Source organism: Aulostomus chinensis, chromosome 22 (assembly GCF_037954235.1).
Source record: "Aulostomus chinensis isolate RoL2024-O1b breed Wild chromosome 22, RoL_Achi_v1.0, whole genome shotgun sequence".
Taxonomy (NCBI): Eukaryota; Metazoa; Chordata; class Actinopteri; order Syngnathiformes; family Aulostomidae; genus Aulostomus; species Aulostomus chinensis.
In genome coordinates, this window is record NC_141341.1 from 9,068,957 (window position 1) to 9,141,045 (window position 72,089).

Sequence of the window (72,089 nt, forward strand, 5' to 3'; positions counted from 1 at the left end):
GGATTTGGAGCTAATTAGGGGAGAAGGAGGCAAGAGAGGAAACAGATGAGAAAGACAGAAAGAAAGACGTGGTGAAGGAGAGAAGATGATAGAAAAAAAAAGAAGAGTGGGCAGGTGAATCTGCTCAGTTAGCTCCCTGGTGTTTAATATCACTCTCCCACTCTTTCACTCCCTGTCTTTCTCACCCTCTCCCCACTGTCTATCCCCCTCTTTATCACTTCTCTCAATCCCCTCCTATTCTTTCTCTCCCCTCCATCCCTCAGTCCCTCTTTCTTTTCCTCTCCGTTTCCCTCAGTCGGCTGATTTTCTCTGTTTCACACCTCTGCTATCAGAGGGGACTGGCCAGATGGATGCAGGTGTGTGTGTGTGTGTGTGTGTGTGTGAGAGAGAGAGAGAGAGGCAGGAAGTAGGTAGTGCTGCAGAGGCAGAGGAGCATGACTAATCCTCAGGACACACACACACACATACAGAGATTAACACACACAAACACACACTGAAGTTGGCACGGGTATAAACACAGTATTCTCAGCGTTGTGCTGACCTGCCAGTGTAGTTAGCTGCTGCCCAGGTAATTTTTCATTCAAATCGACCAGGTGCAAAAAGATGGCAGGCTCTTGAAAAGGCAGTTTTAGTCCTCCCTGCCCATCTCACGATGCAACTCCAGCGTTCTGTCCAAATGTGGGAAGCAGATGTGAACACTGGCACGCCGCTGTATTCTAGTTTTGATATCATAAACAATAATTCATTTAGCAGGTTGTCTCGACTCATGCTATTTTCCCAAGTGTGGCGAGACATCTACCTGTTTGAATAGCAGATAGTATCTGAGGAATATGGCTTCGGTGTGAAAGGAGCCAGTGTGTGTGTCGTGGGCGCAGTCCATAGAAGGCTGTGAGATGGATCTGGTCTGCCAGCTTAAGTACATGCAAGACCTTCACCTTTATTACTCATCTCAAGGCTGCAGACTGGGCCAGCTGAACTACATCCTTGACAGAGTTACAGGACTCAAGATGATGTAGGTGAGTTCACCTAAAGAAGTATGTTAAGATCAATATTTCATGCAGCGCACCTCAAATGCTGTCAGATCTCAATTCAACTGGAATAGTTGATTTTGTTTATTGAATTACAGCACGACTGGGGCTTACAATGAGTTTTTCTGAGCACCTGAACTCCCTGACGCTTCCAGAAGAGCATCCAGCCCAGCCCCGTTTTGATTCAGTTCATTTCTACTTGGTTCATATTGACTTGCCATACAAAGAACTGCTTCATTTTGCCTCAGTCCTGTTTGAATTGCTCCAGTTTTGATGGGTTCATTTTGACTCAGTTCACTTTGGTTCAGTACAGTTTGGCTTGGTTTACTTTTGATTGGTTCACTTAACTCAGTTCACTTAACATTGGTTCATTTTGAATGGCTTCACTCTGTTACTGTCCAGATTGACTGACTCGGTTCAGTTTGACCTGGTTCAGTCTGAGTCTCTTCACCGACTCGGTTCGGTTTCGCTCTGCCCGGTTAGGTTTAGTGTGGTTGTGAATCAGTGTTGTTGATGCTGCTAAACTCATCTAGTAGTGAAGTGTAGCAGAATCAATTACACGGCTAGATGCTCCCAATTAGACTAGGCTGATCAATGTCAGCCAAGATCACTGCCTAATCTCTCTCATACACACACACACACACACACACACACACACACACACACACACTGCATAGATGATTTGATAATTAAATCAATCTGAACAACTAGAGCTTCACTAATGAAGCAATGATCTCAGATGAAATTCATCTGAGATCACTGAGGAAAAGAAAGCATGTGTGTGCGAGTGTTTGTCAGAAGTGTGTGTGTGTGTGTTTGAGTCAGATTGTTGTTTTGATTTTAATCAGCATTTAGATGTGATAGCACATTTTCCCATCCTTTCCCACCTATAGAGGAGAACTGTGGGAGACAGACTGCCAGAGTCTGAAAAAGTGAAACATAAAGCACCTGGCAAGTATGATCAGTCTTGTTTTTATTTGATGTGAACATAAGAAATAAATCTCCTACCAGATAAGGTGTGTCAATGTGTCGGCTCTTACGTGTAATGCCTCATGCAAGTTCACAGTTGAAAGTGGAGCCAAGCACAGGAAAATGTATCTTCAGAAAAATGAAATAATGCAAAGCAAGTTCTGAGGAAGTGGCCAGGTGGAACCAGACTGGACTGAGAAGCCAAGTGACACTGAAGACCTGACGAAGTCTAGAAGTTCCTTTGAATATGAATGTGATGCTTGTGGAATGTCGCTCCATTCCTCAGCAAGACCTGTGCAGCATTCACAGATATTCCAAAGGAATAATGAGCAAGTTGGAATTTCAGGCACGGCCACAACAGTTGGGATCTTCTTTTTTGAAACAGTGCATCATTTTATATTGGAAAAAAAAAAATCACCTCCACGAAGCAGTTACATTTGATTTGTTTTGTCTTTGGCTACTATATGTCTCTGGACCTGGACCTGTGTGTGTGTGTGTGTGTGTGTGTGTGTGTGTGTGTGTGTGTGTGTGTGTGCGCGTGCGTGTGCGTGTGTGTGAGAGATGTGGATTTATTTGCATGTGTGTATGCTCTGATCATACCAGTGACAGTTTGATTAAGCCAACAGTGATGAAGCCACTCTGCTACCTGGCTCTGCTCCAGCTCCATGGGGTGCCTCTGTGTGTGTGTGTGTGTGTGTGTGTGTGTGTGAGAGAGAGAGAGAGAGCGAGAGAGAGAGAGAGAGGTTACGTTAATTGCTAATCACCATCGTGTGGGTTTGCTTTCTTTTACACATGCTGCTCTAGCCCAGAAGAAATCCTGATTAATGACATGATCCATCACCCCGGCGATATGATGATTAATGACATGATTCATCACCATGGCGATACAATGGAAATAAAGCCATTAATTTCACTGATCAGATGACAGAGGGGTGGCGACGGGAGTGAAGGCATAAAGACGGGGAAATGTAAAGGGAGAATAGGAGGGACAGATAGAGAGAAACATGCTTGATAAAGGAAATAAAAGTATATAACAAGGAAACGGAGCTCGATGGAATGAAGAATGTTCAGAATGAAGACAAAGTAGAGAGAAAATGACATAAAGCAGAGCAAAGATGGAGGACTAGGCTTTAATTGGGACTGGCAGTCTGCAGACTCAACACACCACATCGCATCACCCTTTTAAACAAAAGAGCAGGAAGGGGAGAGACGAGAGAGGTGGAAATATCATTTGAAACAGCACACTGAGCTTGTCAGCCTCCACTCTGTCAAGAGAGCACATCAGCTGCTTGGATCATGCTGATGTGACTTTTAGGCTCCAACTAGACTGGAAGGTGTAGAGAGACTTTGAAAAAAGAAGTGGGAATGGCTTGAATCACATGGGGAAGCGTTTCACCGTCATTATCACAAAATCATTGTAATAATGATGCTAACCACTTCCTTACTGATGCTGCAGAGTGCTGAATATTGCATCGTGCTGTCGTCTCTTTCCTCCCACTCCCCTTCCTTAACTCCCGCGGTCGAGGGAGATGGCCGCCTGCCCTAAGTCTGGTTCTGCTGGTTTCTTCTATTTTAAAAGCTTTTTTTTTCTCCACAATTCTTGCCAAGAGGTGATACAATATCAATTATTGAATTTAATTATACCGCTGCTACTCATTACCATGACAACTCCTGCTGTTAGTCAGCAGAGTCTGAGCGTTGACTGGTTGTGAATGGTTCGACAGATTGGTTAATAAGTGCTGGTAAATATGTGGCCTTGTCCAATGTCTTTCTCCGTTTGTGTGTTTTTACACTCTGCCACATTCGCTCTCTACTTTCACCCTCCATGCACCTGCATTACTGACCTCACTGGCAGCTACATTCCATGCTCTTGTGGTCTTTTGTACGCTCTTCTCTCAGTTGCTTTTGTTGACCAAATTGCTTGGTTTGAACTTGCAATGTTACCACCACAGAGTAAACCTCACAACCACAGCTGGATAGGAGAAGCAGCGTTATTGTGTAGCCATGTACAGCGAACACACACTGTGAATAGATAAAAAAAAAATAAAAAAAATTGTATTTCTGGTTTCCACAGTAACTTCAGCTTTCTTAAACAGGCCAGCTGCAGAAATTCTTTTATTCTTTTTAAAGGAAATTTATGGTTCTAATGTGCAATTATTCCTCATGAAAAGACTGAACTCTCCAAAGCAGGTTCTTGCTGTAAACTGACAACAAAAAGAGGACGATTGATAAAGTTAGTAAAACTAGAAAATGACGGCAAATCCATTACTGCCTAAAATGTCTCTCCTTCTATCCCAGTAAACAGGGCAACTTTACATTTTATCATAAAAACAAGAAAGAAAGTTTATTCTTGACCTTCGAAACAGAAGTTTAACCATTTCTATTGATGTGTTGAAAGATATGTTGCCACGACAACCGATTACATCCATCAATTCCAATTTTGATGAAGCTGTGAAGATACACCACAAATGGCATCATCTCAAACTCCAGGAGCATAATTTCCTTGAGGTATAGGAGGAGGATAGACTGAGAAAACAAAGCATTTTAAAGTATGTGACAAAACACACACACACACACACACAGAGTAACAATGCACGAAAGGCATTTTTATATTTAATGGATTCTTACTGCATGAAGAAAAGCACTCACTTCCTAACTTAGGTTCGTGACGCCGAATCTATAATTAATAAATGTCTTACACTGTCTGTGACTCACTGTGACTATGTGCTGCTCTTCTGTTTCCTCGGGGGCCCAAGGATTTTCATTAGTTAGGATTCATTGGTTAGATGTGTAATAACGCTGACTAAATATCCGTGTTATAAAACATCAAAGAGTTTCAAAGAGTTTCATCAGTTTGCTTTTCAAAATAATGTTTCAAAGTGTTTCATTACTCTCAGTTTCAGTGGAGTTTTATTGTTCAGACCAAAATGATCTTTTTACCCCGCCGTGTGTGTGTGTGTGTGTGTGTGTGTGTGTGTGTGTGTGTGTGTGTGTGTGTGTGTGTGTGACTGAGTTCCCTCTGGTAGATGTGCATACACTCATGTGTGTCCATTTTGTGATTGATCTGAAAACATTTTTTTGGTGTTTGCTGACAGGTGGCTTTGGATGGACTACAGAGTTTTGGCTGTCATGCTGCTTTGTGTGTGTGTGTGTGTGTGTGTGTGTGTGTGTGTGTGTGTGTGTGTGTGTGCGCGTGTGTGTGTGTGTGTGTGTGTTAAACAGCGAGAGTTGAGGCCACAGAGAGGTTGCAATGTAATGTGCAATAGAACATGTCAGGTCGAAGTGTATTCATGTTGAGCTCTTCTCGCCTGTGTTTATTTTCATGTGTGTGTTTGTGCATGACACCGTGTACCCAGCGTGTGCATGTGTGTCTCACCTGCCTCTACATTGTTATGCATCTTTCAGGATGGATGCTACTGTTGTATCAGTTAAGGTTTCTCCTCTTGACCGCTGGGAAACTAAAATCCCATACACTCTTTAAACTGCATTCAAGTGTGTGTGTGTTTAGTATTTAGTCCTCTGTAGCTCTTCTGAGATGATGCAACGCTAGTTTTTATGGTCCAATAAACAATCTTCGGGTGCTAAAGCTTTAGCAGGCGTCTTTGTGATCTAATTAAATACTGGACACACAGAGCTGAAAATGCCATCAGCTCTTTTTGTTACACAACCGTAAGTTAATCAAGAGGCTCATTTGCCATATAATCAGTATTTGCCTTTGAACACTGGCAAGATGGAGGCAATGGAAAGTCTTTCATTTCATCCCCTACTCCCCCTGTTCCTCTGGTACTATTATTTCTTTTGTGTCTTTTTCTCCTTTCATTTCTTGCCTGTCTTACCATTCCATTCCTGTGATTTTCTCATTTTTCCTTTCCTTTCCTTTCCTTCCCTTTAACAGTATATAGTCCTCATAACCACAAGCTCTAAGTGCTGCAACAGCTGGAGCTCAGCAAATATTGTCAAAAGCATGAGAAACGCTCTCATCAGGGCGTTTTGGAGTGTATGTGTACAAGAGTGTGTGTGTGTGTGTGTGTGTGTGTGTGTGTGTGTGTGTGTGTGTGTCTGTGCTGCTTTTGGGGGAGAGTGGGAGAAAGAAAGAGGGGGAGACTTATTAAGAACGAACATATGAGTGAGAGTCTGTGTACGTCCCTTGATCCTGCTGTATGTGTGTGTTTGCATGTGTTTGTGTGCACCTGTGTGTGTGTGTGTGTGTGTGTGTGTGTGTGTGTGAGTGTGTATGTGTGTGAGTGTGTGTGTGTGCTGACCCAATTTGTCCGCCATGCAGCAGCGGCAGCAGCTTGTGCAACAGAGCAGGATGTGCATTTTTTAACAGCAACAGTCTCTTTGCTCTGTGCTACACACACACACACACACACACACACACACACACACACACACACAGAATACAGAAATAGTCAACTACGCCTTAACTACATGTTTAAATGTGTTAATATGTGTACACATTAGACATCCAAACACCCCTCACTGTGGTTTGTGATTAAATGCTACGCTATGTTGAGTATCAAAATATTTAGTTTTTGTTCAGATTACATACAAATCCAATTTATTGACATTTCTCAGATTCCCAGATAGAAAACATGTTGTAATGCTGCTGGCTGACACTCAGGATGTAAATAAAAATCAAACGAACATTGACGTTTTCAGTCAGATAAGAGAAAGAGGAGAAGTACAAAGGTTTCGTGTCAGGTGTTGCCGTCTCTAAAAATATATGCTCCTCGCTGGTTTTGAAAGCGTTCTCATATTCTCATGGTAAAAGGACAACAGTGTTTTGTGTGCGGAGAGACAAACATGGCCCAGTGCCACATTGCTTACAGCTATTGAGTGGAGAGTCAACACTCAGGGAAGAAGGACCCCTTGTGTGTCATTTCATAGCTCTGGAGGCTAAATTGAATTTGTAGTTAAATTAGATTCAACAGTTCAGTTTGACAGATTCACTACTCTCATACTACCTTCATGCTGTCGTGACAGTGTTGTTAGGAAGAGTTAGAATACCTGTTAACAGTGTAATGGTGGAATTCCTTATCGGCTTCCTCCCACAGTCCACAGACGTGCGAGTTAGGTTAATCAGCAACTCTAAGGTGGTTGTCTGTCTAAATGTGTTGGCCCTGCGATGGACTGGTGACCCATCCAGGGTGAACCCCGCCACTCACCCAAAGTCAGCTGGGATAGGCTCCAGTCCCGCCGCCCCCCCCCCCCCCCCCCCCTGTGACCTTAAACAGGATAAGCAGTGGAAAATGGATGGATGGATAGTCTTACTTCCATCAAAGAAGTGGCTATCTGCGGTTTTGCATGTTAGATATGCACAAATGCTCCTTCCTACTGTAAAAGCAAACAAACTCTTGACTCATCCAATCAAACAACAATTCATCGGATTAACTTCAAATTTGGGGGCTCCTTCGGAAGTGCAGTGCCAAGTTTTGCGGTCTGGGGAATTATTGACAGACCAAGATCAGACCAAGTTAGAGATGGTCACATTTGGTAGTTTTGTAATGTCACACAAACCATAGTTTAAAAAAGGGATAAAGGGGTGGGGCTTGTAGTAGCATCATCACATTATGATTGGATGTTTGAAGTTTTGTTACATGGCACAGCCTACGGCCCAACACCTCAGAAACGAAACCACCCAAGTGCTTAAACAATGACAGAACAGAAATGACTTTCTCTGTTTTTAAAAAATGATGTTTTATCATGCTGATAGGTTTATGCACAATTATTTGGGTAGGTTTTGATAAACCTTTGGCGCTGAAACTGGTAACTGAAAGGGAAATAAGACAAAATGGCAGAGATGGGATTCAAACAGCCACCTCATAAGCTAGGATATGCACCGATCTGAAACTGGAGGCTCAGGATTTCTCATTTTCGGGGATGTCCCGAGAATTCTGAATCATGTCAGCATAGCCTTATTAGTGTGAATGGTCAGAGACTAGAGGGTGTGATATTACACAAAGAGGGAGAAGTTGTTTAACTATTCCTTCTTTTCTGTTTTCTCTCATTTGTCTGTTAAAACTTTACACTCTTCGCATTTAATTCTTTGCACCAAAACTTGGGTAAATTAGTCTGCGTTTTGTCAATGTAACAGTCGAAGAACAGTAAGACTCACATGATCCTCATAGTAACAGGGGTAACCTCCAACTGCCCCACCGACACAACTAACTGAATTTTCCACATGTCTGAGACCAAAAACAAATAATTTATATGTTTGTGTTCAGCAGAGTCTTAGCAGTCCGTAGCAGTTAAAGTCTCTGAGTATTTAGCCGGAGTTCGTGAAGTGTGTCTCAGCTTAATCCTCGTCTCGTTCTTTCGGAATTAAGCTGTTTGACTGATTGAGATCAGCTGATGAGGCTACTTCTCTTCTGTTTTAACTCAGTGTTGTTGTGTCATTGTGTCGTACTTTTAGTAATGAGCTCAGGTCCTGCCTCTCACACTCACCTCAACGATGGGACCAGTCTACCATCTGTTAGAGAGGAAGTGCCAATCAAACAGTGGGTCATCATCTGTTATTTTTCATTAAAAACTGTTGACTTTGGACTTTTTTCATTACTTGGCAGAAGTCTGTCCTCTCAGAGGGCACTTCCGTAGTGTTCTGTTGTCCATTTGTCTTGCTATGTGTCAAGTAAAATAAGATAGAGTATAGAATGGATTTCAAGGGCAGGCTGGATACATTGTTGCAATTAGAGTTGTTTTTTTTTTCTTTTTTAAATTTCCAATGTCAATGTTGAACTAATCCTTTCCATAGAAAATGAAAACTATAAGCTGATTATTGTATATTGAACTATATAACTAAACTGTTGGAATCCTGCACAGTTCCCTCTATTCATGTTTTTGTCTCACATTGTATATTTACTGGCCAACACTTGATACAGCACAGGGTACTTGTTTTCAGTTCTGTTGGCATCATTCATTCATCGTCTTCCACTTATTCCTTTCTATTAAGAGTCGCGGGGGGGGGGGGGCTGGAGCCTATCCCAGCGGCTACGGGCGAGAGGCGGGGTTCACCCTGGACAGGTCACCATCGCAGGGCCAGCATACAGAGACAGACAACCATTCACACTCACACACACCTACAGTCAATTTAGAGTATCAATAAGCCTCGTCCCCTCTTGATGTCTTTGGACTGTGGGAGGAAGCTGGAGTACCAGAGAGAACCCACACAGGAACAGGGAGAACATGCAGACTCCACCGAAAGATCCCGTGCTGGAGCCGGGACTCGAACCCAGAACCTTCTTGCTGTGAGGCCACAGTGCTGACCACTGCACCACCTGCAGCCCTCTGTTGGCATCATGAGAGTCAGTGATTTTTAATCAAGAAAAGGAAACCTTAAATAAAACAAAACAAAAAATAATAATAATTATGCTAATTCAAGGTCAAATGACAAAATTACACTTGTGAAGCATGTGATATTTAGAACTGTGGGAAGTATTTACCTTGGATTGTCGGCAGCGGGTCTCAGGTTTCACAATTTTCTTTCTCATGAATTCAAACTTCATCCCACTGATTTGAAATTTCAGTTTTTCTTTGCAGTTGAAACAATGTGACTAAGAGGAAACATAATTGAGTTGAAAATTCACAAGTTAGCAACATTTGTAAAGTAACGTGACTACATAAATGCCTGTACATATTTATAATACATACATGTAAAAATGCACACTTTCATGTCCAAGTACATGTGTGTATTTATACTGTTTTCACAGATAAACCTTTTAAACTGCATCACACACACACACACACACACTCAGAAATGAACAAATCACACGAGTCATGAAAATATGATCTCTTCTCTTCTCTTCCCTTCTCTTCTCCTGTTATGGCGACATCATGTATATTCTATGAGAGATAAAAGCAGAGGGGTGCAGCCACAGACTAGTCGGAGTGTGTGTGTGGGGGGGGGGAGAAGAGAGAAGAAGAATCAAACAGTCAAACAGACGGTTAATGGTTTTCCTTTAATAAACCACTGTAGTGCTCTCGGATGATTCACTTTCACACGCAAAGAGGCAGCCATGACTAAAATTAACCTGAGGACAAAAACAACAATGAGGAGAGGAGAGGAGAGGAGAGGAGAGGAGAGGAGAGGAGAGGAGAGGAGAGGAGAGACCATCAGATAGAGTAATTTCATATCCTTACATCATTCATCTCCTGTCCAGGGATCGTCTGTATGTGGATTCTCTCGGTGTCTCGTGTTCTTTCCTCACCATGTAATTCAGGCTGGCCTCTGTGTTCGCTGGTGCACTTTAATGTCTCTCCTCACAGGTGTCACTGGGTGCACTAATGCCATCCCGCTCTCTAGCTTTCTGTCTCGCCTCTCTTAGGTCTTGCTCTGCGTTGCACAGCCTGGATTTTTAAGATGGGAACAATTCCCACATTTACACCCTGCAGATCTCCACGTCACAGGATGAGTCAAGGGTGCTGTGTGATGACAGAGGGGGGGTCGTGTGAGGGTCGCTTGCTTTAACGATGTAAGAAGATGTCCAGTTAATGCGGGTCCACTTGAGCCAGAGAGGCATGCGACAACTCAGCGTGACTGACTGAAGGACCTAGTAGGATTTATTGAAGCTTTCAGAAATATCAAATATTCGTTGCAATAACTATGACATCCAAGTTGACATAAATAATATCATCCAACGTGGCACACGGCAACATGAGCCACCATCTTTTAAATCCTGTCTGTGCTCATCTGTGACGCAACTAAATGCCGATGCAGCTTCCCAGGTTTTATTTATCTCCCGCCTAGGAGATAGTGTTGTACTTTGGGGCAGTCATAGTGCCCACTGGTGGTAAAAAGAAACATTTTTACATGCGAAACTTGAATCAGAAGCGCTTTAAGAACGTCATGATGGGTCACTGTGAAGATAAAAGTTTTCTTGATATCTGTAGTAAATGCACACCACAAATTTTATTCAAACCGACACACGTTTGGTGAGAGTCCCAGCCTGAAGACATCAACAAGCTGTATTTGAGTCTTGGTCATAGCGCCACCTGGTGGTTACAGGAAGCAAACGGGATGGAATAAACATTTGATTTATATCCAACAGAACTGAAAGTGTGTGTGCTCTCTAGTGCCAGCTAGTGGATTCCGCAGTTCATGCAATTGTTGGTTCCATGCAAAAATTAACTATCACTCTACGGTTCCAGCCATGTGTGGCGGGTGCGGGCGTGCGCTCACTGCTGCTGCTGGCTCACCTTGGTGGAGGTGTGTGCTTTCTGAGTGCTTTCTAGTTCTTCATAGTGTCATTTCACCTCTCCTCTCAGCTTTGATTTCTTGTTGCCTTGTTGTCTTTAAGGCCCTATTGAACTTCCATAAAAGCTTCTGAGTATCTCTACCTTTCTCTCTGTTTAATAAAAAAACCTGAGCTGTTTCTTGCCTGCTTGAGAGTCTGGTTTCAGGCCCTAATCCTCGCTGCCTCGTACCCACACTTGTGACATAACTGTTGCTATTTTTGTCAACATTTCCCTTTCTGTAGTGCATAATGCTACTAGTCATTCAAACAGGGAGAATCAGTCCTTGAATTCCCTCTCACAAGGTTGTTTCCTTCGCACCGAGCCTTTTTGGGCGATGCCTCTTGTGCTTTGTTGTGTTGTGTCTTGTTTTCTTAGTCACCTTCAACTGGGAATGGAAACATTACCGCTGTGGTCCAGTAAAGTCCAGTGAGGAAATGCTTGTGTTCTCATCTTAAACAAATAAATTTAAATTGCCATCTTTTTAATGTTATAATTCTTAAAAAAAAAAGAAAAAAAGACCAGAATATGAGTTCACCATAAATGGAGTATAAGCCATGTTTACAGCCTTAGAACGAACGACTTGACAGGATCGGATGCGCTGTTCTAGTCTATTGAGACGTGATAGAACATATCAGAACCAATCTACATTTAAAACATAAATGGAAAAAAAACAGGGCCCTCTGAGAACATGGTTGCATTACAGTACATCAGCTTTAAACTGGAGGAAACCTACAGCAGAATGTATTCCAGACACTAAGCTGAGTTTAATCACAGTCTGTTATCTGTTACCCCAACATTTGCTGTGTCACTATGTCAAACTGAATCATCTCCTTATGTCAAGATTATTCATGCTCATATTTATTTCAAACCAATTATCCCAAGATAAGATTGTGCAGTTTGTGTGTATGTGTATGTGCGTGTGTGCACGTGTGTGCACGTGTGAGGAAACGAAGCTCTTCTGAATTTTGCTGTCCAGGTAAATTACACGAGTTTCTCATATGTGTTCTCCCGAGACAGCGGCAATACTGTCACAACAGCCTGGCTAGCTTATTACAGCTATAGCTTTATTGATCCACACAGGCACACGTGCGCGCGCACACACACACACACACACACACTTTACACTCAGAGACACGACACCTGCATGAAGCAAACTTTTGCTCAGCAGCACTGAAAGACACACACAGTACACACACACACACACACTTTTGTGACTGCAGAAATGCCGATATGAAAATAGTTTGTGTGTACATGTTTCACACTGACACACACGCACTGTGGGTCATTAAGGGCTCCTACCAGTGTGTCCTGTAAGCAGTTTAGTTCCCTAGTGGACTGCTAATATACCGCTCTAAGTGTGTGTGTGTGTGTGTGTGTGTGTGTGTGTCATTGTGTCAGCTCTTTTGTGCCTGTTAAGCCAGAGTTACAGTTTCTTAGTTGGCTTGGGAACAGTTTGTTAGCTAGCTTAGGGACGAGGACGAGCTGAAAAATCATTGCACAGGAAATTGGTTGAAGAGTACAAGTTCACTTCAAGTGTTTTCATGCTTTTATCACATAATGATACATCTTTCAAACCAATTAGCATTCCCTTTCTTTAAAAAAAAAAAATTTCTGGCAATAGACCACAAAGTAAAAATTCCAGCCTTGCTGGTTATTGAGCTGTCCAGCCCACAACAGAACTGCTTTAATTTCTCTTTCATACCCCAAAGTAAATAAATTAGAATATTTCTTGTATTTCTTGTATGTTTTTGGATTGCCGGCCTGCTTGTGGTTACTGTGGTCACACGTCCCAGTTAGGCCTATCAGGAGTGAAATGATTAAAACCTGCTAAATGACTGAACACAAACCCGATGATCGATTTATCTGAGCAGCAGCGTAGCGATTGCTTTTGGCTCTGTAAGGGTGTGATGTACTACACAATATGAAAAAAAGTTCAATTTGATCACAGTGACTGATTTTTTTTCACACACAATGAATAACATACTCATTTTTTCCCTCTTTTTTATTTAAGCTGGTGTCTATGAAGAGTCGTGATACACAGTTGGCGGGTTGTAGCGAGATTTCCATGAATTTTTCGAAAATTAAAACAACTTTTCAAAATTGACATTGTCTTAAAAAACTAAAAATAGTATTTTAACTGCTATAGAAATTTTGTTTTAAAACAGGATCCGGTTTATTAGTGCTTGTATGTTCAACTTGCGAACAGGTCTGCCACCTTCAGGAACAGGGAGGGTTTCAAGTTTCTGGCACTGCGACCTAAATGACATCTGAATGTAGTGATCGAAAGTCAGTTTTTAAAGATATTTTTTCCAGTGTGCCAAGCCTGAAGTGTGCTTCTAGCTCAAACATTTTGGATTATTATGACCGTCTTAAATACGAAGCTCACTGTGCCAACGAAAGCCTCGTGAGTTTGATTTATTTTCTTTGAGGCTTAGATACCATCAGGACCATGTTCAATGAACATGATGTTAGATTGTTGCTCAACAGATCAATGAATAAACATGAACTAGTCCTCTTCATAGGGATTATTCTGTTTAGATGAAGAAAAGACAAAGCTGATGAAGAGAAAGATGAGAGAAAAAAGAAGAGAAAGATGAGAGAGAAAAGAAGAGAAAAAGACTGGAAGAGAGCAGAAGAGAAAGGACATGAGGAGGAAGAGGAGAGAGAGAAGCTCTGCAGCAGCTTGAATTGATTTCTCAGGGAGCGACGGAGAGTAGAAGGAAACTGCTTCTCCATCCCCTCGAGTCTCTTCTGACACACACACGCACACACACACACACACACACACACACACACACACACACACACACATACACACCTGTGAGGGCACACCTGCACGTACACACTTTGCTGATTCTGCACATGACACACACACACACACACACACACACACACACACACACACACACACACACACACACACACACACACACACACCTCAGCCTCCCTGACTGCTTGTAACCTTGCAAAAACCCCAGAGCCAAATCAGGAGAGATCACCTTTGAAAATGCTCTTTGTCGTCTGTTTTCCTCACCGTCGGTGGAGCTAAATTAACTCCCTGGTAGATTCTGTTACACTTCAAAAGAAACAAGGAGCAGAAATCATCACCAAAAAAAACACACAAAAAAAAAACCTTTGTATGTTTCGGCACAATTCATTACAGTGATATTGATCTGCGTAAAACGCACCAAGGTTACGGCTGCTGCCGCTGTCCTTTGAAGGCCGAGACAGTGTTGATGAGTCAGCAGGATTTTATTTAGCTGCAAGCCTCACAGAAGAATAATGAGTCTGTGTTTTGCATGTTAGAGCTGCATCACTTCAAAAATTGGCCAGATTATCTCCTTGAATATGTTGACTGACACTTGCTGATATGGCAGCCTCTTCAGGATTACTCTGGTATTTTCAACCTGACTCCTATTTGGGCTCCGTATGATGATGATGAGTAGGGACAAAAGGTTATTGGAATAATTCTGGAGTGGAGCAATGCCGGCATCTGTGGAGGGACTGCAGCAGGGCAATTGTCTGCGTTGCTCTAGGAGCAGCAGATTTAAAGAAAAGTTCCAGCAACAGTGCTCGCGTAACGTGTTGACAAAAGGCCTTTTGTCTATCTACTCCTTTCATTCTCACACTGCTGTTGGAGGAAATTATGGAAAATGGGGTTGATCAAAAAAAAAATGCAGGGGGATCCAGGACCCTAAAAGGGTTGAGAACCACTGCTCTAGATAAGCCTAAACTATGTTTTCAGTACTGCCCCAGACGGCTCTATGAAAGCTGACTTGTGTGGACATTTGTAAGGATTAAATATACTAATATTTATTCAGTAAGACTGGAAATGAGCATAATAGGTCCCTTAAAGGGTCTGCTGAGGCTGGCGCTGGAGCTGCATCACCTGCTGAAGTAGCTGTGTGTTCAGTGAATTTCTAAAGGAATCAACCTTCAGTTAAACAAACTTTCTGTTTCTTTTGGCGAGGCTGTGAATGTGCGTGAAGAGAAAGAAATGAAAAACAGCACATTTACTCAGCCAGATTAACCCAGACAAATAAAGGTTAATGAAAAACAAGCCCTCAAACTGAATGCGTAATTTCTGCAGGAGGCTATGCAGAGTGTGTGTTGCAGTAGAGACACATCCCAGCAATGTGTGTGTGTGTGTGTGTGTGAATGAGAGAGAGAGTGTGTTTGTGTGTGTGTTTCTACATCAACCATAGCCACACACGCACAGCCAAAGGAAAACCCTGTAAAGTAACGGTATAATTATGCAAAGAAACCCGACTGCACACACTCCTGAAAACAAATCCAGCGTTACTTCAAAGTGAATCAACAGTTGCAGAGAGTTATGGTGCAAACTGAATAGAAATATGAATATGGATCAGCGCCGTCTTTTACGCCCCGTCAGCTTTTCTTTTTTTAAAAGAGATGTTACAGCAACACAGTCCTACTTTTACACGCTCCTACCCATGCATGTCGAATCTTTTAGAGACTGAACTTCACTCGCAGGTTAATTAAACCTGTACACCTTTTTTACATGGTGTGTGTCCATGTGCGTAAGACAAATGGCAGGAATGTGACTGGCTTGTGTAAAAACACCCACGTTGGTGTACATTCATCTTCTGTTGTGTTACTCACTAAAGTAGAGAGACATGATTCGCTGACTCGATGACTCGCCCCCCTCCAAAAAAGTGTTTCAACGGATACGAATTTTGTCAGCTTCAATCAAGGAGTTGTGTTGCCTACACGCGTCAAATGTTCGACCAGAACTCATAGAAATATGTTAATAACTCACAAAATTGATGATGACGACATCTGTTCAAGTGATGTTTTAAAACCGCGTGAACAAAGAGTCTTCAACAAGCTAATGCTATGTGCAGTGGGTCATGGAATTTTGTAGTTTAGGAACATTTGTCTTATTACAATACCAGGATTTATATACATCTAATATGTAGCTGAAGCGTCAGGTCTCGTAAAAGGCATCTGGGTGCAAAAACATTGGCTGCGTTTATACAGTTTGGCATTTCCCAGTTGCTATGAATGCACTGTACAAGTACAGTAGCGGTGAAAGAGGAGCAAGTCAGTGGGGGATGATTTATAAGTCAGCAGGATGTGATAACGACAGGTAGATTTATAGACGTGACACGGATGATAGCGCAATAGAAGCTTTAGTGTTTAAATAAATTGTAACTGACAAGTGTAATTTTTTTCCTACTCACATTTATCAAGCTATTTTAGAGGCAATTTAGATCACAATGAAGTCATCCCTCTCTGTGCGCGCGCGCACAAACACACACACGCACACACACACACACACACACACACACACACACACACACACACACACACACACCTCAGCCCCAAAAGGTAAGCCACAAATGTGACCATAGATGTCCTCAGAGTATGAGGAATACCTACCCCAAACAGGTCCACACACACACACACACACACACACACACACACACACACACACACACGGTATAGTGTATTGATAGCATAGATCTTCATTAGCATCCACTCGTCTCCGTTCTTCTCACACTTGGTGGCTCCGGTTTCTTTGTTTCTCCCTCATGAATGTTAAAATCTCTGAGTATTAACTTTTCAGGATAATGACTGAGGGACGCTCACATTTCCAGCAATCACACTTGCTTTACCTCACACAGGAAGTTTAGAGAGCGAGAGAGAAAAGAGACAGCCAAGACTGATGACTGGAACTCCATTTCACTTTTATTGCGACGAGTTAAAATTTATGACAATGATTTTTTTTTTCCTGACAGAAACTGAGTTTTAAAGCTCAGGCACATAACAATAATGATCTCTGTAAATAGAATCTTTCAAATTATCTGCTGTGGTGATGAGTTCAACTTCTACCAGAAAGAGACTGCTCTTTTTTTGACAAATCACTGAAGGATAAATACCTAAATGATGAAGCCAAAAAAAAAAGAAGATTCTCCTTATCTATTCAAAAAGCTTAAGCAAAAACACACACACGCGCACACACACTCACACACACACGTTCACAGAGCTATGCAGTATTCACTCCACTGACAGATAGTAATATTGACACCAATAATCATAGATTCTCTTCATTTCTTCTGAACTGGACTGTCAGGCGTTGTTCCTCACTCTTGGTTCTTCCATCCTTCCAAATTTCATCAAAATCCATCCACAGCTTTTTGAGGCCTCCTGACGGACCACCAGCGGTCACAATACCTGTCTGAGGTAATAATAATCAAACATAATATTCTATGATGCATGAACCTACCTGACCTGAGCACGACAAACGTTTTAGAAACCATTTTCAGGTTTGGTTCCATTATTCTGGTTCTTGGACCAGCAGTACTGTCACTGCTTGGCTCTGACCGACTCTTTGCTGGGTTTTGTTATTTACGTGACGACACATGAACGCATCATATTGGCTGTTGTTTCATAAGAATATGCATGTAGCCTGTTTGCTGTAAATACAGCTGGCTGCTGAAAAGTGTGATTTTTTTTTTTTAATTACAAAATCACCGTCTGAGATCGGACGCGTGCTGCTCTTTCATGGTTTTCTTGTGTGAGTCATTTATACTTTTTTTTTGCTTTTGGGGCAGTAAAAACCTTTAAATATTCAGCTCTCACACTATGTCTTGACATTTTGACATCTCATTCCCGATTTGTTTTGCCTTCCAGACAGATTAGCAGGCCACTGATTTGAAAACGACCTCAATAAAGATGTGTTGGGTTTTTTTTTCTGGGGAAGAAACCTGCTTGATTAGTCATTCTTGATGTGCGAGCATTGCTTTTATCAGAAGCTGCTGTGTACAGCAGCCATGAGGCTTTCACCCGACTGTTCACCGCCGCACACATTTCCTCTTTATCAAAGCACAATGTTGTGAAAAGAGCTCAGATTTCTTTTGGATGGCGTCTCTCCTCACTCAACCAAAGGCTAACTAGCTAATTAGATCTCAGACTACCTACTGTTTTCTGCCCTTGAGGAAGGAAGGAATGTAACACCAGGAGAGAGAGAGAGAGAGAAAGAGAGAGAGAGAGAAAGAGAGAGAGAGAAGCAGGTATCTGAATGTTGAATGAGTGTTTGACTCTGTATCTGTGGACACAAATTGCCCTGCATGGATTCAAATGTGCACACAGTCTTGGGAAAGGAATGTGCGTTATCACGTGTGTTAAGGTGCGTGTGTGTGTTTGTGTGGTGTCAAACTTGAACAGAGAAACAAGTCAGTGTTAAAATGTGATTCAGAGTTTGCTGTCTTACACGACTTTCTAGCTGTTGTCAAGGATGTTCAACAATCTCCTTCAACTAAATTTGGACAAAACTGGGATTATTCAGGGGGAAGAAAAGCTTGAATGACTTCAGTCCGTCCTCTGTTTTGCTCTCTCTTTCTGTCTCTCTGTCTCCCCCCTCGCTCTCTTAATCTCTCTCTTCCCCTCTTCACTACTGTCTCTTTTTGTCCTCTTTATCTCACAGACAAAGCATCAGTTGTTCATTTTTAGCAGTCACCTCCAGGCAAAGAGGGCCTCAAGGTGAGTGTTAGGGGAACATCTGCACAAGAATTTATAGTTAGACTCTGACATTCTGAACATGTGTGATAATCTATCAACGGGAGAGAATAAAAAAGTTTACATGACAACATAATTGATGTGAAAGATTGAGGTTATGTTACAGTTCAGTTAGCAAAATTGATGAGATGATGATGTTAACTTGTATAAATCTATACTGGCAAAGACCTTACAGTCAGACTTGTGTGGAGGATGTTATAAAATGTTTTATTGAATTTTACTTGGCAGATCACAACAGCGACTTAACCTTTTCATGTGCCAACATGTAGCAGGGCATTCTCCGACTGCAGTGGATGACTTGTGAGTGCATGCCTGTGTCCGTGCAAGTATGAAGAAAGGTTAGATGATCTCACATGATTACAGACCAACAACGCCGACTGTCATCTCGCACACACGCGCGCGCACACACACGCGCGCACACACGCACACACATCAGGGAGGAGCCTTGACACGCACAAAGCACAGAGGTTTTAAAAAAATTATTAGCTTAAGTTGCTAGGCTGATGGTCGATGTTCTAAAAGCCCTGTGCAATACAACTTTAATAGCACTGGCAACAGGGTACAGACACACACACACACACAAAAAGAAGACCATTTTCTCCTCAGTCCTAAGTAATGTCTGGTTTCTCTGTCTTCTTCACTTTCACTGTCTTCAGGGCTAACAATAAACTAGCCGCTGGCTCATACCAACAAGGAAAAACACACATTATTTGCGCTGTGTGTCCAGCAACTGACAAACGACACAGACTTAGTGCTTCAGTGTTGGTCCGTGACTTCAAAGCCACATGTGAGCAGTATTAATGTGCACGATATCTGTAGTGTGTGTGTGTGTGTGTGTGTGTGTGTGTGTGCGTGCGTGTGTGATTGTGAGTCTTACATGTGTGATTTGTTGATATTGAGCCATGTTATGTTTCAATGTGTGTGTGTGTGTGTGTGTGTGTGTGTGTGTGTGTGTGAGAGAGAATGTGCAGCGCCTGAGGGCTTTGTTCTGTATTGCAATAAAAGACACATTAGAGAAAGGGAGAGATTATAGAAAAAAGACATTATCAGCCATAGATGTTGTTGTTTTTTTTTTTTCCTCTCACTGCAACAAAACAATAAATCTGTGTGGGTGTGAGAAGCAACTGAGCCGAGTTTCCCATGATGCAGCCTCCTGGAAATTCAATGATCTATAGCAAAATATGTTATTGAAAGGCATCTTACACTGTTTTGTTCTGAGGCAAACAAACATTTTACAATCTGGAGTGCAGCGGCCAGCATCCTGTAAGAGCTGCGACACTCGAATGGACTCAGAATCTAAAGGTGGACGGAGAGATAGAAGTAGAGGATGGGAGGAGGATGGTGGCTTAAAGATAAGGGAGAGGATGAGGTGTGTGTTGAGTAAGAGGTGGAATCAATTTCTCCTGTCATGCTTAACACCTGTCTCACCCCTGCAGAGTGTGTGTGTGTGTGTGTGTGTGTGTGTGTGTGTGTGTGTGTGTGTGTGTGTGTGTGTGTGTGTGTGTGTGTGTGTGTGTTTTGGGGGTGATGAACATGCAGTAGCTTCCCAATTGGAAAGGATTCAATTTATAGCCCATCTATCATCTGCACCTCTCTCTCTCTCTCTCTCTCTCTCTCTCTCTCTCTCTCTCTCTCTCTCTCTCTCTCTCTCTCTCTCTGTGTCTCGTACACGCACACACACGCACACACACATGCCCACACACTAGGACATTACACTGGCTTACGTTTATTTCCCAGAGACTTACCCTCACCTTAACCTACCTTACCTTAACCTTAAACTAAGTCTTCACCCCAGCATTTAATGGGGTGTATTATGAGGACTTGTCCTCAAAAGGGAGGCCAGTCCTCACGGTGTGAGTGTGCAAACGATTTATGTCCCCACAACATGAGTAATACCTGATGCACACACACACACACACACACACACACACACTCGTTGGACCTCTGGATGACCTCTGTTTGTTTCCTCTTAAATGTGTGTCAGTCAAAGGATCAGCTTTGTGAAATATTACAGTCCGAACAGAGACGATAACTGTGGAGTTTCTCCATAAAGTTTGACCTCTGTTTGAGGACGAACTTCAGAGAGAAAAGCAAAGATGACAAAAGTCCTTTCATAAAAAAAAAAGACTTGTGGTTTATCATAAATCGGTATCATCTTGTGAGCTCTGGAGACAAAAATAGAGACTGAGGTTTTAAACACACCGCAAGTGTCGCAGTCCTTTTTTGACTGTTGATGTTAGTTTCTGGACTCGTTATTCCTTGAATTTCCTTGCTCCTCAGTCTGGTTTCTCTTGAGTTTGTCTGTTTCTGTTTGTGAGTTTGGTTCTAATCTTTATCATGAATAAATATCAGGCTTCTGCTCCCCTCTGTATCTGGGTTCTCCTCTACCAACAATTGTGACACCAAGGTTTGCCAATTATTTTAAAAGAAATAAACAAACTAAAAAGCCAAATAGTAAAATCAATAGCAAAACTGAATAACAAGTATCTGGACTCAGCATTAGATTTTACTGGTTCCCTGGTCTGGGACACTTAGGGCTCTCTGGCAGGTGTATGGTGGGTCAAACGTGAGCCGGACTGAAAGACCAACTTCTATATCATCATTTCATAAAAACCCAACACACTTGTTGCATCTCCTTGCAATGCATCTCATCTTCTGTGTTGCCGCTCAGTCTTGATGCTTTGATTTAAGTTTTTACAGATCAGAGAGCTTCACACCTCTCCTACACAATTTCAGAATGTCGTGAACATAAATGCAAAAATTAATAAAGGTAAGAAAAAACAATGAACAGTGAACAGTTACTCCAATCTGGGACTTCCTCATCACAAAACAGACTGATATGACCTCCTCTATCGTCACAGTTTTGTTTAGCTAAAACTGCAACATTTGAGTTGCACAGATTAAAAACAACCACCAACATGAACACAATTGTTATCATCATGTTATATAACTTCTGGGGGGGGGGGGGGGTGATCACATTTGAATCAGCCCATGGATTCTGATGCATGTCTTTATTTTTGATTCCATTTCAACAATGATTTATAACCAAAATATACTGCATGGAACTATTTAGATCAATAGTTGTTAAGAATTACTCCAACCTGCTGACAGAAGCAAACGGCAGTGCTGGGATTGTATGCGCACCGTGTGCCTGGTAGGAGAGGTGGCTGCAGGATTTAAGACTTGCACCCAGGGAAAGACTCCTCTATTCAGGCCGTCTGTGCAACAGCCTCCCCTGACAAGCAAGGAGGTCAAACCACTGTCACTCACATTGATATGGAGAGAAAGATGGAGAATGAGGAAGAGGGAAAGAGAGAGAGGGTGAGAGAAGGAGAGAGAGAAAGAGAAGGAGCGAGAGAGAGAAAGAGATGGAGGGAGGGAGAAGGAGGGAGGGGGAGATAAGTAGAGAAAGAAGGAGGGTGAAAAGAAAGGGCACATACAGAAAGGAACTGGTAGGAGAAGAGATGAGAATCCAAATGAATCTTCTTCACCCAATGGACAGACTGTCAAGCTGTGTGTGTGCGTGTGTGTCTGTGTGTGTGCGAGAGTGTGTGTCTGCCTCACCTACTAATTGAAATGCAATGAGGTGTGAAACACCCCTTTAAAAACCTATCACTGCGTGTGATATACGTGGGTAAACGTGCGTGTGCGCGCGCGTGTTTGTGTGTGCAATGCATATCAACATCCTTTGACTATGGATACAATAATGCGTGTGTGTATTCGTGAGAGTGTGTAATGCACAATATGTGTGTTTTGCATGTTCCAATGAGCTGCATGCATACTTGCTTGGAGAGGATGCAACAAAAACAAGCCAATGAGTGTCCGGAACAAATGATCTCTCATACATGTTGCATGTCCTCATGCACGCAACAGTAGTGTGAAAGCTGCTCCAGCTCGTCTGTGTGTGTGTGTGTATAATTTCATTTTGCTGTCTCAGCCTCTTGATAAGGAGCCATTTAGAGCTCAGGTTGAGTTTCTTCACAGCCTCCTGACACTTCTTTCCTCCTCACCGCCTCTCTGACTTGCACCATCTTTCCTCCATCGCTGTCTCATTATCTCTGTCTCTGTCTGTCTTCTCTTCTCTCATCTCCTATTCTTTCCGTCCCCGCCCTCCCTCCCTCCCTTTGTGTGGTTTCTCAACTGCACCGTCTTGTACCCATTAATCAATGGCTTTGTAAAAAGGTTTTTTGTTGAATAAAGTTGGAAGTGGACATAAGATTGTCCTTATTATGAGCAGTTACTCACACACTCTCTATTAATCCACCTTAATTCAACCACCTGTGCCTCATTATTTCAGCACCTGTGCAGAACTAGAGTGAACATGTGACCTCTCTTTGTCTTGTTCGTCTCAGTTCTCGGTTCCTCTTTCCCCTCTCAGTGAGCGACACGGTTGTCACCACTGCCGCCTCACAGAAGAGGGTCCTGGTTCAGACCCAGGGGTCCTACATCCTTTCTGTTTGGAGTTTGTTCTATGTGTGAGTTTCAGGTTTTCTACCACCGCATAAAACACCTCATATAAGTGCATATACTTTCATCTGCCTGGTGATTTCAGTCTTCTCTTCATAATCAGAGGGATGAATGAGCTGATGCTCAATCTTTGTACATGCATCTACAAAATGTAAATTGTGTATAACCCACACACTCATGAGACGCAAGGATATCTACTGGCATTTTTAGGTTAAACTCATTTTTTAAAAAATCTGTATTTAAACCCAAACTGTGACTTTTCTCCGATCAATTGGTATTTATTCATAAATCTATCCATAGAATATGGCATTTCCCGGATGCACTAATCACACTTACAATCACGGGAGTATGCAGTAAAAGCTGTACTTAACTTCCCAAGGTATCATACAAGCTCTTAGATGGCCGCCATTCACCCCCTCACATCTGCCCTCGCGATCCTGGTCCATCCCTCCTTTGACAACCCTTTTCCTGAATCTTTGACCCATCAATTACTCACTAATATTTTTCACTCTGATCAGACGTTACTTCGACAACGTTCCAAATAAGACAACTTTTACACTACTTGTCATCATTGTTAGTCAACATAAAGCTTTTTAAGCAGAGATACATCATATTTTGTATTGTAAGTGATGATACTCAGTCAGCTGAGATGATGAACTTTGTATGTGTTAACAAGTGTGTGTTAGTTCACACTAGAACTGTCTAAACAGCTGCGTGTGGATTTGACTTCATCACTTGAAATACATTCTGATGGGTTTGTGCGTATGGAGGAATTCTTATAAATGTGTGTGTGTGTGTGTGTGTGTGTGTGTGTGTGTGTGTGTGTGTGTGTGTGTATGTGTGCTTTTATGTGGGGGGCCATATATGTTGCCTATCTGATTGGTGAACCGTGATATTACTCTCTCAGCTTATATACATATTCATCCATTTAGACACAGACATATACACACAGACAGTGAAAGTCACTTGCCCTCGATGGTCCTATTAAAATGACAGTGTGATATAATCAGGCATAAATATCCATATTTTTATGAAATGTACATTCATACCCCAGGGTGGGAAGCATTACAGAAGTCTGCCAGTAAAATTTAAACCAGCTCACACACTTTTATTTTCTTTATCTGTTACTTTCCCGTTTTTATCTCCACACTTAAATGAATTACCTGTGCGTTTATGCGAGAATCTGCACCGACAGACCGTCAGTCATATCTTCTCTTCGGGCATCCCTCCGGTGTGAAAACTCTTTGCAGTTGGATAAACATTAGAGTTGGGTGGACTCCACATGGACAAATGTACAATTAAAGGAAGAGCTTACATTTTTCAATAAATCCCCCTGCATATTCGCCACTACCCATTTGGGTTAGAGAGCTTGTTGGGTCGTGCAGGACATTAACCCTTCTCACATTCCTCCATAGCTCAGCATGCCATATCACCCATGAATAAGGATGAGACAAATCACCTGGGAGACGCTGGGATCACGTTACTGTGGGATGAGTTTCTCGTTTTAACCCCCCGGGGTCTTACAGCAAGATTTTAGTCAGTGATCATGAAATATAAATTTACTTACAGACATTGTTCGTCAGCGAAGGGAAGAACATTCTCCACATCTTTATTGTTTATCAGAAACAAGATCTGTTGGCTAGTCCTGTGTCTTATTTTCTCGCAGTCTGACCACCCTCTTCATCGTGGTGCTCACTATGTAGGTTTGACTTTCAGAGGCTTTTTGCTTTATGAATGATTTACAAAGAAAACTACATAGGGACAGTGTATGAAGTATTTAAACCATAACCTGCAGAAGGCTAGAAGGTCAAGCGTCGCGGGAAAGAGGAATTAACATATTTAAATGCTTCTGGGCAATAAATAAAATATTCTCTTTTTGCAGCTCTTTCTTCTGTCTTATCACATGCAGATAAAGTCTGTTTTATTGGTCCTTACAGACTGTCTGTTTATTAATTTAGATGGCTTGTTTTTTTTTCCCAGAGCTTGGGGATTGTGACAATTACAAGACTGTACAGAAGTCAGTAAAATAGTTCTGACAGTACAGAAGAGATTGACATGGTTATTTAGTTGGTATAGAGATTCGTCTCATGGGAAGTTGTGGTTTAGATTAGTTTTTCATCGTAGCAATAAAAATGTAAACACAAATACAACATGAGTTTGACTCATTCTGTTTCTATTATTCCTTTCTCCAAAGGAGTTTAACTGAACTGAAAAATCCCTTTTTAACATTTTTACTTTAGCTTGTAAGTCATGTCATTTCATTAATTCAACAATATGTGCCAAAAAGTACTTGAACTTTTACACGAAATCAAAATCCATTATTTTTCTTCCTGTAAAAAAAAAAAAAAAAGCCTTTTCTTTTCCGCACGATGACGTTTGTGTCTTCTAAATACACGCACGGTGAAGAATTAGAAAAAAAGGAAACTCGTGAATATCTGTGTCATCACAATAAAAGTCATGGAAAACATCTGTACGTCTTCCACAGCACCATCAGCATTGTCAAGTCATCAACTATTTCTCCGAGACTTGCTTGAAGCTAATAAATATCAAGTAGTTCTACGCATGCACTCGTTGTACTTTATGATCTAAAGCTGCAGAAACTCCTCAGCGATGTTTTCAACATGTGGCCTAACAGATAAATCATTTCTTCTTTCATTTCTTCGGCGTGTTCCCTCGTCGATTAAACACGGCAGTGATCTGCTCTGTTGCAGCTGATCCATATTGGTTCAGCCTGATGTAATGTGATGTCGAGTAAAACACGCGCACAAAAGAATAGATCTCATAGATGTTAGCGCATGCACGCGCGCGCGCACACACAACACACACACACACACACACACACACACACACATGCACGCACAAGCTCACACTGACAGTAGCACAGTGAGGAAGCCTTCTTTCAGCTCCAGTGAGTGTTGGAATTAGTATCCTTAGTGGACCAAAGGCAATATAAGAAAATCAATATTTTTTAGTAGCAAAAAGGGAGAAAATCAATCACCTTATAATAGATGGTCATTAGTCTGTAGAAGAAGGTGAGGTGGCCAATCACAGTGTCAGGGATCCGCCAAGTAATCTAAGTTTAGTAACAAGATCCACTGGAATCCATTGAGAGCCTATGATGAGGGAGTCATGCTAGATTAGCTCCAGAGCTAAAGCTAATGTGTTGTTCTGTCTGATGAAACCTGGACGGTGGGTTCAACTTGGCAAACTCCCCATCACGGACACGCACACAGTGACAAGTATAGAGAAAACACAGTGTTTGACCACATTTTGAGACAATTAGACTAAAATTGTTGTGGATTCAGGATTTATTGCTGGTACCTATCAACTTGACTGCCTCCGTGTAAAAGGTCTTGACTGCATTCTTCTGAAATGGGAACATTTCTCAGCCCTTTAATTTGACGTTTGGATAAAGTAAGTTTGGCACTACAGAATAGTAATGGTATAAGAAAATAAATTGCTTTCTACATACAGTAATTTGGAAACTTCCTCCATACCACATAGAACCACTGACACTTCCTTCTGTCGCTGATGGATGGTCAGCACCTTTAGTTGTGTTTGTTTGGTTTGTTTTTCATCCCTCGGCTCAACACCGGTGACAGCCACAGGCCGGGGCCATTACGTGGTCCGTCCCATTCTTATGAATGTAAAATGCAATGAGGTATGATTTCATCCTGTTTGTCCGTTTGGATGTTAGCAGGATCATGCAAAAACAGCTCTAGTAGTTAACATCATGACGTAGCACGTAGAGTTGGCTGGATGATCAGAGACTGGAGTGGGTGACATCGTATCCGGAGTGGGAGAAGAGCAGTTACCGTATATGTCAGGTTTAATGAAATTCCAGGGCTGTGGCACCTTGGCAGAGTGGGCCATATGTGGGATTGGTTTATATCCATATGCACAGTTTCTGGAAGTGTTCGGGAAAAGGATTGAAAAAAAAGAGCCAAACATGATTTTAATGCACAGGCTAAAAACCATTTTACACAATAAATGCACATAATATAATCCCAGCTCCTGCAAGACACACGATGATGCAAAGGTTGTTATTCACTGTCAGCTTTAAAATGTAATTCTGTTGCTTTTGAAACATTTTGACTCCGCCAGATTTTGTAATGGGAGAACAAGTCGTTCGGTGTGAAAAATTGAAATAAATTAAGACAAATGATGCAATCTCCTGAGTTTCCTTTTTTTTTTTCCTTTTATGAAGCCTAATTGATTAAAGTACAAGAAAACAAGCACACGCTTAATTAAACTGAGAGTTGTCTTTAATCACTTTGAGCCTGCAACTCCTGACCCGAGTGTGTTTCATCCACATCTGCTGCGCTCAACTCTGTACACTGTCACTTAATATACCAACATGGTTTATCTTCCTGGTATGTTCGTTACTGCGCCTATATGATGATTACTCGGGAAGCCTTATATGTTATTACAGATCCCTGATGGGCAGCACCCCCCCCCCCACACACACACACACACATAAACACGCAGTTTGTCGCACTGATGTCAACGTTAAAGACACTGTCCTGACATCTACTTTTCTCCTCATAAATATGAAATCTAGCAAAAGCAATCACACACACTTTCACACTTACATGCACACACACACTCACACACACACATACACAAGCATGCATACACACACAAACTCAGTCACATGAAGAATCTGACCTCTACACAGTCGCCATGGGGTAAAACAAAGCGAGAGCGTGCACTGTAAACAATCATCTGTTGCAGTATTTTTTATACTGCAGGCGAAGCATCTAAATGAATGTTTAATGAAACACTAATTAACCATTTACTGCATGTGCAGGGGCCAAACAACATCTATCAGATTTTTACAAACCAATTTATTATCATCATTAACTCACACTGCGCACACATGGTTTCTCAACAAAATGATTTATCAATGTGCTAACAATGTACAGTATCAAGCTCCTCGTCTCCTCCAGTTCAGGCACCGTAAAGATCATTTTGAAGGACTTTTGCATAATAGCTGCTAACATATAGGGGCATGCCTCTGATTTTAAAGGTCATCTTAAAGTTCTACCGCGGCACGTGCTAGCAGTTGTGTAATATCTTCCATGATTCTCTTTACAGGCTTGATGTTTTAGGACAGAGGCTTTTAGAAATAGAGATGGTGACACTAGCCAAACGTATCCTTCCCTGATTTGTCCTACCAATGTCATGCGACTCCCACCTGAAGAAAACAAGCATCATTAGCTTGCATGAGCCAAACAATTACAACAGATAATGAATTACAGGTGTTGCTGACCTTGTAGTCTATGCCAGCATCTGTCGTGCAATTAAACTCCATTATTCGATATTATCATCATGTGACTACACTGGCACCCGCCTGGCTAGTTTACTGTCATTGTCATGTGATGTGTTTTAACGTTATATAGATATGCTCTTAAACGGTGCTGTAAAAGTTTGATTTTAAAATGGTAAAAAAAAAAAAAAAGTTATCCAAGATTGTTGATGTCATCAATGGAAATCAAGAGGGAACCTCCGTAGTTATGCTAGCAGAGTGATTTAAGGCACGACGGCGATGGCTCGCGCCACTAAGAAACATTCGTGCTGTCCATCATTCCTCCAAATGTATCCAGTGAAATATCTCAGCATCCAACAAAGTAAGAAGAGGAAAATAATATCAACACACTTTTCTTTAACTATTTTTATTAAGGAAGTGAAACAAAATGCCCAGTGTTCTCTTTGTGCTTTACATTGTTTCAAACAGCCACTGAAGGTCCCAAAAAAACCCCAGAGGAAGAACTCAGAAAGAAGTGGGAAGCTCAAGAAAAAGTAGTCATCATCATCATCATCGTCATTGTCATCATATTATCATCATCATCATCTTCATCATTGTCACTCTATACAGTTCTGTAGAAATAATCGGACTCCAAAGTCACATCAGTGCTTATTTACAAGGCCTCTTGCCACAAAATAGTCAGGATTCATTCACCCTAAAAAAGAAAAGAGGTGGTGAAGGTGCTGACGCGTGTGGCATGTTGTGTTTTCACGTCTCACTTGTCTCAGCATCTCTGTTGTTTTGTCATTGTTACCTTTGATTCATCATAGTAGAAAAAGAAGAAAGAGGTTTTTTTTTTTCCCTACATACAAGGCATCATCTACCTGAATCTAAACTCTCTCATTGTGCTACTAAGTTTGAAAAAGAAACAGTTGTAAGATATAATTCTTAAGAGGAAGTGCTTTTATATAAGAATAGGTAAACTAGCTTGTGGCTATAGTTGGCTACAGTAGATCATAGTAGAATCTAAGGGTTTGTTGATGCTCTCTGGTGCTGAAATATTGACCCAACCTCCTTTCTTTCCTTCCTACGTCACCATAGCAACCTAACAACAGCTAAAGACAACCTGGAATTGTGCACTAGGTGGGTATTGTTACCTTTAGGGTCCTTACATGCAGTTTGTGAATTAATATCTTATTAAGGTTAAGTAAAGGAGCAAAAGCGTATCCCCATACAAGGGAATTCTTCCATCACTGATTAAAACCTCACAAGAGGTGAGCAGGGACCTGACTACTGACACCTCCTGAGGTCAAAGAGCAACATATTCAGCTCCACAGCTTTTGTACAGCAGCTTGAACCTTGAAATTCTGGTTTTCATCAATGTTCCAGCACCAGAGGCCTACAGTCGTACCTTCTACTTTCTACAATATTTTAGAGTAATACGAGGCAGGCAGTGCATAAACCATGTACAAAAGACCCATCCCGACCCAACCCAGAGCCCTCCATCTAAAGGAGTTGTGCCTAACCCTCATGCATAACTGTCAGTAAGCTAATGATCCTAAGACAGAATTATAACTTGACAATCACAAATAAACCGAAACAAACCGAAAACAAAGCACTCAGCCAGCGGAGAAGGCCTCGAAGAATCACAGCAGTGTGACCATTTCTGTAAATATAGAGCTATAAACCCAACCCTCCATATTTAACACTAAATTGGTTTGCTAACTCCCTGAAATTTCCTTTCTCATAACTACATAGAATAGTGGTGCTTGGAATAACGGGAAAAAAAATAGATGGTGATATGACTCGTGTTTCTTCAAAAATATCATGCATTATTGCTTGATCAGATATGAATGAAATATTGCCTAAGACAGAATTTTCCTTAATTTGAAAGAGGTTTTGTTTTTTGTTTTTTTTTGGCAAAGTATCCAAAAGAGTCATAAAACTGGCATAGATTCCATTATTAGGCTATTGTTCTTTTTTTTTTTTTTGCATGCATTTGTTTTTATAATTAAAGTGGCAGACAAAATGAAAATTCAAAAGTGTCAAATGCTTTGGCATATTTGTAAAACAACAACAAACAAACAAACAAACAAAAAAGGCAAAATCATACCAAGTTGCTAAGTAAAGTGCAAATGAATACGTTTAAAAAAAACATAAATTAAATAAATAGGTAATAGATAGACATAAAAACCTCATTGCTGAATACTGTGTGGGTAACATAAAATGCTTTTTTACAACACTTGGAAAAAGGTTTGACCTTTTGAGTGACATTTTAAATGTCTGGATCCTGTTTTGACTTTAGCTTGTAATACTGAATGATGTAGTTTATAGGAAACCACTGTTTTTTAAGAATACCCTGGTGGTTTGGTTACCGACCATCTGATCCATTACTGCCTCTTATTGTCACTATCAAACAACGCAAATATGCCAAAAATTACAGTTTCTATGTGAGTTAGTTTCATGAAATATCTTATTCACTGTCTCTTCCCACGCCACAGGTATGCTTGTCATACCATGTTATAACAGGTTTGCACTTCATTTTCTTCAGTTCACTGTGCTTTTCACAAAATTTACGATTAAAGCATGTCACTAAATGAAAACTTGATATTGTGTTTGTTTTGAACAAATGTGCTTTTTTTGTTTTGACGTTTTATCCCTTGTAAGTTCAGTCAAGGTCACTGGAAGCAGGATACCAAATCTATCCTTAAATTATTATTATTTATTTAAAAGCATAAAATAGGAGAGTTTATTTAATCTCTTTGCATGAGAAATGAAGAAGTGATTCATGCTTCAAATTCCTGTGATATGCCTGTCACAGAAAGAGATGGGAGAAGAATTGTATAATTTTGTCATGGGCCGCAGGAGAAGGAAAGATATGGACATAAATAGATCCAGTATCTTCAAAAATGATGAGCTAGATTCGCTGTGCTTTATTTATCTTCACAGATACTCAAAACTGTCTCAGAAGTTGGACATATCTTATCGAGGCAGGGGACAAACTAAATCAGGCATCAGAAGTTTACCAGCTGGTTTACTCCAGATGAGGATGAGGAGACCAGAGAGGGACTGGAGGGGTCTTGATGGAAATGAGCGTGTCATCAGTCTACATTTGTTGGTCTTTTAGCCTCATGACCCCTAGTAGTGCTGCTGTTAAGGGAAAGCAGGAAACGTGAGGCCAGTAAAACCAGTTATAAAGGAAGTAAATCTGTTATTCCCCCAGTGAGCTCAGAGGAGAGAAAGCCCCCTTGAAGCACGCCGACTCGTAGTGCTTATTCAGGTAACTCTTGAGAGCGAAAGTCTTGTCACAACGTTTGCACTTGTAGTGCTTGAAGGCTGAGTGCGTCTGCATGTGAGCGCGCAGGTTGGACCGGTCAGCAAACGCTTTCCCACAGTGCGCACAACCAAACGGCTTCTCACCCGTGTGCGACCTCATGTGGCCCTGCAACAGCCACGGGCGGCTGAACGCTTTGCCACATACGTCGCATTTGTGCTTGAGGTCGTGGGTCAGCAGGTGCATGGCCATGGCAGGCATGGAAACGTAGACTTTCCCACACGTGGGGCACTTTTTCGCCATCTTGCTGTCTATGCTCCTATGCGTCTGCTTGTGCCGGCTCAGGTTGGAGGATGTGGCGTAGGTTTTGCCACACTCACTACAGGTGTGCCTCTGGGTGGCCCCTCTGGAATTCCCCGAGGCTTTCCTCCGTGATCGTCCATCCATGATGAAAAACGCATCCACTGTGTAGCCCTCGCTTACCGCCGCATCCCCATTGATGTACCCCCCGGCTGATGATGACACCTCGGACCGCGGGCTGTCCGGCTGGTCCGAATCACCGTGAATATCACCATGGATACCGGTGTACGTGTTGTTGATGCGGCCATAGATGATGGACGAGTGACTTGGGGACTGGACTTTAGAGATGACCGACGAGTCGCTTCCCACCACATCGTCATATGGCGATGGACTCAGATAATCACTGACATAACCTGAGAGGACAGAGGAAGAGGTCAAATATCCGTCAGAAGCAGGCCAATTGATTGGAAATTTGAAACTGACTGATTTGAAAATCTTTGCAGGCAAGTTTTAAATATCTTGCAGTAATCAGAATTATTTGACACGCATCAACATTTCACTATTGACAAGCCTCAAGAAATCAAGCTGCTCTTTCATGTCAATGTTTCCGAGCTTCCAGAGACCCTCCCTCCCTCCCACCCTTTCTTCTTTCCTGTTTCTTCCTCTTCTCTTCAGTGTCCTGGGATAGTCCATCATGTCCAGGAGCTACAGCAGATTCCCTGTCCAAAACCATTCCAAACCACCTTAACTAAAACTGATTCTCCTAAATAACTTCTTAAACGTATTTGGTCTATAATGCTGAACTTGCAAGAGGAACCTGTTTGTTTTTGGCAACTTGGATTAGAAGTGTCTTTGTGATACATCCAACAAATTTTCCAGCTCAGAAATATATTTTGTTTTGTGATTTCTGTAACTAGTACAGCCTTTCCAAAGGTAGTATGACATCAATAGAACTGGCTCTGGTTCGGATCAGTCCAAAAACGAATTAGTCTCAGTTCTATCGTCCTAACACATTTCATCAAATCAATCCACAAGCTTTTCACTTTAGTTTAGGGAGCAAGAAGAAGAACAAGAAGGCCAAAGTTAATTTTAGGGACGGATCTTTGTTTGGGCTGAATGTCATTTTAGTTAACCTTTGTTGTCACAGTCACATTAATAACAACACAAACGCATCCAAAATCCTGATCTGGACTTCCCTGATGCATAAACAGGGTGTAGGTTTGTTTTATGGGAGTTTCTTTTTTTTTAAGCACCCAGGCTGCATATTAATGGTGATAATAATGTGCTTTTAGAAGAAAAACATTTGCCACAATGGGCCAAAGTTGTTGCTTTTTTATTGTTCTTATTTTTGATGGACGGCTTCAGTGAGCTCACCTCCTTCTCCTCAGTGGCACCTTTTCCTGACAGGTCTGCAGCCCTCACACCTCACAGCTTCCAGGACGTCAACTGTCTATTTATTACAGCAGCTGATGCCTTGCTCAGGGGCACAAAACACTGCATTTTATCATGTATTTCGTTTTTAGCCTCTTGTGGTGACAATGCTTAGTTCATGAATCATTCATTCCTGCGTATTATTGCTCAGGACCTGACAAATATAATCAGTTATTTGTTGACATGTTGTTGCATAGTTTCTATTATTGGCTTCTACGCTCCACATTTTTAGAGACAAACAGACAGACTGCTAGCTAATACCCCACCACCATGACTCCTGTGGATCTTTGCCGATCAATAGCTCTCCATTTCAATTAGCGCTGTATGAGCATTTAGGCGCAGACGGCAGAGGAGATACTACTGCTGGTAATATCATTTCATGATGCAGTTCTGAGAAAAGCTCCGAAGTTGGTCGATAATATGATGAGAGCAAGAGACAGACAGTAGGGCGGTGAGACAGGTGGAGGTAAAGTAGTGTTTTGCTCAGTATTGGGATTGTGGTTTGGTGGTTTGGCAATGCTGTTTACATGCTGATTTATTATTTTAGATTAAATGAAAACAGAGTTAGAAGGAGACAGACAGTGAAGGCATAAAAGAGGAGGGAGTCTGAGAGAGAAAATCATAAATATTCAATAATTGCACTTTGACAAACTAGTGTGTGTGTGTGTGTGTGTGTGTGTGTGTGTGTGTGTGTGTGTGTGCAAGCGTGCGTAAGCGTGCGTGCATGTGTGTGTGTGTGGCTTGTTTTATAGAGCATGAGTAAATTTCTGAAACATGACCAAGTGTTCATTTTAACCCTTCAGCGTCACTTGAAACGGCTCCAGTTGGAGATGTTAAACAGCTTCACAACTGTGCACACTGGCAGCTTCCCAGTAGAACTAAAGACTTGTACTGGTGGACAAATAAAAGTTTATCTGGAGGAGAGTCATCGATTTGCTTACTGGAGCAGATGTTCACTGTCACTTTAGAATGATTGGGGTAAATAATGCACACTACAACTAATAGCAGCTACAAGTTGCATATCTTGTTGCTGCTGGCTCCCTGTATAAATGGAGACTGCATAAAAGACGGACCTTGTGATGTCTCCTACTGGTCTTAAAAATCCTGTTTTAAAGCCTCACATTTGGCATTTTTTTGGCCATTACAATCTTCTTTTTTGTTTTGTTTTGATATGAATGAGACACAAAGGGGTCACCATGGTGTTGACTGATGAGCTGAAGCAATAATTCCTACCCCCGGGACACTGATTCTTAATTCTCATAAGAGGTTATGTTTTGTGCACCAGCGCCACCAGTGGCCAGGCTAGCCCAGCAGATTCGGCATCATGACAAGCTGACAAGATGACAAGCTCAACATTCGGGGTTACAGGTGGTTGGCTGGAGGCCTCCCTGTGACAATGCCCTTTATAAAGCCGCTTTAGGGACCACTGACTTACTGAGAAAATGTCTCGTGCAGTGGGAGAAATAACTTCTACTGTGCCTTTTCCACCGCTTTCATGTCACCTCTCCCCCCGATCTATTTGTTTTCCTCCGCTATGAAGACCTGACTAAGCTGTGAACGTATTAACTGACAGCCAGAAAGTGCAGAAATGAAACCAAACTACCTGCTCTAAACAGTTGTGGTGCTAGTTCTTCCTCACGGAGGCTTACTCACTTTGCATCGCTACCAATTAAACATGACTGTTGTGGCGGTGTACCTTCCTTTAAAAGTGCTGATTCCTGTGCATCTCAGCGTCTGTCTCTGTTTGTTTGTCTTTGTCTCCTTCTAACTGTCTGTGTCTTGCTGTGTCAAGTTTGTGTTCATCTCCAAGTACTTTAGAGGCATTAGAGCTGATAGCTGTTCTAAATGCTTATTAAAGATTAAAACACTCTTCCAGTGCCGTCCTTCTCTTACGTCTTTGAAACACGGAGAATTAGAGAACCAGAGAGCAAAAATGACAGACAGAAAGAGAAAAAGCTGCAAGCTACAATTGAATTTTTGATCCAAATCAGCAGTAACTGATTCACACTTGTGTGCTTTAGACACTTGTAGGTCACTGAGTGCTTTCTGCGTGCGTGTGCGGAAGGGGGTGTGTGTGTTTGTGTGTGTGTGGGGGGGGGGGGGGGGTAGGTGGTGATGCTGTGCACTCAGCTGTGCAAGCCGCCTGGAAAATGTGCCGAGTTGACAGAAACACATCAGTGTGTGTGTGTGTGTGTATGTGTGTGTGTGCGCGCAACAAGCTGCAGTTGCTTCCGTCAAACTCTTGTTATATTTATAACAGGGGATAGCAGTCTCAGTCTGAACATGCCAGCCAGACTGCTGCTGCTGCTGCTGCTGCTGCTGCTGCTGCCCCCATGTTTCCCTGCTCACTCTGTCATCAGAGCACCTGGGATCTCTTCATCTCACATTTGACCTTGGTACAATGTGAAAACCACCAGGCTGCACCATCAGTTGCTCCCTGTGCAGTGACAGCGACGATTCTTCTTGTGCTATTTAAAGCCGCAGAAATCAATTTTTAGCCGCTAGGGGGCAGACGCGCAACTCTGGCATAGTGCAACCTTTTTAAAAAAATGGTTGTTTTAAGCAATTACCATGAAACTCCAAGAAGCGATATTAAAGACTGTGACAATTTGATAACGAGAGGAATATTCCTGTGAGGATTGTTTGGTTTTCTCGTGTAGATTTTCAATTTGAGGCAGGGTTTATTTGCTGTAAATAAAAGCTGAAAACTAACAGTAGAGAGGGAAGCATTCAAGTACAGTAATTGATCATATAGCCTCGAGAAAACAAAAACCTCAAGAGTTGTGCACTGTTCTCTGATCCACGTTAATGTGAATTTTTTTCTTTGTAGGCAAATATTTGATCGGTATTCGATCTTTTGTTGTAAACCTTTTATCCATAATGGCTCGTTCCCACTGACTCTTACCTGTATCGTCTGTGTATCTTGAGGATTTTTTTATTTTCACAAAGTCTGGGAACCTTCTAGCAGATTTCTAACAACGTTACAAGAATCAAACATAAACGACAACATAAACGTGCTGCTTGCATCACTGGGTTTAGTTAGTTTTCCTATTTTTCTGCAATTATTCTGCCTCCATCCTTTCAAAGAATAAAAAGCGGTGTTTCATTTTGATTCGAATAGACACTAACTCGTGCTGCCAGTCACGTGATAAAGTCGTTTCATGGTTATCAGCGTGTTAACGTGGCAGTTTGCGATCGCGTGTCAAATTCTAAGTTGTATTTTCTGTTGCTGTTGAGATTCTATCGATGTTAACGCACCCAAAGATCACGCCCTTGTTAATTAGTTTGATAATGTCATACATGGTGTTTCATGTGATCTTTTTTTTTTTTTTCAAACCTGAAAGCTCTTTTCACATGAGTGGGAGGCTCGCGCTCATGAAGGCTGTTAAATTCATTATGAGTCATCATGTCCACTGGACTGTCCTGACCTTTGACCTCAGTCAGATGTAGCACACATACGTCACTATATAGTTTATATTTAAACTAACCGACTGACCTTTGTCATGGTGATGGAATCGCAGACTCAGTTCTTCTCTCCTGTTGTGGCCGTAGGAGCTCTCCAGGTCGGCCGCCGAGATGTCGTCCAACTTGACTTTCTTCACCAAGAAAGACCGAGGCATGATGGGACAGTAGTTGCTCCTATACACACATATGATACACACACTCCCTTTGTGTCCTCCAACCTCTTCAAAAGCCTGCAACCAAAACTTTACAGAACGTGCTCTAATAATTGGGGTTTAAAAATGAAGTTTCAGCTCCCTTCAGAGCAGTCATGGCTTTTCAAAGAGCAGAGGAACGTCCCTGTGTGTTTAGCATTTTTAAAGAACTAAACAGGCTTTTTCTCTCAGTAGTCGTTTCATCCCTCGACGGTAACAGTCTGTTTGTCCTTTGCTCTGGAAGATCTGTGTCGTTCTGGATGGCCACAAAAATAATAATAATAAATTTTTAAAAAGTTATTTAAAAATCTCTTCCTGTATGGCTGCTGCTGCGATGTTGAACTCCCAGGAAAGAACCTTTAGTTGTTGTTGTTGTTTAGTTTTATTAGTTTGTTTCTTCCATCAGCTTTTATATTTAAAAAAAAATCGTTTCTAAATCGCTGGTCTTCGCCACTCGGGCAGCTTCTTGATGGTGCTGTCTCGCGAGCCTCCAGCAGCCGGTCTCGTGCTTTCAGCACCGGACAGCTCCCGTACGCGCGACACTCCAGCGCGCTACAAAAAAACCAAACAAAACAAAAAAAAACGGCCGCTGTCCGTTCAGCACCGGAGGAGGAGAGACAAGTCCTCCCTGCACGTGAGGTACCAAAACCTGTGTTTGTGCCCTCCGTCGGTAGAAAAGTGTTTGACGGTGACGGAGAGACGACGGTTGGAGGGGCGGAGGGACGGAAAATGAACCGTCTCGAGACTTTTACAAGTCGTCAGTCAGTCGGAAAACACTCACGAGGCAGCGTGTCATTCCCAGGCCCTCGAAAATATTGCTGAGAATTTCATAAAAACTGGAAGACCAGAACAGTCCCTCTGTCTCACTCTCACTCTTTCACTCTCTCACTCCTCCTCTGTCTCTCTTTTCTCCTGTCCTCGGCGCGCGCGGCTCTCTCCCTCCCTCTCTCTGTCTCTCTCTCTGATGCACGAGATCAGCTGTTGCGGTTTTATAGGAGGGGAGAGAAAGAGAGAGAGAGAGAGAGAGGGAGAGAGAGAGAGAGAGAGAGATTTTATTCATCAGGAGGGGAAAAAGAGCATCTTCTCTTGTGGGACCAGCAGCGCCGTGCGGAGATGGCCGTGGAGGGTTTTAATTAGCTGGTTTCAAGTACTCGCTCCCGCTGATTTTTTTTTTTTTTAATGTCAGTTCAATTAATAAACAGAGCCGGAAAGAGTGGGGTCTTTAAAAGGCTGCAAAATCTAGAAAATAAAAGAAAAAAATGTCAATGCCTGAAGCCGAACAACTTTTTTGGGTGTTCTCAATTATCATGCATGTTTTGTTGTTGTTGTTGTTATTATTATTTGTGTGTTTGTTTGGATGAATAGAGAGTTTCAAGTTCCAAAACCAAGGAATAAGTATCCAAGTTAATAGGATTTTAAAATGGGGTTTCCATTAAATTAATACCCTAAATGAGATGGTTATGTGTTTTTCTTTGACACAAAAATATTGCAAATTTCCGGTCATTACAATGGTGGTTACCTACAAGTGGTTAAACAAGAGGTTGTAGCAGAAATTAAACGTTGTCATGCTGACAACAAAAAGAGAAAGAAAGAAGAAGTCATGATGGTGTAGCTCCTTCATAGCTTAGCATTAGCTTTGTACTTTTAACAATGCATTTACCACCAAGGAAATCATAAAAGTGGTATTCATTTGTGAATGTCATCTCAGAGAACATAGCGTTGTTGTTGTTGTTGTTGTTATTATTATTATTATCCATACAGGGAAACTGCCACAACTAGACAATCCATCATATACAGTGCCATTTTAAAAATAGTGGGAAGCTGCAAATAATGCATGACAAATGTTCTATATAAATGTGGACGTGTGGCTCTAACTGTTGCTTTAAAACACCGCATCCTACCTACTGATGTGGGTCTGTTATAGTGACCGACAACCATCAAACCAATGCTGAACACTAACTTCTAGTGGCTCTGAACACAGGTCAATGATTTTACACCGCTGTCGACCAATGAAGCTCCTCTCATGCAAATCAGTGCATCCCCTGGACCAATGGCAGCCTCCCCGGGTAAACCCAGACTCAGCATGAACCAATGGGTCTGTTTAATGGAACAACTGTGATTTTACTAAAAGGAGATATGGATCATGTCAGAGCTTCTTTGGACTGCCTGTGTGTGTGTGTGTGTGTGTGTGTGTGTGTGTGTGTGTGTGTGTGTGTGTGTGTGTGTGTGTGTGTGTGTGTGTGTGTGTGTGTGCGCGCACATACATGTGTGTGTGTGCATGTTTCAGAGGAAAGAAATCTCGAGTGGTGATGCATTGTTTTGATGTTTACACACTCACTGAAACAGACTTCTCCCTCTGGCCACACACACACACACACACACACACACACACTGAAAGCCCTACCCCCATTCATACTGATGCAGGGAGGCAGGATGATGGTGTGTGTGATGTAATTCAATGACGTCTGCATTTATGTAAGTTCTATTCAGCGAGGTCCTTGGAGTTAACCTATTTTTGTAGTTCATTGATAAATATTTGAGAGCAACAGAAAGACTGTGACTGTCTGTGTTTGTGTGTTTTTGTATGACCTGTCTGTGTGTGTGTGTGTGTGTGTGTGTGTGTATTCCTCTTTACCTCATCAGTCTGTCTGTCTTTGGTTGTCAAATATTATTTCAGCTTTAATTATGCTTTGAATCACTGAATTAGGGGTTTCTTAACCACACCCAGATAGATCTTGTAATGTTCTACACAGCATTTAATGTCTTTTTACGTTCTCATTCCTTTAAATTTCCATCATGGGATTAGTCATTGGACTCACATTTTAGGTAGACGACTTTTTAACTCCCTGTATTTTCCACAATTACACACAACACCAACATAAAAGTCATAGCTCTCAGTGCATAAAAATCGAGGTGATAGCAAATACAGACTTTGTTTAATTAAAAAGATCATATAGTTGCAAAGGTGCATAGCTAGCTTTTATATCACCAACTTACTCAGTGCCACTGAGTGAATGGGTGGAGCCCATTTCCAGCAACATAAATGTATATAAAAAAAAACAGACTTTACAAGAGAAATGAGAAACTTTATTGCTGACTGGCCAGCAGAGTTGATTTGATAATGCTAATATCTCTTGACACAACCTGTCGCTTAAAGCTGAGATTTATTCAATCAATCAGTCAATCAATCAATTTAATGTTCCTTTATCTCTATATATCAGAAACTTGGTCAGGGGCTCCCAACTTCAAATCTCGAGGAGGTAGATAGGTACCATCCATTTCAGCTACTACCTAAATGGAATAAATCCACCTTTATTCATATTATTCATGAAATTTCCAAGCTGTGAACTCCGGGATTGTGGTCTAGTTAAGTTAATGCGCAAAAGTTGGTTGGCGAGGACTGCTTTTTTAATCCCAAGAATAATTTAGTTGGTGTTTATGACTCATGAATCACCATGTCTACTTAAAGAGATCGTTCACCCAAACCAAGAATTCAACTTGTCCTCATGCAAGTGGATGGGTGGGTTTGGTTCTTTAACCCACAAAACACTGCTGTAGTTTCACAGTAAAGGTGTGTCAGTAAACTCCCAACAATCGAAGTGAATGGAGACCAACTTTGAGATGCTAAAAAAAACAAAAAACATTATTACACCTTAAAATGGCTCCATACCTCCCACCAGAAGTGATGCAAGTATGCTGAAGCCGCAACATGTCAAGTTGTTTTGTAAACATCGTGTCCCCTACAGTTCGGCCACTGTTGGTTTGGTTTTTACGCACAACAGTGAAGTGCCCCCCCTTGGGTTGGGAACCACTGAGTTAGGAAACATCCTGTTGAGGGTTCGGATTAATTCCTTAAGGTTGGGTTACTTTCATTGTCGTGGTTACAGTGAAAACTCTAAAAATGTGTAGAGAGGAACAGCAGCCTCAGGTTGGTAAAGTCTGATGTTTTGCTGAAAAAACACGATCTTGGATCATGTGTGCAAATGCGATAGGTCATACTAATGCTGGCCACTAGAGGGCATCACGTCCAGTCCGATTCAATGAGCCACTGACCAAGTGTCAGGATTTCTTTTTAAATTAAGATTATTCTGATAAATCAGTGAACTGTTTGAGGCTTGCATTAATAAAGTGTAAAAGTACCACATTTTTATCAGCCATAATCTCTGATTGCTACTAGTTTCCATCATCTATCTTTAACATGCCTTAACTTTTTCCGTGAAAAAAGTTCACCTTTTCAACTTTGGGGCAATCTTAACACCTCTGACTACAAGGAGAACCAGTTGCAATGAGGAAAATCCAAAGAAAAAAGAAATACATTAAAAGATATCTGTCTGTCAGTGGGGCGTGGGTGTGTGTGAGAGGATGATTGGTTGTCTCTCTGTGTCGATCGATTACACACCAGGAAATGTCCCCTCTCTCTGGTCTATTTCTGTGATAGTGAAATTGTCCACTCCTTGTTATTCTTCCTGCTGGCCTGTGAGTGCAGCTATACTGCTGAGCTCAGCAAACTGTGTGTGTGTGTGTGTGTGTGTGTGTGTGTGTGTGTGTGTGTGTGTGTGTGTGTGTGTGTGTTTGTGTGTGGCGACATGTGGAGACTGGAGACTCATTAGCATAATAATAGACTCGAAAGCATGTACAGAGGCGACCGGTGGTGTGTGAGCATGTGTGTGTGTGTGTGTGTGTGTGTGTGTGAGTGAGTGCGTATGCGGTGGTGGGGGGGCCGAATCGAAGGGTCCTTGTTGACTTTTCATTCCTCTGTTTTTAAAGAGCTATTTAAATGACAGGGTGTTAAATAAAACTCAAGTCAAATAGAAGGGTTTTACATATAAAGCAATATCGAGATGAAAGGGTTTGTAGACAAAGAGAGAGAGAGAGAAGGCAGGAGGGAGGAAAGGAAACAGAAAAGACGCTGGGAAACAAAGAGAGGGAGCAAAATAGAAGAAGAAAATAAAGAGCGGTAATAGTTATGGAGGACAAAGGGAAGGTCAAACTGGGCTTTAAATGTAAGGATGGACGGAGAGAGAAGCCTTCCGCTGTGATGTAACTGTCACAGTGGGGAGATAAAGGTGGTGATGAATGACCCTGACATTGATTTCAACTGATGCTTATTTCACACATTAGTCCTTTCGAGAAACAATAAGTAACCATTCTCACCGTGGTGAGGCCTTGTCAAAGTCACACTTCAAAATGTCACATGTGGGCATTTTCTGATATGACACCACTATCTACAAGATGACATTATTTTGCCTTGACAGTTCAGCGCTCCGTTGAAACCTGTACACCATCTCCTCAATTATTGTTTACACGCCTGTCAAGCTCTTATCTGCCCAGGAGTTGCTGGCGACCTACAGAGGAGCGTGGTGCAGAAGAAGAAAGCAGGAAGAGCAACAGTTCTTTGTCAAAACCTTTTCAGTGGCTGTAAGTCATCAACACATTGATAAAGGAAAAAAAAAAGGGTTTTCTTAAGCCACTTTAAAAGGATCTGATTGGTTCTGTGCCTATCAGCAGGATACCAGGAGGTGCTCCTCTGTTTTTTTTATGCTAGTTTTTTTTTTTTTTTTTGGCATCCTTGACTTTTATACAATCTTTGGTTGCTGTAAAAACAGCATGGAGGGCAGTAATGGTGTTTCTGATATAACTTCAAACTCCATGTCAACCAAATAATATTTTTTGGCCAGTGCAGGAGCTAAGGATAATTTTTGGTTACTTTAACCCAAATAAGGTCAGTGAATGGATTTTTGCTGCCGCGTCAATGTAGATATTGACTGGAAATAGTTTGACAGGGACTGGGCAGAATGTTAAGTACATTAACTCATTACATTCCAATACCAAAATCTTCCAGCCGTGACAACAAAAAAATCAAACGAAGTTAAGGCAAAATCCAAAATCCAAAATAATAGTCCAAAATAAAACACCAGAGTCAGTCACAAGAAACTAGTAAAACACGAGACAATGTAATACTCATCAAAACGAGGGGAGATGATAATCTGGCAAATGAAAATGCTTCAAGCACAGAAACCAATTCAATAACAAGGCACACACGAACTGCATGTAATCCAAAAGGAAACCAAACACAGAAAGGAAGTAAAACAGACATAAACAGGAAGCAACAAAAGAGTCCAACACTTAAGAATTACAGGTAGGGTGAGTAGACAGACATATGTGTGTTTCTCTTCTACTCTTTATTTAAAATGTAGGTCATCAACTTGTGAGTGTGTTTCAGAGGTGGAAGAGGATGTGAATGGGTTGAGGGTTCCCAGACCAACACGCCATTCATCTACCAAGAGGCACGAAAAACTGTCAGGCAGTGTAGAGGAAGAAAATACAGAGAACGGAGATAAAGATACACTTTGATCTATTTACAGTGCATTAGGATGTGATTCATGAAGAACATGAGAAATACAAAACATAAAAAAACAAGTAAAAATCAGCATGAGAAGAATGAAAGGAGCCAATATCAGAAGTACACCTGTCATGTGCGTGTCATTAAGATACATATATAACCCCACATGTGTGCTATGAATATGTATGTTGTATGTATAAGATGTGACCCTGGACATTAATATGTATTGGGTGGTAATGAGGCGAATGGGCAGATCAGATGGGTCCTCTTTAACTGGTCACATGTGGCTCATTAGGATAGGGCCACAAAAAGCACCTGATACCCTCAAGAAGACGACTGCACCCCTGAAATTATTTTTATGAGAGGCAGTAGATATGAGAGACAACATTTCCAAAGTCTGCATTTGACCTGAAGCTCTCTGACAGGTACGTAGTAGCTAAGTGATCTGTCAGGAAGTTCAAACATGAATTATTGCAAATATGTAACCCGCATATGCCCTGAGTGGTGTCTGTTCTCTTGCTGACCTCTGACCTTTTTCCAAACAGGGTAAAACCTGGAACTTAAGATGATGATACAGGAAACAATGGCAAGAAAGTGTACGTTACATTGCGTTGCGTTACGTTGCATTGCGTTACGTTGCGTTGCGTTACGTTGCGTTGCGTTACGTTGCGTTGCGTTACGTTGCGTTGCGTTGCGTTGCGTTGCGCTGCGTTGCGTTGCGTTGCGCTGCGCTGCGTTGCGCTGCGCTGCGTTGCGCTGCGCTGCGCTGCGTTGCGTTGTGTTGTGTTACTCTATGTGACGTTTGAAATTCATGGCTAGAAACAAATGAGAGGCAGCAGGTTCTGATCATGTGTACATCCAGTATTGTGCTTATATGAAGTCTATCTACACCTGCTCCCTCCTACCTGTCATCATCGTCATCATCATCCGTGGTCAGTCTAGATCTAGTGAGACCCCCCTCTTTCTTGGTCCTCCTCAATCTTCATTTAAGGAAATCCCAGAGTGGCATGTCATTGTGCAGTGTGAAAAGGAGGAATGAGTGGTCGTGGGGTTTAATTCTTGTCTGGATCTACTGGGAGAAAGCTCTCTTCATTCTGACCACAGACAGTACACATATACAGGAGGACGAATGAATAAACCTTTTAGAGGTTTGAAATAGTCAGACAACCAGATTGGAAGAGAATATAAAAAAAGCAAGCAGAAATCTGAGACTTAAATTAGTGGCAACACGTAAACTATTTGGAGATGATATGTAAATGAGACAAGGCTAAATGCAGTAACATTAAAATTCTGAGAAGTACCTTGAACCGACCTCTTCACACATTGTGAGTACATTTATATTTCTTTAAAAAATGAATTATGTTTCTAAACCATCATATATTGCGAAATTAGATGAAGAGGCAGTTTTTTAAAAAGTCAATATGATTGCAGTTTTGCCATCTCTACACTTAAAGTACCAATCCGATCCAAAATGAACGACTGTGTGTCTGCCTTGACAGTGAGAGGGAGGGTATTAAACAGAGCCGACGCCTGCTTGAAAACTTACAAATGAAAAAGAATTATTGAAATTATTGGTGCCGTCTCTTTATTTGTCACTACAGTAACAGTAGTGTCTTCCTCATCTGTGACTCTCTTCATCAAACCAGTAGATTGTTGTTATTGGCTGCATATTAGAAACTCTGAACATCATTGATGTTAAGGGTGTTTGTTTGATCATATGTTGATACTCTGTGCACCGCATGTGACAATGGAATAGTGCAACTCCTCGTTATTCACTTAGAATGGCAGAATGTGGAAATAGGAGCATAAAGAAAATTTTCACTCAGCAGTTTGATGATTTAAACTTATTTTTTCACATGTGAACTTCAGCTCGCAACAGTTTCACCAAATCACTGGAAATGAAATTGAATTTTCCATTGAACAATGATCCGATCCATGTCGAGATATATTTATTCGGCGGGATTTTCTTTGTGCGTTGTCATTGACGGATCAGCGGAGGTAGTGGTGGAAAATGCTTTAACAACAAAATAATTCAGCTTTTACAGAAATAACCTGTCAAAAAGGGACAGGTGACGTCACATTAACACCATTTATACTGAATAAGAATGGTCATTTTACTGCGTATTAGTCCCCTTTGGGTGTAAAACGAACCTTGACACAAGCACAACTGAGGCAAGACGTCTACACAGTCGGATAGATGCGTTGACAGGTTTATGAGTCATTAATTCAAGCACAGACGCCTTATTAAGGAGTCGGTGTGTCACAGCTGGCTCACACCTGATACCTTCACTAGCCCCTGGACGCTCTTAACTCCATGTCTCCGTGTGTCCATGCCAGGTCCTGTAGTGCTATAAAATAAAAGAAATGCTTTTACTTGTTCCTCTCCCTTGGCCTGGCCTCCACCTTACTGCTGCAGAGGAAAGCCCCATGTTCAATCACCTTAAACCAAGGGGAAAAAACACACTGAAGCATGACACTGGTTAAAAAGGGGATATTTTTCTTTCTTTCCTGTATAGTAGATGAAGTGAAAACATAATGGCTTCCCATGTTACTCCATAAGCCAGAATATATACAATATGCAATTGCAACTCCAGGAAATAGTCATTCTGCTGTCTTGATACTGTCACTGATATTTCAATAATGTTTGTCGAAAAAAGAAAGAAAAAAAGCGTGAATTTAAAGTGGCTTCAACAATATAAAACACTCTGAGTGGTTCATTATTCCTTTTTATTAAAATGTATGCAGGCTACACTCAAGGACACAGGGAGTGATGTTATTCATTTATCTGTTTGTTTGTTTTTTTAACTTCAAAACAGTGATTGTTTTTGTTTTGTTGCTGTCTCAGATTTAGTTAGCGGAATGACTGGAAGTGGGTGGGAAATGTAACCGTGCCTCCATCAAAATTCCCAAAGTAGATCTGGTTCAGGATCTTGGTGTGTCCAGAGGTAATCGCCCTCAAAAGTCAACCACTATTAGTCGTAAAATTACACTTCTAGTCACCAAAAACTGTTTTTTTTTTTGGCCAAAGTTACAGCAGGACTTTTGAGGTACTGCATAAATACACTACTCCCGCCAGCTTTGTCAGAAAAGAAGTTCCAACTATGAATCTGATTCTAACATTATAACTGCATTTTGTGGTTGTTATTTCATTGTGAATGTTGTGACAAACTCTAGTTAGATTAATGTAAAGACCATTTTGGAGAAGAAAAAAAAACTTTGACGGCATTTGTTAGATACATGCTAACACTTTCCATATACTACCGTTCATTGCACTAAGCTAACTTGAAACTGAATTCAAACCACATCTGACACTGTGGCAAAATAATTTTGTTTTTGTTTGAGGAGGGTTTAGCTGGCGAAGAGTTTAGAACAGATGTCACAGAAAATCCACAAATTCACGCTAAATTCTGCCACGCGAAAGTTTCTAAATTTCCAAATCTTAATATCTTACTATATTAATACTATTTCCTTGATCCACTGAGAGTATAATTTCAACAAGAGATGTCTTGTCAAATAAGTGCGAATACTAATCGCTGAGATAAACGCTGAATTTTATATCTGGAATCTATGTATTCAGCAGGAGCAGCGGTGATTACCCTTCCTACTGTTGTGTAAATGAATACATTTTCAAAGTCGGCTTATCTCAAAGTTCGTCAACTAGCTTCTTCAGAAGAGAAATAGGATGACTAATTGAAAGTCTGCTAAAATTAGAGAAGTAACAAGCAAAGCAAAGCCAGTTTTGATCGGCGGGAATGTTCTTGTGATAAAACTCTGAAATTTATAAAAACAATCCACCTCTGATGAAGCCTATCTAATTTAGCACAGATCTAAGCTGTGTCACCATGCTGACCTTTATATGAGGGGAGAAGAAAAAAAAAACAGTGCATACGATTCTTCTCTTGTGATCTCGGACAATTTCGCCTCCATTTGCAGACACAAAAGCTCGTTATTTAAATGGTCTCTCATTTTGTGCAACAACTCAGTGGAGAGAAGAGATTCAGGGGGTTAATTGGGTCTTGGGACACAGCAGACACATACACGCCACCAAATCCTCTTAGCTTTTATAATGAAGGAAGTACAGGCGGATAGGTTGAGATGGGTAGAAGGGAAGCAGAGAGAAAAACACGGCAAACGAAGGAAGAAGAGAAAAACAGCCAAAGACCAAAGAGCAGACACACTGATGCAGGAGAAGATAAAAAATATATATATATGTAAAATGGAGCGATGCTTAGATGGAAGGAGCAGAGAAATAAACAGAGAAGTTGAAGGGGTGACAAATAAGAGTGGATTGTAAAATAATAATGCTTTGTTACCATGGAAACAAACATTTCTATCAGGCAGAGAGGCAAGGAAGTAACCTGCTTGTTAAACCGTCTGCGCTATCTTGTTAAGCTGTTGTTGTGTTTGTGTGAGCAACAGTATGTTTGCAGTCATGGCGTTCCCTAATGAAACACTGCAGGGACACGTCTGGCTTTGTTCTGTTTTGTTTGGTGGAATTTTTTTTCCCCCCCTCTAATTTTAGATTAATTACAGTCGTCCCTCCAATGACTGTGCAAGGTTCTGATATTTTTAATATGCAAAGTAAAATTAATACAAAGTGGTACATTTTGTTAATGGTTACCAGGGAAGTTTTAAAAGTCTTTTTTACATTAAAAATAAAAGATAAATAGGTCTGTTGGTCAGTGTGGGTTTTTTTCAACAGAGGATGAAATGATGACACATTCTACTAATACCAAACCATGCCAATTCCTGTGTTTTAACGTATAAAACGGACAACAGCCTGCAACAATGGCAATAAAAGCTGCAGGAGGTGACACTGGATTGTGTGTGAATAGAACAACAAGCACAACTGCAAGAGTCACAAACCACACACACACACACACACACATACAGCAGCCATAGTTCAGGAGCCCCAATTATCATGCCTCATTTTCATAAACAAATGTCTGTGTTGGTAATATTCTCTAAATTATGGATTATAACAATTGCAAAGAGACAAGCTCTGTGTTTTGACACCTAGATTTGGGGAATATCAGCGTTGAGCACTTCTGAGATTGCTGCAATAGCCTGTTAGCTTCCTCGTAGCTTGTTAGTTTGTTTTGCTAGCACACTGTCCACAGTTTATCCGACATCAATGGTAAAAGTTCAAAAGTTCCAGTGTAATGACAGACGAATGAAAATACTCGGAGGAAGGAGATTCACAAACACATCAGAGATCACGGAAGCTTGCCTAGAAAAAGAATTGACTTCCAGTGTGTAACACAGACTTATAGATTCCAAACATCCGTGTGTGGAAATGAAACATTAGTATATGAATGCATGTGAGTGGGTGAACCCCATTTGCCATTTACACACACCAGTTTGTGTCCTCAATTTTAAGTCACAAGAATGACGCAAGACCCAAAAACTCTGGAGCCTCACTGTGGCCATGATGCAACCCCACAGTGTCTTTCTTTCAACCTGTAAGCATCCGCATCTTTTAGAGTACACGCTCCAGTTTTAAACACAGGCCCTCTGTCAACTTGAGGGATGGCATTTGGTTTTTAGTCTTAAAAGTGGTTCCTCCTGAGCTAAAAACAATATCACATCTGTTCCATATCTCCTGATCAAACGACGCTGATGTCAATGCCAAGTTCTGATACGTAAGTGCATTACCTTTCAAAATAGAATGGTCTGCAGTGATAATTATGCTTTATGAAATGTTGAGGTCTTGCACAGAAATGTCAAACACACTATGAAACAGGAAATTAATTCATTGCTAAGTGGGTCACTGTAGTAAATGAGACATGAGCAGTCACAAACAGGCATGGCATTGTCTTGGGTTGGAATGTCCAGACTTTGAATCTGGATGAAACAACGGATTTTTAAAATCTCAATATTTCCGGACACTTGAGGGATTCCTAAACATCAAAAACTGAAACCCACAGTAAACACGGAAAAATATTTCAAAGTAAAACCTTCTCTTCCACACAACAAACTTCCAGGAAGTGAGCAGATTAATGAACAGCTGTGGAGGATGGAGGCATTCCAGAAGGAAAATGTAATGTTGGACAATGGTTGAATTCATTTTTAATGGGTTGAAGCTTGTTTTCCCAAGTTGTTTTAAAGGCACCAAGTGGCCGGGGTACAGACAAAAATCATGCAGGGGCTTTCATTATACGTAACACTTGTGCTCTGCAGGTGGGAAGGAAATGTAAATAAGCCTCCAAACTATCAAGATCCGGCGCATGGACAACATGTCCAATAGTCAGAGGGCATAAAATATTTTTGGGATCTCCATCGTGTTTGAAAAGTGATTCATCTAGACAAGTTATGACGCAGATAATGGAGCCACCATCTATATTCTGTCATTGTCAGTGCCGATTTATTTATATTGGATTTTAATCTTATATGCTCAACAGCGGGTGGATTATTGTGCTAGAATTTCTTGGTCAGCTAAGACAGTAAATGGATCAGAGGAGAATATCATATAGATATTTGGCACAAACACATGTGCACCTGCACCCACCGACACCTCTCTCTCACTTTTCCCTTATTTCCGGTGAACCTCACTCTTCCTCACTGGAATACTGCTGATTCTGGTGTCACAGAGTTGCAGAGCCACGCACTTCTTCCATTGAGTTATGCTGCATCCAGTAAAGTGGAGAGGAACTGGATCATATCTTGGTTTCCTTTGTCCTGTGACAACGATGAAAGGCAAATGTGTGTGTGAGTAATTACCAGGAGCCCACACTAGACCACACTGAGGTTTTTACCAAATGTAATTGGATTTCTATCTCTTTACAAAGATGGCTTCTTCAAGAAAGAGGAGATACATATTTCTTTTCCATGAAGATGCTTCTATTACTTTCATTAACATGATTTTTATTAATTGTAATGAGTCTGGTGAGATATTTGAGTTATTTAAGCTGTGTGTGTGTGTGTGTGTGTGTGTGTGTGTGTGTGTGTGTGTGTGTGTTCTTGTATTTGCTACTTATTGAGGACTAGAATATGCATTTAACCAACAGAGTGAGGACATTTTTGGAAAGTGAGGACATTTTAGCTGGTCCTCACATCTTCAAAGGGCCGTTTGAAGGTCGAGACTTGGTTTTAGCGTCAAGGTTAGAATTAGGCTCAGGTTAGGTTCAGGGTCAAGGTTAGGGTCAGGCAGACAGTTGAGATGGTTAGGTTAAGGAAGGGGCTAGGGAATGTACTACGTCAATGAAAGTCCTCACAAAGATATAAATACAAGGGTGCTTGTGTGTGCATGTGTGTGTGTGTGTGTTTTATAGGACGCACGGGGAAACAAAGGATTCGTGTGACATAAGGGGCCCCCATGACGGGGAGGGTGGTGGGAGTGGGGATGCTGGCAGACTCTGGAGGAGTTGGGACAACTGAGGGGATCAGAGGAGAAATGAAGAAGAAGAGACAGGGTCGTCTTCAGACATGCTTTAATGGTTTTAGCGATGAGCTTTTTTGGGGGATATTTTTGATTCTTCGCTCAGCCTCATTCAACTTTGTCTCAAGGCTCCGCGGAAGTCTGGTTAAGTCAGCTTAGGTCTGCTCAGTTAATGGGGAAGTGTAGCCAAGTCACTGCAGAGGAGTTAATTCAATCACCCGAGTTTGGCTGGAAAGTCAACTTCACACACCAAAGTCATTCTGACCTTTTGCATTAAAAAAATCCTTCTTGTTCGACATTGGCTGAAGAGGGCAAACAAAAAAGCAAGGTCTTTCCAAATCAGTCGGAATCTAGATAAATTATGAATTCATTGATTCAAGTCAGAAGCTTTACTCATACCAACATTTTCTAAGTTATTCCAACAATTGTAATGGCAAAATGGTAAAATCAGCCTGGTTATCCAGGTCAAGAGATGGCTCACAGTTTAAAATTGCCACTTCTTCAAGGTTTCATGCCAATTTTCTTTAAATTTCATGGGACAAGACTTTTTCTTTTTTTTTAACTCAGTATCATGTAAAGTGAAATCATACATGTTATGACCACAAAAAAAGACTCAGGAACATTTGACTTGCATCTGAGAAACACAAATCACAAAGTGTGCTTTTACTAATTAATATGACAAATATAAAAAGGCTGAAGGTTTTACTGTGATAAAAAAAATTGTTAATAACAGCAACCTGCCTGTCTAAAACTGGGTTTTATGTGGCATTTTTAAAATTTACTTTTAATCATGATGCTGTATTTGATTTCATCTCATTCAGGTCAAGCTGAAGTCGAGGGAGTGAATGTTTTTCCATGTTTCCGTGCTTTTCTCAAAAATGCTTTGTAAAATCAGGCCTGATGGTTGATTATCAGCTCAGTCCCAGACGTCTGTTGTTCCCCAAACAATGGACTACCACCACCACCAGTGTGTGTGTGTGTGTGTGTATCTGTGTGAGTGTGTGTGTGTGTGTGTGTGTGTGTGTGCGCGCGCTAATCATGCAGCTCTTATCAGCGACCGTCAGACCTGCAGAGACTCCGATATGCTCCCTGCTGATAGCTGCAGACACAGAGGTCTCCTCCCCCCGTTGGGCTTTTAAATAAAGAACTAATAGACCTCGGCCTGGAAAATAAAAGCTGAAGATTATTACCAGGCACGAATGACAAGTCAGTAAAACACTAACAACTAGAGTAGCGAACAGCTGATGATCCTTGATGTGCACTCACCAGATACTGAGACAGACAGCCACAGACTACGAGTTTGCACATTTTCACTGCATTTTCTGTAAAAAAAAAAACATTTTTCAACAACAATTTTTCAGCTGTTCCACTTTTAGAGAGTTAGATTTGAGAATGGTAAGCACACATATTTGAAATTGGGCCTTTTGCATAAAAGAAGAGAGAAAATATGCTAATACTGGTGTAAGAAGGCAAGTTTAGACTTCTGAAACACGTTGAACAACTTCTGACTCTCGTTCGACATTATTAGAAAGAAACAAAGATGGGGGTGGGGTGAAAGGATAAAATCAATCATTAGAGCCTATTCAGTCAGTCTCTATGGCACCAATGGAAAGGCTCTTAACCTGCTGACACACACACTCAAACACACACACAGACACACACACACACAGACACACACACATTCAAGGGCTGTAATGAACAGTCAAGGGAGTCCATTTCCCCTTCTGTTCACAGTAAGACTTTTGATTGCCTAACACCTTTGCCCATGGAGTTCAAAAGGTCAAAACTGTGACCCCCAGAACAGCTGTGTGTGTGTGTGTGTGTGTGTGTGTGTGTGTGTGTGTGTTTCAAACTGCGGCAGCAACAAAACACACTGATCATTTTGGGCGAGAGCTTTAATGCTGCTGATGAGAAGAGTTCATACGACATTTTATGAATGAATACATTTTAATGTGGAAGTGAAAAGAACGTGTGCTGAACTTCAGGCCTGCTTGGATATGTGGGAACTCCAGTCTGCAGATGATAGCTTGTTAAAAGAAGATGATTTGACCGCCAACCCCAATAATACCCCCCCCCCCCCTTCCCCTCAGGCTCCGCAGCAACAAGGTCAAACACAGTGCTGGAGAAAGTAGGCAAGATGATGTTTGTGCCGTTATTCCTTTTAGCACACTGACATACAGCGGGCTTATCCAGGGACGAAGAGACTTTCTCAACTGATTCTTAAGAAGTTCAGTCTAAAGCAAAAAAAATCTGAATGTTAAACTTGCCACATTAGGAATCTTTTCCTTCTCCTCTTTCTGATCAACTCACTTTTTCACCATTCAAGGCAACGTCTCTGGTTCAGCACCTGTCTCTCTCTCTCTCTCTCTCTCTCTCTCTCTCTCTCTCTCTCTCTCTCTCTCTCTCCTCTTAAAAGAAAAACAAAAGAAGGAACCCAGAATCACAGTAAAAATGTAATGAATATAAGACTGTTTGTTGTAAGGTAAGGCGATACAGGCCAAAGACGTACTGTAAATATGCTGCAGCATCTACTCTTGACATACATTGAGTGTTATTGCATTCTCTGAAGTTTTGATCGGAGCAGACAAGAGCTTTTCTTTAGGTTTCCTTGAGGAAATAACCGGATAACAAGATATTTAACTTTGGAAAAGTTGTGTGCACTTCTGAAGGAAGATTGTTATCTTCAAAGCTGTTATCATAAACATCTTTCGGTTCCTAACAAGAGAAATGTTTTTAAAGTGTTTACTGCTTCCTGTGTCATGTAGAGTGTCCTCACGGTGTCTTTCCAGCCTAATTTGTTCCTGAAACGGAGGAAAATTACCATGTTAAAGCAGCATTGTATACAAACGCTTTGAAATAAGAGATTTAAAATAATGTTGCTGGTTCACCGACGTCTAAGATCATTCCTATTCCTCATCCCAGCACTGTATGGAGATCCTCTTATGTCTCCATTTTGCAATCCAACTATTCACAATGAGTAAAAGAGTTTAAGCTGCAATTAAAAAAAAGAAAATGTTTGGAAAATTAAAAAAAAATTGTTAGTGAATTAAAAACTTTGTGTCTTCTACTTAGCTTAGTCTCATAGGCAGGGCATCGTTTCTAGACTGGCCAGTGGAGATGTTTCCTAAGTCTTTCAGAGATTGGAGTCCTGCCCTCATGATTAGCCCAAAAGAAAGTAAAAACATTGCATTCATAAAAAAGATGATTTTACAGCAAAACTTTTGGATTTGCAATAATGCTTTTTCTAACCATCATCCATCCATCCATCTTGAACCACTCCACTGAAGTGGGGTCATAGAGGTAAACGTTCCAGCAGGAAACAACAAACTTCCCTTCCCTTAACCAGCTCTGACTGCAGGATCCTGAGCAATTTCCCGGCCACCATGGTGATGTAGTCCCTCCATCTGGTCCTTGGACTGCCCCACGGCCTCCTCCCATGGAGGATTTCCCTTCTGTTTGCTAGCACAATAGAGATACAAAAGTATCTCCAAATTCTTGGACCATAATTTGGGTTGAGCACCTGGAAGATCCTTCTTAGCAAGTTCACACTGTTGCAACGAGTGAAGAAGTATCGGCCTAAAGTCAACCTGACTATTAAATGAACATGTGGAGAGGAAGAGTGTTTGCTAGAAGTCCTTCATGTGATTAAAATCAAATTACATGCTACCTGCTTACCTTTCAACCCTTCTCTGTACGATCTTCACCAGACATGACAGTAATTATGGGCTGTGGAGGCACATGTCAGCAGTTTGAACACCACCAGCAGAGAAAAGCCTGACAAATAAAGATGAGAAAACCACGCATTAAAATCCTGCCAACAGAGATTCCTGGCCAAAAATTACTTTCAAAAAAATTTTGAAATAAAGAAGTAATTTCTTTTGCATGATAAAAAAAAGGGGAAGGGAAGTGGACTATAGGTGTCAAGATGGAGGGAAGTAAAAAATTGGGCCAAGCAGGGATCAGCCTCACACTGAGATCAGACATGGAGAGTCGTCCTCCTATCTCTTATTTCTTCTGTCTGTCTGCTTACCTTTTCGCTCCATCTTTACCTCCATCACCGTCTGATATTTGCTCAATGATTTGCTTCGTGCTTTTTTTCATATAGCGACCGATCGCGAGATAAAGTATCAACAGCAGCAGCAATGGAGGGAACCGTAAATGAGGCAGCTAGAGGAGAAGGAGGAAGAGCAGGAAGACAGGTGAAATGCTCAGTAGTTGTTTTATGGCCGGGTTAGTGAGAGGAACAATAGCTCTTTTTCTCTTTTTTCTGTTTTTCTATACAGGCTATGGAGAACAACATGCAGAGAAGGGGGCAGAAAGACCATGATCATTACAAACATGTTTTCAGGAATCTTTCCCACCATCCAGGTACACTTCTTTCCCTTAATATGGGGGGAAAAAAGCAATTTACTGTAATTTTTATCCTCAATGATAAAAAAAATTACAATAAGCTCCCTTTTTTGTTTACTGAGAAAAGCATTTGGCATTGAGCTCAAACCAGCACATGGTGTTGTGTAAGTGTTTGTAAGATTGGACAGATTGTGAGGAGAGAAGCAGATAAGAGGCGATCGTGATGACAAAAAAATAACATGCACATACACTTATATAGAGAGGAAGAATGGAAATGAGGAGTGTAATCATGTCCAATCAAGATGTTATTGATTCGGTGCTTGAGTTCTCTGTGTCTCTCTCCTACCAGCACCTGGCTCTTGTCACAGTAGGACACCGAGGCTCAGTTGCAGTAGAGACAGACGGTTGTACATCATTATTTTTCTGTCTTACATGCGCACACATGCTTTTTTTTTGAAGAAATATGAAAATAAAAAGACACATACACACTATCTCTGTATGTTCCCCGACCACTGGCTTAGAATCCAAACACACAGATGTTCTCTGCTCCCTTCTCCTCTCCAATAAAGATACAACGCTGACACAACCCCTCACAAACCAAAGATCTTGGACTTTTTTTCTTTTTTTTTTTTTTGGACAACTTTGTGTTTCCATTCATACAGAGCCCCACTAACAAAGGGGGCTGAAATGTTTTGGGGGTTGTGTTGCCTGAGTATGAAAGGAGCTGATCTCCTGGTACAAATAGCATGAAATGGCATAATTGTAAAACAGGTAGTTAACAACAACAATGGAACTGTGAGAGACAGAAATATTACATTGTTCAGTAAAGTAATGTGAACAGATACTGTGTGTAATAAATTGTTGATATTTTAATAAATAATTTGTTATAATTTATAAAATAATATAGTAGCAATAATATGGCATGATAGAAGATGATGGAAAAAAGAGTGGGCCCAAGAATAGATCCTTGTGGTACTCCATATTTTAGCAGTAGAGAAACTGATTAAAGTTTCCTAATTTCCTAAGTCCACTATAAGACTATAATTCAAAACATGTAGTTCTGATGCATCACCTACACTAAAAATACATATATTCCTTTTTTAAAGACCATTACCATATTTTTAGATACGACCAGGTTATAACATAAATAACAACATCAAGCAGCCACTGAGTAACGTTAAAAAGCAAATTATGTTGGGTGGTAACAGCCTCTAAACCTGGGAGGAGAACATCAAGGAGGGCAAAGACAAGAATTGAAAGTTAGAACTTTATGATTGGCAAAACTGTAGAATGGACAATTGTGTAGCCTGTGGTTTACAACCGCTGGAATATAAGCGAAGCTGTGAAAGAAATGGTTATCGATCCAGTTTTTGTGGGGTGGGGGGGGGTGGTTTAGGATTTGGCTGAATAAAAGCAAGCTATGTGGGTCAGAAAGAGTTAAAAGCAAAGTATTTAATGAGATTAGACACCATTCAAATTTGGATATAAGTAATCAGATGCAAGCGAGGATAGGTCCAAAATAAACGAAGGGGACAGGATTTCATCATCATCATTTTTGTCAATGTTGCCAACCCATTTCTGAACCCTTTGTGGGTCTCTGCTCCTCCTGCTGCTGCTCTCCCTGCCTTTGGCTTTCTATGCATGCCCATGGAAGGGCAGGGAGGAGAGCCTCAAACAAAGCCATACTGCTAAGTGACACTGCAATGGAGCTTTCGTTAACTGAAATGATCCTGACTGAACTAAAAAGTTTTTGCAGGTCAGGATAGAAACAAGTGCCGTTGCAATTTGCCCAAAATTACCACAATAAACCAATATCTATTTGAAACAACTTTCGACTGAATTAATGCCATTTAATATCTAAAATGTTAAATATCTTGACACATTGTAATGTAATTCTTGAAATCTTCATCAGCATGGGTGTATGTTCATTCATTTATTCAGCCATTCATATTTTCTATTTCAACATCAAACCCACAAAACCTGGTTGTTGGTTTTCAGAGGAACAGTTAAAGGCTTCACAAGGGATTCCCCAGATCTTTGTGTGTGTGTGTGTGTGTGTGTGTGTGTGTGTGTGTGTGTGTGTGTGTGTGTGTGCGTGCGTGTGCGTGCGTGTGTGTGCGTGTGCGCGCGCGCGTGTGCGTGTGCGTGTCAGTGTGTCTGTAGCCGTATGTTAATCAATGCCGTTAATGTAGCAATGAATTAGTAGTTTAGATGTCACGGGATGCTTAACACAGCTGATCCTTACGAGACACCAACTGATTCACACATACACACACACACACACACGCACACACAAACACACACTCAGCCCACGGGACCCCTGGGGACCACAGGCGGACATTGTATAGTAGGCTAATTATCCCAAATTGCTAAAGTAGTAGCAAGGGTGTGTGTGTGCTCTCACAGCTGCTCCTGGTGTCAAGCCTTTGATAGATGGGAGATGGAGAGAGTGTTCATTTACTGCTCGGAGACACACACACACACACACACACACATACACCTGACTGCTCATTTATTGGTCTAACAGATCGGTCTTTTGTTGCCAAGTCACAGGTTCATGCTGGAAATACTGCTGAAGTTCAGACTACGACGCTCCAGGGAAAATACACCCTGACAGCGACCGTAAATGCTTTAAATGCTGCAACTAGACCTCGTAAAAAATTGTGGTTATAATTAGGAAATTAGAGGCATCATAAACAGACAGTAGTTAGGCAATGAACAGATTCAGGGGAGAGTATGATGGGTGAGTGAGCGTGATTGCTCGCAGCTCTCATAACAAGGACTCCTAATTCACCTCACTGGGGTTTTCTGTCATGACGGCTGTTCCAAAAGTTTTTCACTGTACCATGACCAAACTTTTACTCTGTTTTAAGCCAGTATTAATTCTGTTGTCAAAAATATCAGTTCATCCATTACGATGATGAATATCGCATCAGTATTTCATGTTTAGTGCTTATTAGAAAATGTTAGCATCCTTCCTAACACACTAAACTAACATCAGCTTACATCATAATAAACAATGAGACATGTATTGTGTACAAAGCTAAACGGACTAAAATCTGATAAAATGACGATAAAATTGGCAGCCGAACACGCTGGTGCTTCTCCAAATCAACAGGGGGCAGGATATCACCAGGAAGTTGTGGCGTCCCTCCAAATAGTAAGAAACTAGAGAGACCCAATACTCACCTGGTCACAAGCTTCAGTTACCGACTGAAAGATCTGGGAGTCTTCTGCAGTTAATAGATAACGCTGACGGGATTTCAAGCAAATTTTAGCAATGCTGGAAAAGAGGAAATGCAGATTACAGCTGTTCATCAACGTCTCTGAAGGAATTAAACTGGGTAACGTAGTGCGGGTTTCCGTCAGAGGATGGCAGTGCAGGCAGTGCGTTAAAAAACAAAACTCGGACGAACCAAGTGCCGGTCCATTGATTTGGCCACCAGAGGAAAAATGGAGATAAGTGTTGAGGAATTAGCTTCTGTTGGACAAATTGTAATTGTTCTTTGTAGCCATGCAGTATTGAACAAATCGCTGCTTCTCCGGAGATGAAGGCAAAGTTTGAGAATATTCACAAAGACCACAGTGGCGACGGAAACAGACAGTCAGTTAGGGGAGTTTAAGATTTGCTTTGTCAGAGTTGATTCAAATTTCCATTTAACATTTCTAATTTTTCCAAGAAAGGAAAACAAAACCTGATTGTAAAACTTTTTGGAGAAATTTGAGGCAGTTTTTGCACATTATGTTGTTTAAATATTTGAAAGAAATCTCCCCTCCTTTACAGAGCATGTGCCATCAAAATGATGTTGAACTTTCAGGATTTCATAATGCACAGATAGAAAGACAGAGACAATGCCTTCCCTCTTTCCTCCCCCTCCGTCCTCATTCCTCCATCCCTCTATCTCTTCGATATTGATGAAGTGACGGGGCCACAGACTGGGAGACACCACCTCATCTGGTTTAAATTACCTACAAGCCACACACACACCTGCACCAACCTCACGACGGCAGTGTGTGTGGGTGGAAAAAGGATGGGGCCGGCGGCGGGTGGGGCAGGGGGGTTATTGCCTCTGGGATGGGTGGTGGAGGAACGCCCATGACCCCGACCATACACACACACACACACACACACACACACACACACACACACACACACAACAGGAAGAGAGCAACAGAGCGGGTGGGGTGTGAAATGAGCTGTAAGGCAGAGGGGATATTAAGCTGCCACATGTGTTCTGTTTACTATTCTCTAATTAACCCCCAAGCTGTCTTATAGACTACACACACATGCACACACACTTTGTCTTGTCTGCAATAAATTTGCTCAGGGGTCTTGAACATCATCAACAATGATATTGTGTTGCTCTGAGTGCACACTTCAACCGATAGACAACAAACAAATCTTCATCCCAAAAGTTTGTATTTAAGCACACACACACACACACACACGTGTGTACTGTGTACAGTTTTTTTCTTTAGAGAAAATTTGCATTAAGCACCAAGATGATCATCAACCAAAAAAAATAGTTCAAATAGATAATAAACTTTGAAGGTTTGATGGGAAAACAAGTTCCAGATAAGAGATAAGGTCTGAAAATGTTAATGGCAGGTCGATGAAGATGCAAACACCTCTTGTTCTTCTACAGCTACCTCTGGATGTTGATCGCTCCAAAGGAGATAGAAGTCTGGAATACTGGGCTGCACGTGTTCAGGTTACATACTGACATTCTCACTGAATTCACTGTGTGCTTGCTTGAAGCCAAACATCGACTCCCTCATAAAGAAACTGAGAAGCAGATGTTTTAAACATTTTGAAAACCGAATTGTAGACCGCTGTGACAAAGGCTCTTTCATTTGGTGCAAGTTTAATTTACCCTCTGCAGTTTGATGTGCAGACATACAGTAGCTCACAACTGATTCCAGCCGTGTCCATCTGTTTCAGAGAGTTTCTTTAGAAATCTGGAGCATTTCCTCTCAGACATCACTGGGTTTGAGCATAAATGAACACAGCATTTGCACTCTGGTGAAAGAAAGTGGGCTGAGATCTGGTGTCCTGCTTCCACTCTCACCCCGAAGCTTTTGTTTGTTGTGAGATTATTATCAATACAAATACTTAAACAAGGAGAGAATATCCAATTAGGAGCAAATACTTTTACTTTGTCCAATTATTTTTACAAGTTGTAATGTGGGGAAAAAAAAGGTCAAAGGGGAGGGGTGCTTCACCACACGAACAGCCAGAAATGACTTTGGAGTTATTCATTTATTTATTTGTACAAAAAAAAAAAATACAATCTGTGTTATGTTATGTGTCTTTTAAAAAAAATGACTGTATTCATTTGTGTTAGTCTAGTTTTGCAAATATTTAATCAAGGCATATGGGAAATGACCTGAAGTGTCCAAATATGTTGCAGATGAGCTCATGATTATACGTACAGTTCTAGACAGAGACAATGATGGATGACTGCAGACATGGCGGTCACTTCCCTGAGGTGAATCCCTCCAGGAACATCTCTGATCAATGAGAGAAAAGTCTGCTCACACATGACATTTGAAACGGAACAATTACACCTGTGCAACAATTGTACTTCAGAATCGTTTTTAACATCTGACGGAGGTGGCGAGTAGACGTTTGACACACACAAACACATACACGCACACTTGCGCACACACACACACAGACTGAACACTGAACGAGAGAAACACACTCAAGTCTAATTGGAAAGACCCAAGCGGCGAAAAACAAATAGAACTTACAGACAGACATCGTGGGGGCACGGCTGGACTTTATTTCTGATTCATTTCCTTTGTTTCTTCTTGTTCTATGTTTTTTTTTTGGTGTGACATTTTTCAGAAATCTTACATCTTCTGCAACTGCTGATGGAATTGAGTCAAATTCAACAGATATTTGACAGTATCTAGGAAAAAAAAGAAAAACACCTTAATGCCAAAAAGAATTTTGTTGGCAGACTATCAGAAGACGAATAACTGCAAACCAAACCAAAATAGTGTGAAAGTGATTATTGTGGTGCGTGTAGTTATAGAATAAGGTTGTATTACCAAAGCTGCGGCAGATAAAACGAGCATTACGTTAACCAGACACCTGCCTGAAGACTAATATTTGATGGTCATCAAAACAAACCAGGAACTGTAAAATATCTCAAGACTGCGACTGTGAAATATGAGTACTCGTATATCAGTCTTGATTTATTGTCGCGCTGAAGTGCTGATGGCCGATTACTTGTGTGTGTGTGTGTGTGTGTCTGTGTGTCTGTGTGTCTGTGTGTTCAAAAGGGTTGTGATTCTGCAAATAATTGTTGGTGTGCGCAAGCGTCCTGTGCTGACTCAGCCAGAGCTGCCACCGCTCCACTTTCCTCTGGCCTTCAATATTTGTTATCAACTGTTTTGTTGTGTGGCTCATGTGGTCTGTAATCATGTTCAGTTGTGACTGACGTCCTGTCGTAAATCACCGAGTTTATTAGAAAATCAAAAAGTGCCAACCAGAACCAAAACTGTTGTACTGAAAATGCTATTGAGTTCTTATAAATTAGTGCCTGTTCTTCTCTTGTACGGAACTGTAAACCCCCTATAAATAATTCTCCGGCAAATATAAAAAGAATAAATGATTCTTTTAAAACTAAAAAAGATTCTTTTTAATTAACACTGTTATAACATTGTTAACATTTTATGCATTTTATTAAATTAATTTTTTTTCCTCAGCAGAAATAGATACAGATTTCTGAGGCAGGCACATTGTTGCGTCTGTAAAGATTTAATTTAGGATTTAAATCATCTTTTTCCCCAACACAGTGGTTAGAAAACATATCTGACCATCTTTTTCCTCAGAGGGACTCGAGGGTCTCAGACCAACTACACCCTGACAAAATAGAAAGAAAAAAACAGCGACCGTATGCATAATGTCCCTTTGTCCTGCTGGCACACACACACACACACACACACACACACACACACACACACACACACACACACACACACACACAGAAACAGACACAAAGTTTGGGCTCCAACATGAACTAATGAGAGAGAGAAGAGTAATTTGTGTTACTGCGATTAGGTAACAGCAGAGGACCCAATTGTGAATTATATTCTTACCCAAACAAAGGCCATGTACACACTCACGTGGTTTCACACACATATACACACATGCACACAAACTCTGCCTCCTCTCTACTCCCCATATGGACACTCTCTTGAGAGAAAACGCTATCAGGGAGGCGTGTATGTGTGTTTTTATGACGTGAGCTTGTGTGAGCAGAAGAGAGGCCAGTGCACCAGTCTGGAAATAGGGGACACATTAATCTTATTTGTCATAACCTGTCCCCCGGGACACTGGGACCCCCTTGTCCCCTTACCCCCTCACACACACACACTCACTGAATTGCACATACACGCTGACCCCCTCCTGTGCACTATCAGTATCTGCGACGGACAGAGAGAGTGAGGCTAATTACATGTGAGAGTTAAGACGGTGGAAACAAGACAAAGACCTTGCTGCTGTGTGGGCGGGCGCACATGTAGTTGTGTGTGTGTGTGCGTGTGTGTGTGTGTGTGTGTGTGTGTGTGCCACCCAACAACTCTCTGTCTTTTCTTTGTTGTCACACATAACTAAGGAACAAATATATTTCAAGATGCAAAGCCCAACTTATTTGTTGTCATCATTAGCACGTCTGGGGAGATCCTGCCTTATTCTGAGGTTTGTTGGTCTATTGATTTGACCTGATCATTTCAGGGGGGCTGTAATATTTGCAGCTATTTTGTTGTTTGACTTTTCAACCAACATCATATCCCAGAAATGTGATATGTCATTATGAATCATAATATTTCTTTTTATCAGCATTGATCATATGAACAAACATGGTGCACTGTCTTGTCATTCACTTGGTTCACTTCTTGATCTAGTCTCATTCCACGAGAGTCATCGGAGTTCAGATAACTATATCAGAAGTTCACATAGCCGCTGTGACGCTTGCATGCTTGGTATTTGGTCAATCTTGAGGGTGGAGCTGGGATGATGCCGATACACATTGCTGAGCTTGCGTCCTGAGTGAATGTGGTCGTGACTTGTCAATCACACATCAAGTAGCCACGCCCCTAAAGGGTTATCCTGCTGACTATTGACCCCCCAATGAGCCCATAATAGACAGCTTGCCGCATTTAAGAAGACTTAATAGGTATAAACTTAAAGGGCCATTTTACTTTCATTTCCTTTTCGTGCCCCCCGTCCATCCATCCATCCGTCATTCGAAAACACTCAGGTTTAAGACGCTTCAGTTTTCAGTCCTGTCAGATTAATCCACTCTTTTACAAAGGGTTAGATTTAAGGATGGTTGTATTTTATTCTCGCAAGCTGCTGAAACGGCTGGTCCTGCCCCCTTTTCACCCTTGAACCCGGATCATTCGGTCCTCCATGCTTGAGTGGTCATTATATATCACCAAGACAAAGAGGAAATCTGTCTGAGAGAAAGTGAAAAACTGGAATACTGTGTGTGTGTGTGTGTGTGTGTGTGTGTGTGTGTGTGTGTGTGTGTGTCATTGAGACACTTTTAATACATGCATGTAGATGCAATATATTTGTACAAATCAATGATGGACACATGAATTGCTCTTTATTTGTCTCAATGTAACGCATCTCCCTTGGGTTGTTTACTGGTCATAAACAGAGGCTGGCATGGTGGTGTAACTGGTGGCCCCAGGTTACTATGGAACTTTACTATGGAACAAAACAGACAAAAAAATTACTTAAAGTTGAGTTGAACTCAGTATGTACTTTATTCATGAGTGCTATTTGTCATTTTCCTCAGCTTAGTCACATTACTATAACAAATTGTTGTTCGTTTGTTGTGATAAAATGTGATTTCTGTCCAAAAAAAATCACCTGTATTGATATTAAATGACAAATATTTGAGGGACAAGTTTAGATTGTCATACGTTGAGGTTCTACCAGAACTGGTCATGGTTATATTCAAATATCAAAGTAAAACAACTAATATTTCCTTCCCTTTTTTTTCCATGTTCACTTGTTTTTCACTTAGAATTCCCAAAATCCCACACTTGCATTACCTTCAGGTCCGGTGAACCCAACATCACATTGTGTTATATAGATGTGTCAGGGTTTGCTCGGTGTGCACTTAGTGAATAAATGACATGTTCTTCGTTTAAAAAAAACAACCGATCACAACATTTTTCTTTTGATAAATATTTAAAAAAAAACCTGAAGATCACACACAAGTAAAGGAGACACACGGAAAAAAAACAACCCTCATTTGAACTTTTTATCTGCCTTTTTAAGCTTCATGCAAATGCACTTTAATCTTTTCGGTTAATTATTTGGATGTCATGCATCAAAAGATGATCGACCCAGTTGGACTTACAAGACACTGCAGTACATATATAGCAGAAAAACAGGGATAGTTACATAATGGCAGCAAAAGAACAGACATATATATGGAAACATGTTGAACCAAATATGAATATCATCTTTTTCCTGTGACATTTATTAAGTGTAATTAACACATCCAGGAATAAATTTGTGCCTTTGAAACAAAGTATCCTTTTTAACATTAATAATAGAGGGAGAGACAGACGGAGACCCTGTGGATTCAGCTGAGCAGAATAAAAAGTTTTAACGTCTGCCTTGTTTTTCTGCCTGCATCATTTTCACCTCACTGCTCAAAGTTCAAGGTTTGGTGTGTTATGTTTGTGTGAATTTGTCAGTGGGTTCACAGTGTGTGTGCGTGCAGGCTATGTGAAAAAGTGTGTGTTAGCCCCAGAGGTATAATCTTTTCCTTCGTATTCCCACTGTGCTCTTCTCTACCCCAGATCTGAACATCTACCCCCAATTGGGAGAATGACTCTGTGTGTGTGTGTGTGTGTGTGTGTGTGTGTGTGTGTGTGTGTGTGTTTGTGTGTGTGTTTTCTGTCACCCAGGAGACACACACCTCGTGGGATGTCAGACACATACACACAAACACACATACACAAACATGCCTCAGGGCCACCAAACGAGCCAAAATGGAATGAATGGATAGTTGTTGTTTTTTTAAATCCAGAGAAGTCAACATGCACACAGTGTAACTGCTGTGTTTGTTTTATCATAGCAGGAAAGAGCTGAAGAGAGAACATGAAGCAAACAGGAAGTGAGAACAGAAATGGACAATTTCTCATAGCTAATTGGATTAATAGGAAAATCAGTACAGGATTATCTGGTATGTGTGTGTGTTTATGTATGTGTGTGTTGTACAAAAAAAAGCCAGGCTGGAATGATGAGAGATTTATGAGAGAAAGACTTTGAGGAAATGATGATGGGAGACAGGAAAAAAATCATTAGGCTAGAAGAGAGAAGAGACGTTCCTCTTCTTTGTCTCGGGCTGAAACTAATTGGTCCAGGATTATGGGAGATTATAAAGAAACACACAAAAATTATACAAAGCCTTCCACAGGTCTGGTTACCATGGCAATACTGTGCAGTCCAACAGTGTAAAAACAACAAAGAGAGAAAATGACACCAGTTGCTGGCTTAATTATCAAAGTGTCACATTTTTTTCACAACAGTTTGTCAGACAGTTGAGACCAGGCCGCTGTATGAGGAGTGTGTTACCACTAATGCCTGTGCTTCCGCTTCTACTGATGAAGCTGTGAGAAACTAATAATCAAGAAACATGCTTCAACAAAGATATTGTAAGAGAGAAAATAAAATGATTGAACCACTGATTGAACCTAATTTACTGCTTTGTTTTGCTCTCTGGGCCTTTCAACCACTAGAAAGCCCTCTGCACTCCCATAACTCCACCAAGACGAACTTTCAGCCCCTGGATCTTTTGTGCTCGGTCCCTAATTAAAAGCTGCAAACAGCCTCACACGCTTCATAGTTTGTGTCTGCTCCACAGAGCGAGAGGGAGGTGAAAACTAATATTCTGACTTTGTGTGAAGGAGAAGGTTAGTACATGCGCTCTAGAGCAAATATCATTTATTGTGTCCATTAGGTGGCATTAATGTAAAAAAAAACTAAAACAAGCATCATTAAAATAGCACGGTGCCGTTTGGCTAACAATTCAATGTCTGAGCTACACTTCTTCCTACCGTAATGTAACCACAGTGGCACCATGTACCTATTTACTTTCCACTCTTGGATTAATTTCCTGTCCACTGAAACCATCAAGAAGGTGGTCGGTGGTAGGAATGTTCAAGTGACTGCCTGCAGAAACACTCATCACCATTCTCTTCTGCCCCAGCGGCCTCTTTCCTTTATCTCTCCACTTCCTCATCTGCGTGTCCTCATAGTGTCTGTGTGGATGTTTCTGCCATGACAGACGGGCTCAGCACCATCACCTGCTGGGTTCCCAACCTTCTCTATTTCAAGGCCCATTTATTTTGGATAATCTAATCTAATCTACAAATTTATCTGAAGTGTCCTCAGGAGTCAGGTGTTTTGCCCCAAGAGGCTTCAAATTTAAGGTTTAGTGCCGTACTCGAGAGCGTCAAGTTACATTCATCACGACCTCTCTTATACAGTAGCAATGCTGCTGTTGTTGTTTGTTTCAAGAACTTTTCCATTACTTGCCTCACCACAGCCTACTGTTAGCGCTTAGCTCACCCAACCGAGCTTGTCAGGCCGATCATGAAGTTTGAAGATGAAATAGTGTTTTAATATTTTTCACAAACTTTACACGGTTGAATCATACAATTTCCATGATGAATATTCTACTTTGCTGAAAAAATGAGATCCCTTCCCAAAAAAAGGGAGCCTCACAGCCTTACACAAATTACCACAGCAGAGTCGCTGCACAAATGCCATTCATCCATTCATCCATTTTCTACTGCTTATCCTGTTAAGGGTCGCGGGGGGCTGGAGCCTTTTACGGAGATGCGGGGGCCCAAGAGGCGGGGTTCACCATGGACGGGTCACCAGTCCATCCACAGACAACCATTCACACTCACAGCCACACCTACAGACAATTTAGAGTATCAATCAGCCTCGTCCCGTCTTGATGGGAGGAAGCTGGAATACCAGAGAAAACCCACGCCGGAACAGGGAGAACATGCAGACTCCACACAGACAGACCCCGTGCTTGAGCCGGGGCTCGAACTGGAACCTTCTTGCTGTGAACTGACAGTGCTGACCACTGCACCACTGTGCCGCCGTGCTGCATACATGCATTCAATAATAAATGTAAAAAGTAATAAACATTGAGAAATGGAGCAGAAAACTCTCGCAGCTTCAATGGTTACTATCTGTAAAGCTGAGGATGAGCTGGAACTGTTGCTTTTGGAGGAGTGAAGTGATATTAAAAGACAAGAGGGACCAGCGCTTACAAATAATCCCGATAATGTCCCTTTACGGAGATAAATCGTGACATCGTAGAACAATCATAAATAAAGGCAAGGCCGAACACACAGGTTTCAAAAAGATGAGGATAAGCACACAGAAAAATGGATTATATTCTCTAAATGCTGCTGTAAAAGCGATTTATATTGGCTGCGTTAATGACATAAACAGCCAGAGGTGGGACGACTGACATCTTTTTCTTTTTTCCCTATCCAGAGTTCAGGAGTAGCAGACACAAACAATCTCACGATATTCAAGTCTTCTGTCTCCATGGATGTGTTAAAGAGGGCAGGTGTGTAAAGGCAAACAGGAAGCTCCCGAGGCACAGTCGCACAGGCTGAGCAAGAACGCTTCTGAAAAAAAAAAAAAAAGTCAAACTTTGCTGAGGGATCTTCTTGTTCTGACACCCAGAAACCATCTGCCGTTAATTAAAACAGGTTTCTAGCTTTCAGAAAGTAGCTTAACTCTGTTTATGGCTTCTATTAGGATCTCATTTAAAACACTCAAGCGTTCAGGCTTCAAACCTTCTCTGTATATATTTCAGTGCTGGAGCACATCCTTTGCTGCGTGTCAGCTGTTGTTGTTTTCTTCTCTTTCTCTCTCTTTCTCTCTCTCTTCGGTGTCACGCTGTCAGTTCGTTTGGGAAATGCACTCAACTCTGAAGCGGCAAGCTTTCCTCCCTGTCACTCTTACAGGCCGATCAGACAGGCTGCAACATCAGTCCCGCCCCCCCCCCCCCCCCCCCCAATTTGTCTCTGAAACATATTCAACCATCTTTTGAGCACAGACACGTGTACCAGAGACAAGCGTTTTACCTCCAAATCAACAAGAAATATCACACACATCTGATTCAATATGTTATTCTGTCGTGCTGCTTTGGCTTCACACAATGCAACTCTGTGTTTGCTCTCACGCAGGAAGCATATTCATGATCGTGGGCGGTGAAGTACAATGTCCTTGAGCCAGTTTCAGGCCGTTGGTGGCAGTTCAAGCAAAGAAGCATGTAAGTGATGCAGAAGGCAGACAGCACCTAGACATGGCTGTAAACAACGCAAGATTTTTAATGATTTATGAAGAAGGAAAAAATTTATTCAATATTCTTTTACACTTGCAGGATGCAATATGTAAATACGCAGGATGCTCGTGAAGAAATGTAGGCAAACTCAGCAGAGCACACATATGCGGTGAAATAACACCCAACCAACCACATCGAGGCTCTCAAACTTCAGTCCTGATAGGAAATTAGATAATGAAATGTCTGCATGTTGTATTATATACTTGTAGATACTCAAGTTGACTCTCACTGACCCCCATTATAAAAGATCTGACTCAAAAAGGACCCTTCAGTCTAGAGATGTTTGTGATGAGACTGCATTTCTTTCAGAAGCATTTAAACAGCAGAAACCTGATCCAGCAAAAGCATCACCAGTCAAAGTCTTTAAAATATCAGTTAATAAAGAATTATAAATTAAATGAATTGCAAAGAGTTCGCAGCATGTTTGATTTGTTCATTCTATTTAGTGGTATATTCTGATTACATAAGTAAGGAGTGTTTTTATCACTCAAACACACACACACATGCACACACACACACACACACACACACACACACACACACACACACACACACACACACACACACACACACACACACACACGCACCCTTGATCTTTCCCTCCCTGTCTCAGCCAGATGTTAGCTTTAAGATTTTAGAGAAAAATCAAGTGTGAGAAACATTGTTTAATTATCCAGCCACCTGGATGGGGTTGTGGAATGCACACACACACACGCACACACACACACACACACACACACACACACACACACACACACACACACACACACACACACACACACACTTGTCTGCTGTAGGGGAATACTGTATCTTGTTTCTGTGATTTTAATTATTCAGGCACTAGCAGGCACTCAATGCCGTGCTGGACTTTGATCCTGTTCCTCAGACCTGATTTCAAGATGGTGATCTCCATCAAACTGTTGACTTCATCTGTCCCGCTCGCTCAATTAGGCTCGACTCTCAGCCGTCATCTGTTCTACTGACACATGGAGAAGTGACCCTCTTGACTTGAAAAACCATTTCTGTCATCACCGTAAAATATATGAGATCAGGTCAATGATTTGTGGCAATTTGACTGTATTTCATGTGTTTCTGGGCTCAAAATTTTATTTTTGATGTGACTTCCTAATTACGCTTACGCCCCTGAAATATTTGTATCTTATTATTTGTTTTCATACAACTACATTAATCATAACATATCATTATATAGAACCATCATAATCCATGAATATGCACACGTTTGTTGGAGGTGCTGGGTTTAAAGAAATCACTTTGACTAATTAGGTCATTTATATACAATTTCTTAAGTATTTATCCATGTTTTACCAATGATAAGAATTACTACCAAGAAGAAAAGGAAGAAGTAGCCAGAGGTGATTCTCCCAGCAGTTGGAAGGTCCGTGCTACCCTGACATGAAATACTGTAAATTTGGATAAATGTCCACCTGCCTTCTTTTCTATTTTATTGACCCTAATGTCAATGTGAACTTTCTACAGTAAGACACTTGCGAGACATGGATTCTGAAGCATTGAGCTCACACATCTAATTTATTGTTGTGCATTACGGGTGAAACCACAATTAACGGTTACAATCACTCAATCACAACCGATTCTTTTCCGAAATTTTCTTTCTTAACTGAAGAATTCCTTGAATCTCTGCAACAAGCTTTTTTTTTGGTTGCAGAGATTTGACTGGCAGCAGGAGAAGGTGAAGTCAGGGAGAGCATACAAGTTAGCCAGAGTCCTGAAGTCACATTCCGTATATCGAATACAGGACGTGTAGATCTTATCTGTGAACAGACAACATTCAACAGGCAGTGTTCATTTTGCATGTGACGTTCATTCATTGCTCATTGTAAGTCATCGCCTTTTTTATAGCAATAAGAAGATAAGATAAGAAATAACAAAGATCAAACTACAGGTGGTTTATGTTCTGGAGCGGCAATTCCCCGTTTTCAAATTGCAGCTGTTTTCTCCATCTTTCTTACCACCACTGGTGAGTCTGAGGCAGCTGTCTGTTCCCTGGGTACAGCTCTCAGTGACCTCACAGCTGCTGGAAGATCCTTGATCGCAGGAGTAACACTGCAAACACCCACCTGGACAGGAGACACGCTGATGTGGTTATTTATTCGCTCTGCAATTTTCTAGTTCGTATTTCTGAGCATGAACTTCTTTGTTGAATGATCATTTAATCCAGAGTTTTGGAGCACGACGTGGAGCGCTAGGGAGCAAACCCTTAGATGGCAGGCTCCGGCTTTTATGATAAGCTAATCTAAGAAGCTTTTAAGTTCCAGGTGTTGTTCAGAAAGAAGGGGCTGAAAACTTTGATTTGCACATGTGTGCATGTAGATGGCCTGTTTTGGACTATTATGGCTGACATGCATCACCTTATCATTTCTAAGTGACGAAAAATGACTAGAGATGCCATTAATGTCACTGAGAGGTGCAAAATAGAAGCTGGTAGCCTGGAAACATGTCGGATTCGCTTCAGAAAAATGTCATATTTTGGCTGACTTGTTTGGCCTAATTTGACAGTCACTCAAGAAGGGTGTTATTCCAATATTTTGAATCAAACCATTAATAAAATGCAACATGCTACAACTTCCTGGAACTTTGTGATTTGAACCGCAGAATTAAAAAGGATATTGTGTTTTCTTACCACTTAACTGCTTGTTATTTTTGTCACATTCTTACTGATATTAGTCTTCAGTGTTAAACCAGTGGCGGAACAAGGATGTAAAGTTCAGGTAATCCTCATTCTATCCCCAAAAAAGAAAACACCCTGACATGTTGCATTTCATATTAGAATCTTATTACTAAGCCGAACCATAACTCAGTGAGACTGTTCACAGAGCCAACTCATAGAAAATGTTTTGAATAAATATTCATCTGTGACTCAGTGAAAAGTGGGAACTGGAAGCACATGACACAACAGCAGCACATGCAAACGGCCCACTGATCTGCCAAAATGTTCCCACAGGCTCATAAGTGCTGACTATGTTTGCTGTTTGTGGAGAAAAAAGGAAAAAAGAAAGAAAGAAAAATGTTATCTCTTTGACTTTTCTCCATGCAGCAGAGCTTTACAGCTGAAACATTCTTACCAAATCCAAAGATGGTAAAGCTGAGAGCCAGGCAAAACACCACCGAGCTCCTCATGGCGACTTAAAACGCTGTCACGTCTGAGATTCAAAACAAAAACAAACAAAAATAGACAATAGTTCCCCAAATTTCTCAGAGCTGGAAAAAAAAAAAAAGGCAGGAATTCACTTTGTTTGGGAAAGAAAGCAACATGCTGGAAGGGTTTAAAACTTTTTCTTTTTCTTTTTTTTTTTTTTTACACCAGATGCATCCGTCACTGTAAAGAAAGATTTAACAAAAATAAACTCGACTGCATTTTTTTGTTTTCCATCAAATAACTGATGGCATATGATTTAAAATGTCTTAAGAGACA

General features: G+C 41.3%; 1 protein-coding gene and 1 long non-coding RNA gene across 2 annotated transcripts in view; both read right to left on the bottom strand.

Annotated features, from left to right (window-relative positions):
• Positions 1 to 28,910: 28,910 nt before the first annotated feature.
• On the bottom strand, positions 28,911 to 38,201 carry LOC147240625 (transcriptional repressor scratch 1-like). The gene is made up of 2 exons (XM_086193922.1): positions 36,990 to 38,201; positions 28,911 to 32,475 (listed from the first exon to the last, which is right to left on the bottom strand). The coding sequence occupies exons 1-2, from the start codon at positions 37,111 to 37,113 to the stop codon at positions 31,700 to 31,702; spliced, it is 900 nt and encodes a 299-aa protein (XP_086050048.1). The 5' UTR covers positions 37,114 to 38,201; the 3' UTR covers positions 28,911 to 31,699.
• A 31,966-nt stretch (positions 38,202 to 70,167) lies between these two features.
• The window catches only part of LOC147240626 (uncharacterized), a 2,034-nt gene continuing 112 nt past the window's right edge, over positions 70,168 to 72,089 (bottom strand). The window contains exons 2-4 of the long non-coding RNA XR_015111265.1: positions 71,740 to 71,817; positions 70,627 to 70,734; positions 70,168 to 70,428 (exon numbers count right to left, since the gene is read on the bottom strand). This is a non-coding gene — a long non-coding RNA (uncharacterized LOC147240626). The remainder of the gene's footprint in view (positions 70,429 to 70,626; positions 70,735 to 71,739; positions 71,818 to 72,089) is intronic.

Excerpts from the sequence above, each read along its gene's own strand:
- LOC147240625 (XM_086193922.1), bottom strand. The coding sequence starts at position 37,113 with ATGCCTCGGTCTTTCTTGGTGAAGAAAGTCAAGTTGGACGACATCTCG. Across the intron at positions 32,476-36,989 it reads ATTCCATCACCATGACAAAG|GTTATGTCAGTGATTATCTG; the intron begins GTCAGTCGGTTA and ends CTGTCCTCTCAG.